Below are 72,089 nucleotides of genomic sequence, written 5' to 3' on the forward strand. Positions count from 1 at the left end.
TGTAATAAATCTATAGACATGATTTATGTGTGGGAACTAATAAGGCAACAAATAAAATACTGATTCCTATATTACTCTCCTTTGTGGTACCACATTTTCAGAACCACTACTTCAGATAACAGAACATGTGTCTCTTGTACTTGAATCAAAAATAGATCCATCTTATAATATACTATGAAATCGAATGACAAGACAATCATGGCGGTGAGTTGTTGTGCGCTGCAGCACATCTTAAAGTGCAAAATGGAAACCAAAATATTCACTAAAAGATTGTGTGTGGTTTTTTTGTTTGTTTTTTTCATGTATCCAGTAGAGAGCTGACACTTTTGACAAATGGTCCAGGCGCTTCAGGTAATCACTATCCTGCCTGACTGTGGAGATATCTGGTCCCATTTGGTCTGAAGGTGTCAGCTCTGTACAGTCCATGTCACAGTAGCTGCCAATACTGACCCACTTTCATATTCTGAGCCATTCATTGATCCTGTACATGGTGTCCTTATATGGGTATTCTGGCATTATGTTTTTTACAAGAGCTGTAAGCTGTTTACAAGCAGCTTGCTTGATGAATGATTATTAACCAAACTAGCTCATTAAGTTTTGGTTCAAATTAAAACATGCCAATTTTATAAAGGTTCAGGATCAAATTAATTTATTGGCGCCACTTTTGTCAAACCCTCCACAGCTTCGGTTATAGGAGGTATTCACATTTGTATAATCTTGACAAATGATCAACAGTTGTAACACTAAATAAATTAAAGACAGTAATTGACATTAAAGTGGCACTAAAATAGTGTTATTGCAATTTACACCATTTGGTCTATGCTTCTGCTGAGCGATAATCCATTAGGCCTTGTGAAATAGGTTTTGTATTGCCAAAGCAGTGCCAATTGGCAAAGCAGGACTCTTCATTTAAAAAGTGCTAAAATTTAAAGATCCTAATATTTGAAAGGACGTGGTATATTTTGATCTAGTTCATAGGATGTGTATTTCACGTACACTTATTGCTCTATAGCAGCATAACCTGACAAAAATAAGTACAGTACAAACGGTACGGTTCAATACAACAAAGTAGAAACAACTGCTTATTCCCCAAAGAAATGAAAAAACAAACACAAGTCATTCTGTGGTCAGTCAATACAAACTCTAATCATGAGCTATCATGTATCTCAACAAACAACAAATCTGAACATTTCTTATTTTTAGTTTTCCAATGCTGTTTACATTCCTTGAAAGAAGGTACATGTTTTACTAAAAATGAAAGATGCTACATAATTCCATCCTTCTCTCATGATATCTCTGTGTTTGGGGAAGTATTATTAAGCTCAATGACCAACTACTTTGTAATTTTTTTGAAACAAATAATGGTAGATCATTTTTGGATTTTTGGAAGTAAAGCTATAAGATAATGTATGTATGCATGTATGTATGTATGTAAATATGTACGTACATATGTACGTATGAATGTATGTATGTATGTATCTATGTATGTATCTATGTATGTATCTATGTATGTATAACGGTATTATTAGTGACATGCAAATATGTCTCCTGGATTCCAAAACATTAGTTTTTGTCTTTTTGAACTCCTGCAGCCAAAGTAAGCACTGCAAGATTCTTGTGTGAGTTCAAAACTCAAAAATCATATCACGCTGCATTGTTTTCTTTCAAAGATTTTACTTAGATATTACTATTAGAACAATGCTGAAATTGTAAACAGCACCGGATATTGCAACGTTGTGTGTGAAACTAAGCACATGCTACAAAATGCATACACATGCCAGGGTAGAACTGAGCATTCTACTTCAAAAAATCCAAAATATCTCAAATTTTAATTATGACAGTCCAATTGTTCAGGAGCACATTTCAGCTCAGGCCCTCATGCTCCTCATGCAGTTGTACGCTTGTGGTGATGCTAACCCTGTACAACACAGTTTGTCACAGTTGTCATTAAGTTATTAAAACAGTTGTGTTACACAGTCATAATGGTAAATACACTGAGAGGAACATTTACAGAGACAACATTTGAAACAGTTTAAATCCATGCACGTGTTCATGCATAGATGACTGTCTGGTGTGGAGAGGGGGGCAGAGTCTCATGGTCAGCGTTGGGCTCATAGAAAAGCACAGCTGTATTCTCCATTCACCCCCACCGCATCCAAGACCTCCCTCATCTTAGAGCCTTCCCTGCCTATTGTGGCTCATGGTGCTTTTTGAACAATGCTGCACCATACAACAACGCTTTTTGCTTCCACTGGGAATGTTTTTCTCTTTTTTTATAACAACAATATTTCACAGCTTTCTTTTCATTGCAGAATAACCATATGGCACACATACAAAACGGGACAGGCACATCACTTCTCTTCTATAGCTGCCACTGTATTGTACTGCAGCACTGCTCAAACACACCCATGGAATACAAAAGAATGTTTCCACCAAGTAGTTCACAATGGTATAGGCGATTTGCTCATATTTTCTTGATATACTTACTGGCTAAACCTCTCCACAAAATGGTAGGTAGTAAATGACAGTGACAAGGTTAGGGTTCAGAAAACACATGTATCTTTTCTATTAAGTTATCTTAGTTTGTTTTGTGGCACAGACAAAATTCATCACAGTGTTAAGTTGTGACCACAGCATTGACTCTATGTGCCAGTGTCAAACCTGGAAAAAAGAATATTTCAGTAACATGCCACCACCAACCAGAGGCTAACAGTGTTATTTATTTTTTTACATAATGAAGACTTACAGGCAACAGACAGACAAGCACTACCAAGCATTAACACTGATGAAAGAAAGATTTATTGCAAGTATTTCAAACCGAACCAAATATTTTCCCTTTGTTAGTGACCAGTGGACCAGTAGCAAAATACCTAAATCTCAAGTCTTCTCCCTCCCCCCATAAAAAAACAAAACAAACAAACAAACAAACAAAAAAACTGTGTAAATGTATGAAATACATACATAGTTCATATTTTTTATTTCATCAACACGTATGTTTTTGGATCAGTTCAAAGTTGAAGTAGAGCCTATGTAGACCCAAGTAAAATTCTTTATAATACAGAAGATTCAATACATTTAAATATCTTTTGGATCAGTGGCTGCGGTTACATGCACATCAAAATCTGATTAATATCTGATTTTTAGACCTTTAAAATCACTTAAATGACATGCAAACTAAAATTTGATGTGAGAAATTTGATGATTTTATAGTTTACATTTCATTTTGTTATTTGTTTTTAATCTTTATTAATCGGAAAATAATCAAATTTTGCGTGTGCATGTAACCGCAGCCAATGTCGTGATACTTGTCATAGTATTGATATCAAATCAAAACATAAATCCCTAGTATCGACCCTCACTACTTGGTGGAAACAATGCCTGAAAATTCCATACAATAAACAATGATATGTATAATTAGATAATCACATCACATCACACTCTTTATGAGGTCTCGAAATCCTTGAAGCGTCTCCTTTCACTGATAAACTTATGCATGTGTAGCGTCCTTGCTTATTGAGTCCACAGTTCTGCGTCCGTGTGATTGTCTGTAGTGATCATTTGTTTTGCTTCAGTCGTTCGTCTGCTGGTCCTCGGAGCAGATGAAGCTCAGGCCAGGGGTGCAGTTCTGGCTCTTATTTCATGCCACTCCGCAGCACCTGATTGGCCGCTATAAGCATGACGCTGATGATAAAGGCGATGGCGAACGCACAAATGAGACTCTTACGCACACAGGTCTGCTTCACCTGCTGCGTCGGGCTTGAACCTGTCGAACAAAAGAAAATATGAGCCAATGTATAAAGAGAAACTTTGAATAGCAGCCTCAACAAACCACACATTTGTTTTAAGGCATGGTAAAAATTTATCTATTCAAAATTGTGATTGTTTGTCAGTTGGTCCCAATAAAATTAAGTAGGTTTATGCTTCTAAACAAATATATATTTTAAGGATTATGTAACAGGCAATTCCAACGTCAAGTAGAGTTAGTTTAAAAACAAAAGCTTTGTTTTATTGGATTCTAAAAAAGAAACAGTTAATAACTACACCATAATTAGCCCTTAATAAAGCTTGATTACAGTCTTAATTCATACTGACCAAATATCTCATTAGAATTATTTAGGTATAGTAACAACTTCATGAATGCTTTCTCTAACTTTTTTGGTGGTGGCTCTGCCCTCTTGTTCAACCATATTTTGTTATAATGTCACATCATGTAATATAAATCCAAAATGTAATAGGATTGTCACAGGCTGAGCACCAGCGTGTAATGTCATAAATCATATTTAACATTATGCAGCCTGCGATCAAACAGGTCAACTCCAAAAACTAAAATGCCACAAATTGCATCTCTCAGATCCAGTTTGATGTAATAACAGATATCTGATAGTTTTCCAATGAAGGAGGAGCTCTTCTCAACTCTCATTGGGATCAAGAACACAATTACAAAAGAGACACTGTTGTTGTGGCTTGTTTTCACTTCTGTTCAGAGCGGAGCTGCACAGAGATTGAAACGCTGATTGAAGTTTTGGGACGACAAACAAACACACTGGCACCTGAGTGGAATAGTTAGAAAGAAATCATCAGCGATAGACTGCCAGGGGCAAAGCTAATAGACATTTGACAGAATATTTAGTTTTGAATCCAAAATTAAGACAACAAATGCAATCTTTGCTAATGTGCAAAAACACTTCAAACTATTACACAGGGGTGAGTTAAAAAGCTTGTCTTGGGTTTTGGATCACATGAGGATGTAGTAAGTGAAGAGGAGATAGTCATGCTGCAGTGACCTAATCTCTTTGTTGTTTTTATTTTTATAACATAACTTTCGTCCAAGTAAGACAAGGTTGTCCTGATTAAATACAATCAAACACAACACACAAACATACTTAACAGGAGCAAAGATAAAACTGTTTGCCCTGAGTAGGATCGAGTTGTTTTCACCTTGTCAGATGATCAACAAGGTAACATTTATTTTCAAAAATCAATAAAGACTTTAGCTACTCTGCAAAGTAATGCATAAAAATCTCCAGTTTTGAATCAGTTCTTGGGAAGCTAAATTACTTTTTTTTAAGCTTATACTTTACCACAGTCATTCCCAAAGTCTGCAGAACCTTGTCCCCCAATAATAATGCATACTCAGTTCAAAACAATATGCAGTGTTTTCCTCTCAAATGTACATGTGCACATCATAATGTCTATGGACTTAATACTGATTTAAAGTGTTTTTATTTATGCTTGTTGTGTGGAAAGCCTTTGCCCCCCCCCCCCCCCCCCCCTCTCCCCCCCAGCATGCATTTGATATTATTTTTACAACAATGTGTGGAAATGTGCTATGAATTTCACAGTTCAGAACATCAAATAAAACATCAAATAAAACATTGTTGATACTTTTACCACTACAGATGCATTTTATTTGTGTGACAGATGTTGCACTCCTAAAACCAGCTGTGTGTGATGGGAGTTTCCAATACCAAACTGTGACACGACTATCATATCATTCCCCCTAGTGGAGATGTGTATCATTACAATTTATAATAGTGTGTTTCCTTACTGTCTATATCCACCTGGCAGTCCTCAGGGTTCTCTATGTGGTTCTCCTCAGTCATGATGATGTTCTCGATGTCCTTCATGGAGAGGTGGTCACAAAAGGTGTCGTACAAAAGCCTCTTGAGCTCCTCCACAGTCAGCTTCTGCATATCACACTGTACGCACACACACACATACTGTTAGGTCGCTCTGACACAAGGGCTTATGGGTAATAAGCCACCTGGCTATTTATAAACGATAAAGAATGAAACTCGGGACCACTGCATATTTACCAAGTAGAGCCCCTGCTGTGGAGTCTTCAAAAGTATAGATCTGGACACAGTAATGAGGACGAATGGAGCCTATTAAGATTCTGAGGAAATCCGCAGTAACATGTAACAGAGGAAATGGGCCATTCCTGACAGTTGGACAAAACCTTGTAAATACATATACTGAGATGCTGTTATGAAATACTGTAGAGTTGTGCAATTACAATTATTATTCCTGTCCTAATTGATTACAAAAAATGTGCATTGGAGAAATAAAGATTATCAGCATCAAACTGGCTATACCCAATATATCTGTGTAGTTCAGATATATCCGATACATGTACAAGAAGCTGTGTCCTATCTGCATCTAGTTATAAAGGGTTAGTTGTTTTTAGCATTATCATGATGGATATCTAGCCTCAGAAAGTTGTGAAACATGCTTATAAATTCATTGTGGTGAATGTTTAGGTTGCTATAGGAACGCATAAGGTAAGTGAGAAATGTTTGGAGTTCTGCACATGCTGTAGAAATAGTTGTGTTTTTAAACTTTAAACTATTCAAACTCTTGTACATGTTTCCTTAAGTGCAAAAGTAGCTTACATGTTGTATCTTTATATTTGTAGAGTAGAGTGTTTGTCTGAATCACCCAATTTCATTTTATCTGTGGTCATGTTAAGTGTGCTGTTGCTTCAGGTTCTCAAAATATAAATAACTGTTTGAATAACTGCAATTTCAAATATTACTTAAATAATTGTGATTATTATCCATAATCATGCAGCTGTATATAATAGTATTTTGGGTTTGTTTATGATATAGAAAAAAAATCTGCTTAAAATTCTAAAAGTGTTTTGAGTTCTGCCAAGGAAAACAGCCTAACTTGTTCTTCTCTTCATCGCTTCCTACTCATAAATTTTATGTAGATTTTTTTTGGTAGGATAACCAGCTCTGTAAACCCTTTCTTTACAATCTGATGTATTGATTTGCTTCCATGCACCTTTAGACGCAAAGCTTTGAACACATACATGATCATCTCAATGTTATTTATCGAACTACTGTATACTTTCAAAAACAAGCAGACCATGCATAGGACACATCATCAGCCAAGGCACATTTCAGAACATCTATTGTCTTTAGGCAATGACATCCATCATTAGGTTTTACTTTGGTGAAATGACTATCCACAGGTGCTGCGTGTGACCTGAATACATCTCAGGTGTATTTTTCTCAGCATAACAGTCACTGCCTTGAGCCATAGCTTCACAAACACTGCTATAGAGGTCCTCTCATCTTTTCCAGTGTTTGCACATTTAGATTCAAAACACAGTAAGTTCACAATATGATCATAAAGTCTTGATGATGGTATGTTATGTTGGACAATATATTATGTCATGTGCTTATACTTCGTTTTATATTTAAATGGCTTATATTATGCTATTTTTGATCTTTGTTTCTCATCAAAAACATTCCCAGAGTTTTGTTGTTTTGTTTGTTTAACACACAATCCCTTCATATTCTGTGTTCCAAAAACACTCCACCTTCCACCTTGTGATGTCATGTGGTAATGCGAGATGTGCTTCTTTACAGCCATGGATTTGTCACTCTCTATTGAACAAAAGAGAAGGGGTAGCTGTCAACTTGGAAACTATTACTATATGACATCACAAGGTGGAACAGAGCATTCTGAGCTGTGGAGATGTAGATAGACTAATGATAAAGGATAAACAGGTGTGAATGAAACAAAACACAACTCAAGTGATGTTTTTGACAACATTCTACATAAGAGCGAATTTTGCGTAATACAGGATCTTCAAAAAGATGTAATTACCATTGTTGTATCAAAATAAGTATTGTGTATTAAAGCCTGTTCTGCAGTATTGAAATGGGGTTTGAATTTTCCGTATTGTGACAAAACTATTGTTATTTTTTTTCTGTCTTTTGCCATACTATCAGCAGCAATCACTTTGAACATGATAAAACATGTTGTACAAGCATGTATAAACACACGTGGTACCTCACCTAGGACCTTTAAATAACTCAACTTGGCAATAGAGTATGCCTGCAGGACCTCTCTCTCTGTTAGTGGAGATGCTGTAGTGTCCGTAGGCTCATTCTGATCAATGCTCTGTGTACACTTTGTACCACTTTGCTGTTATATAACTTTGTGTAAGACTAGAGTTCCCGAGGGAGCCTGACTCTCACAGCAGGTGTCTTCAGTTGTCTTTCTTTTTCCAACCGCGTGTTACTATAAATCGCACTTCACTTCAAACTAATATCTAATGACGTCGTATCATTGTCACATGGGAAATGCAAAGGTGACTTTCACTAGAGTGAAACTTACATAATACCACATATAAAAAGTAGCTTTTAATTGGTCTTAATAAAACATGGCAAATACTTAATTCATAATGAAAAAATAGCACTCCACTTCCACCGTATGATGCCATGAGGTAACACAAGTTTTTAAACTACATACACCTTCACTAGAATCATTTGGATGCCAGTGTGTACTGAACTAAAGGTAAAAGGTAGGTGTTGACTTGAAAACTACAGAGCCATGACTGGTGGAACAGAGATTGGAGATGTAGACAGACTAATAATAAAGGATTACTCAAACGTGTGAATTAAACAAAACACAATTCCAACTATGTTTTTGAGAAGGTAACAATATTCTAACATGGCTTAAAACTCTCAAGAGTCAGTTTTGTGCAATGTAGGACCTTTAAGAATAATTAAGTCTTAGTAACTAAAAGGTTTGGGTTAGGATTTAGAGTTACAACATTAATAGAGTAGTTACTAACCCTGAATCATTCTTAATAAACAATTTGCTCATTATGATTTAAGTTTTTGCTTTATTAAAATATGAAGTGTCGTTATTATAAAGTGTTTCTGAGTTTTTCTTTGTCTGATACCCTTCAAAATTCCTCTGTTTGTTTGTAGAATTTCTCACAATAGTTAAACCAAACATAATGTAAGATTTTTTAACAACAACACCTAATCTAATGCTTCCTCAAATGTGTTAAAGGTACATTTTGTAGCTTTTCTGTTGGGACAGTCTGCCACCTGCTGCTCTACGGAGATGTTATGGCTTTGCCTGGAATGGTTCACGGTATGGCAGTAACTCTATCTTGATTTAATGGTGCAATTTAACAACATGCTATTCATTCATTAAAGATATAATTAGATTGGCCGACCAGCTCCTGCTGTATTCTCACATAACAGCACTAGAGGCTATCTACATGTCTGTTGTTTGATAGTGTGCCAGATTTGACCTGACAGAAAAAGACCAGAGAGCACAGGTGAGCATGGACAAAGGACAGGTGAGGGGAGAGGGAACAAGTTTCTCATCTGCATCTACTGGCTACAAAAAGATCAAATAAAGTTAAAGACGGTAGCTTTAAGCACACCCATACTTGTATTAGTTAAAAATAAATGAACTGTTATATGACTTCAAAATTGGCCTGTGAGAATTGAAGCGGGAGGGATAATAACTCATGAAGTGTTCTATACTTTGGGGAGGACTACTAGATTAACATCCATCCTGTAATAACTTGGTGGATACAGTAATTAAAAGAAGTTTGGCTTAACCGTTGCACAAACACTTCTGCGTCTGGTGGTTTGCTGTGGGGCCTTCAGTGTCTGTCATTGCTAATAGGCACGAAATGAGAGAAATAAGCACCTTCCAGAAGACGGAGTCAAAGTCGGTGCCGTTGAACTTATCTGGCACCCCAGCCGTCAGTTTGGGTCCCAGGAGGGTGACGAACTCTTCAAAGTCAACCTGGCCATCGCCTGGGGTCAAAAGAGAAGAAGGGGGGAGACTTGTGAGCTTTGTGGATCAGTGACAATATGTGTGCATGGAAATGACTGAAGTTTTACGCACAAGTAACACCTCTCTGAACATTTTACAGTGGATAGTATTCTGATGCACCCATTAAAGGTCCTACATTACCTTATTTTCTGATCTATCTATCTGTCTATCTATCATAATGTTGTTTCCTCATCAAAAACATACCTGGAATTTTGTTTTATTTCATTCACACATTTAACACACATACTATTTAGGATGTTCCACATTGTGGTGTCATATAGTAATAAAGGAAGTGCTCCACTGTGTTTTTGGAATTGCCAATCTCCACTGAACAAAATATAAAAGGTAGCCGTTAACTTGAAAATGATCACTTTATAAGATCACAAGGTGGAACAAAGCATTTTGAACTTTGGAGATGTAGACAGACTAATAATAATAAAGGGTTACTCAAACATAAATGCAACAAAACACAAATCTGGGCATGTTTTTGATGAGGTAACACCATTATAACATGAGTTAAAGCTCACAAGTGTCAATTTTGAGTAATACAAGAGAAGAAAAGAATAACAGTCCAAGTGAAGTACTACTAGTGAAGTACTTCTGGTTCAGGTAGTCACAGTAGGTAGTCATAAAGCACATATTTGGCTTTATCCTTGATTCAGGCTGTGCAATCAATAGAAATGTGATTAGATTTAGACATTTCAAATGGTCACTTAGCTTTTTTAATTAAAAAAATAATAATAAAAAATGAAATTAATTAAAAAATGGCAGTAGTGGTCTAGTATGAGGCATATTTTATAGACATTTTTACCAGAGTTGGTGTTGAGTGAAGAAATTCTGTGTAGACTACAGAGTACATTTCCTGCCCATTGATTAATCATTAGTCATCTAAAAAGGGGGTGTGACAAAAGCACTCAAAACGATTACGTATCTCTTTGTATCTGACCCAAACTGCACTCACAAAACTACACCTGCAATGGAGTTCATGCAAAAACTAATTTATAATACACTGTATAGACCAAATCTCTGCCTAACACACTCACTTCTTTCTGCTGTTGTCCAAATGGAATGATTACTCTACAAATATTAATTTTGGTCGACTAAGACTCCATCAATCGACAAAAGGACTAAAGGTCTACAGCCTTACATGGGTGCACACCTGGAAACTAAAGCTGCATTGCTTTGCTTTTCTAGTGGAGAGTCCACCACAAGCTTTATTTTAATGGAGATGTGTTTGCTTGCTAGAATATTCCATGGTAGAGATTAAACCTCCACCTCAAGAGGGGTCAGATCTGTTAAGAGGCAACCCTATTCACAGAGAGAATTATTACATTTTTGAGCAACAGAAACACCCGTAGTGAATGAATGCTAGATGTGTTTAATGCGATACCATGGAACATTCTGGGCAAAGGAATAATATCTCCATGGAGACAATTAGGTGACAGATCCTCCACCAGAAACGTTGCGCAATGCACATTCAATATTATGCTGAGTTCAGGTCATGTGTGTTCTTACCATCCATGTCTAGTCTCTGGATGATGACTTCTAGCTCCACCTCATTTGGCATGTAGCCCAGAGAACGCATGGCCATCCCCAGCTCCTGCTTTGAGATGAACCCATTCCCATCCCGATCGAAGACCTTGAACGCCTCACGAATCTCTGCCGGGAAACACAACAAAAGACATTAGCTCTCCTAGAATGTAACAGGGATAACGGGAATGCTCCTTACACCATAGACGCATTTGTTATGTCACATCACAGCTCGCACCAAATCAGTCTAAACAAGCACTCCAGAAATGTCAGCAAATATTGAGGCAGAGACCAGGACAAATTGGCAATCACAATGCATTCATGTCTCTCAAATGGTATGCCAAAATACAACAGGCTGGAATAGGCTGTTAATGAGGTGAGTTTAGAAGGATTTACTATTCATTTAGGTGTGCGCGCTGTGGAATTCATGATCATTCTTAATCAGGCAGAAAGACTGGCCGGATGGCAAATACTTCATCAACCAAACCATGATTGTGAGGACTGAATAACAAGTCAAAGAGGAGTACCCAAATTAAATTCTGAACTAGCTTGCACTGGTGTGGTCTATGTAAACTTTTGAGAAGTTCCCATTATGTAACATTTCCTACTTTGTTTTTACTATTCCTGTAAACACAATAAGTGTTTTTTAGTATATCTGAGCAATAAAACACCTGTTAATTAATAAATATGTTTGCGTATAATGCCATACTGTGAAATATTCGAGGTAAAGCCACTTCTCCACACTGACCTATGAGAGTCACCTGGATCCATCCACTGATGGTTTGTCCTGTGTCCTCATGTGTCCTCTGAATCTTTTATTTTTTTTTTACTGGTAAGGTGACCTTGAGAGTCATGAAAGGTGGCATTAAATAAAGTGCATTATTATGATTATTATTATGATTATTATTATGATTATTATTATTATTATTATTATTAGTTCACATGCAAACTCTTCAGGCTCCTACTGATCCTGGCTCCTACTGACTTACACTGAAATATTGACGTCCCTCTCGCTGTAACTGCTGCTGTGAGTCTTGTCATTTTGGTCTTAAAATCTCCGTATTAATGCCTTCTATATGATCTTGGTGTTTTGTTTTTTGTTTTGTTTTGTTTGTTTGTTTTTTGTTCGTCAAAAATATCCTATTCATAATATAGAACCAGGATCCAAATTCGCTCCTGTAACTGTGAGCACTGAGCTTCATTTGAGTGGTGCCGAACGCTATCGGTGACATCACACTCACTTAGTCCACTTTCCAATACATCAAATACAACAAAATGTCACATAATTAAATAAAGAAATTCTTTATTTCATAAAAAGGAAGCTGCCATACCTCACCTCTGTACTAATTGAGCGGCAAATATAATATAAATTGTCTCGCACTATGACAACCCATGGGAGAGAGGCACAGGACTTCATTCACTGACCTTGTAGTATTTTAAAACAGCTTCAAATGATTTGTCGAGCTTCTGTGCTCTTGGCTTGAACCTGTTCTTGGGAATGCTCCAGATTTAAATTTGATTCAAGACCAGAAAAGTACATTTGGTGAATATAAGTCGTTCACAAATTCACTTTGGCAAAGAAAGTGGGAAGTTATTTTCAAATTAAACATTAAAGGAGTATTATATAACTAAGGCTTAAGTATAATGCTTTTTTAATATACTTTAGACAGCTATTCACAGTTCATTGAAATAACATTTAGTGGATTTCAACTGTCAGTCACTTCAGCTTTAAAGAAGATTTATTAGGAAAAATCGACTTTTCAGAGCTTGTAATATAGTTGGTCCCCTTCTCATTTCCTCTCTTGAAGTTGTACTTGGAGTGATTAGTGCATGTTTGAGCAAAATAGACGCCCATTGCTTAGTACTTACGTCATTCTCAAATTTTACTTTCTTAATCAGTGACAGACGTAGGATTCGACAGTGTCGCGTAGTCATTTTGGTACAAATGGAAAAAAAACATCCACTTCTTGCTGCGTAATGTGCAGCTATCCATCAGTGTTGCCGACTCTGTGTTGTGATGACGTTTACGGTGACGTCTGCTCCCATTAGCTACAACAGTTTACTCACACAGATACCAGCAGACTTGCTTCTTTTATTAAATAATTTTAGTTGAATACTGCAATTTAAAATGTGCAAATTATAACTGTGGGTGTCGTAGATTATACCTATATAGCAGACACAAGCACAATGTGTCTTCTTTTATCAAATCATTGGATGGTTAAAATATTTCCACAGTAGCCACACCAAAGACATCTAACCCTGACTACACATCATCCATTCAAGTATGTACTAAAATGATCATTGATGACTACGTATAGCTGTTATTTTATTTCTAATTCACACCTCCAAATAGTCAAATAACAACAGAAATAAATTCACTTGTTCCAAATAGAATGTTGTGAAAATACAGAATGTGCCAAGCCCAAAATGTCCTTGCACATGCATTTCTTATTTATATGCAACACATGATCGCTCCAATGACAGTGACAATAGTTGGAACACAAAGACCAGAGCCAGATAGCAAGATTGAGCACTGAGCACAGCAGGCACTAAGCTGCAGAAATACGAGTCCCTCCTCTATAATCTTTAACAGGCCAGGTGAAAGTGGAATAGGCTTAGTGTTATGGTTCTGGGCAGTTTGAGAGACTTTGAATGGCAGCTCCTAATAATAATGGACATTCACAGCTTTTTCTTGCCACCCTCCTTAAGTATGCAGAGTTAGTCCAAGTGTTCATTTACAAAGTTGGCCCTTACCGAATCACAAAATCCTTCCAGAACAATCACATTTGCATATTTGTAAAATGTACAAATCTGATTTTGTGGCTCAGAACACACTGAATAGAGACAGTGACACTAAAATAATTCATGTAATTTCTACCATTCAACTAAGCAATATTGAGCCTTAATACAAGCTTAAAGCAACAGTATGTAACTTTTCAATGTGGCATGTCACCTGCATCATTCCATGGAAATTTAAAGTTAAAACCAACATTCCCAGTGGAGATGTTTTTTTTTTTTTTTTTTTTTTTTTTTTTTTTTTCTGTATAATAAAAACAGCCAAAATGAAATAAGTCTGTTTTGGGGCTCAAAGGTTACATGCTGTGACTTTAATAATAGGACCCACATATTGAGGGCAATGTTTGAAGGCGACAGGTATTGAGCTGTCAGTCAAAGTAGTAGTAATGTGTAATTTAACTTAGAAATAAGACAAGGCTTTTTTTCCCCCTCAAACTGATTGGTCAAGATTTTCTGTTGTTTATTTTCTTTTCAATATTGATTTCATGAACATGACCACTTCAATCAGTGCCATAACCAGTGCAATTGCCAAATTTCTTCTTTCAAAGTCAGAACAAAACCACATACTTTAAAGGTGTATTACTATATTGTTGTTACCTCAGAAACATACCTAGAGTTGTGTTTTGTTTCATTCACCCATGTTTGAGTAGTCCTGCATTATTTGGCTGTTTACATCTCCCAAGCTCAAAATGCTTTGTTCCACGTTGTGATGTCATGAAGTGGTGGATTTCAAGTTAACAACCACCTTTTACCTAGCCAGACTGACGCCACCTGGTGCCTCCGCTCTATTTCATTTCTCTCCAGCGACTAGGTCAGGAATTGGAATACACTAGATGCTTCACAAAAACCCCAGAAGTGTGAGTTCAGGCACCAGCCAATCAGCAAAGAGTCATACATTCTGTGTTGGCAATGATTCCCGAGATCGAGGGTTTAAAGCCGGAAAAAAGATCATGTTTGGTGAAGTTTATCAAGGGGAAAGACGTTATTGCCCTTCTTCCTACGTGATTTGGGAAAAGCTTAATACACCAGTTCGCCTCATTTGCGGTGCATTACATACGTCATGACCAAATAGCAATGATTGGTTAAATGAAAAAAGTACCCGCCTACCGTCGAATGCACAAATTCTAATGCTGCGAGGTCAGAGGAATCAGGCTACCTTTTACAGTTCAGTAGAAAATGGCAATTCTAGGGCTGAAATCATCCAAATGATGTGAGTGAATGGATTTTATAAACGGAGCAGAGCACTTCCTGCATTACCACATGACATCACAACGTGGGAACAGAGTGTTTTCTGGTTTTAGAGAAGCACTCAGCCTACATATGCAGGATTTGTGTATTATGTATGAATGAAACAAATCACAACTGTGGATATGTTTATGAGGAGGAAAGAACATTATAACATAGATCAGAAAACAGTGTAACATGGGTCCTTCAAGTATTTACACATTGGCTTTTCAATAATTATTTGAATTGCTTATTCCATTAAAATGTGTTAAATGTCCTATTTAGGAAAACCACTATAAGTTAAATCTGGAGCCCAATACAATAAAACCCAGTGTAAGCACATAACAAAATCAGTTGTAATTTGAAACACTAAGCAAACTACTGTAGTGCATGCGCTTCAAATTCAGGCTCTTACAAATGTGAAATTCCCACTCTAGTGATTTACCAAAATGTCACAACAGAATGGTGACGCCTGGGGACCAAATCCTCTGTGCCACATTGTGTGACAAACTCTTCAGCGCTACAGAAAAAATTACCCACAATGCTTGAAAATGTGCTATTTCCTGTATTGTCAGCTATTGGCACGAATGCGGGAATGACTTAATGCACCCAAATAGCGTCTGAATAGGTCCACGGGGCGATCGCAATCTCTTGTTATGCAATCACATAAGCCATCGGAGTGACATGCTATCGTTCAAAATGACTTGCTGGAGGTAACGTTTCCGAGTCATTGAAATCCTTTGCGATGTTATTGTTTGTAAATAGCACCAGGACTCTATCCACCTGCGGTCCAAGACTCCACGTGCTATCTTAGGAAATATCAGCTCTCCTGCAGGATTCTATTGAGAAGAAAACACGGTGCACAGGAGGCGAGCAGCACACCCTTAAATCAGGTGCCCAAACAGTTTTAGCCCATGTTCGATCTCCCATTGCAAGCTTTATTTATCGATCAAAGGGCACAGTGAAATGCCTACAGCAAAGTGTATTATGGTATCAGCGGAAATGTGAAGTGTATAATAGAACATGGCCTCAACTGGTTTCCAAGAATTTCATAAGAGCTCCATTGATTGAATAACTTAACATTGTATATATATATAAAAAAATAAAATAAAATCAGTATTTCATCTTTTCACTGTTTCTCCTTACAAGCTCTTGTATAAAGGTGAGAGGATCAATAAAGTTTGTCTAAGTCTAAAAAGAATACATAGCCTGAAGTGATCAGGAAGTAAATCAGGAAAAACTAGGAATCTCGGAAGTAAAGCGGGCTATGTATAATCCTTATCGAACAAATAGACGGAGTAATTGTCCTCTAAAAGAATTACTGTGTGCCTTTGAGCACACGCCAGCCGCACAGAGATAGCACTATCGCACATGTCCTTGGGAGGGACAAATATACACTTTCACTTGTTCACTTCACTCGCAAATACTCTGCCAAAGTCGCCCGAGGCTGGTCTTTGGTGTGAAAAATTCTGTTAGCAAGAGTGCTTTAATATTATTTTTACTTTCTGGTGACAATTAGAGGAAATGTGAGTCACAGGCCATTGAGTAATCTTGGCGTGGATGTGTGGTGCCGTTCTGTCAGTGTTTTAAGGGAATCTGAACTATTTTAAGATGCATTTATTAAAAGGCCTGTACCCAATTTTTTACACATATTTGCGCAAAATAAGCTTTATTTCCAAAACCATAAAACAAAAAATAATCTATGATAAAATAAAAATAAGGGCATGTATTATACTTAAGCAAATACTTTAGTTTTATTAATCAGTTTATCATAATTAATTGAATAGTTTGATGCAATTTTTTTTTATAATTCTGTCAACTGATCTGTTTATTATTATTATAATTATTATTATTATTATTATTATTATTATTATTATTATTATTAAAATTGACATTGATATACAAATACATTATCAGAGCAACAGTGCAAAAAAATTCCAATGTATACTGTCTGTGTCTAATTACAAAGTGTTTTACTGAGATTCAGGAAGTGCACGTTAGCATGTTAGTTGTCAGCATTACTGTGAAAACTCTTGTAAAACCCATCGCGGTGAATAATAAAGATGCTTTTATTTCACAAAGTAAGTGAGGAATAACTTTGGATCACTGCAAACTAAAATGAAGGGATTTTTTTCAAATGTTTAAGATGGTAAAAAATCTAGTTCATGATAGTTTGTTTATTTCTTCAGCTTGTGTAAAGGCTTATTTAGTGAATGCTTGTTTTGGCATATGTACATATGCTCTAATTAAATGGAGATGTTTTTATACTTTATCTGCTCCTTTATTATTATAATTTTTTTTTAGTTCAGTTCAAGTCTGGGTGAAGCAGAAATAATGATGACCTTTTACTCCGGGGTAGAATTATTAGAAGACGAGTTTCAAGGTATTTTAATACAGAATTCACTGGTGGGAGTTCTTGATATCTGATTAAAAAAAAAATAATTACTGGTATTTGCTGATCAATAGAGTCTTCTCTCCCTCTCACTTTCTCTCTGTCTCTCTGTCTCTCTCTCTCAGTGTTTTTGTCTTAGTGTGTGTCTGTCTCTCCCCGTTTCAGTCTCTCACTCACTCTCTCTTTCCTCTTTCTTCTCTTTCTCTGTCTCTGCCTCTCTCTCTCTCTCTCTCTCTCTCTCTCTCTCTCTCTCTCTCCCGCTGTCTTTCATTGTATTTGTTCATTGCTTGAAAGCTCATCTTAGCACATTGTATCTATTACTTTGAGTCCATGTAGCTGAAGTGGAAAATTGAACATTCAATATCAGCAATGATGTTTTCAAGCCTTTGTTTAATGGACAAATCCGTAACAACTAGAATGCTGACACTGTTTTCATTTAGGGACTGAAACTGTTATGGTAATATTCAAAGCTGGCAATGCAAAATACAAAGTCTAAATTGAAGTTGAAGGTGGCTGGTGTTTGTGCACAGGATGAGCCTGGCCCCAGGATGACTCTGGTGTAATTGAGAAGCTGCTCCTGCCAGAATCCCAAACTTCTGTAGAAAGAGAAGCAATGGCAGAAAATGACTCCAATCAAAGTGAGATGGCTTCATCAGCACTTCCAGTACTCCGACTCGAGTTATATGAGATTATATGAAGTTCAAAGAATTACACAGACGCAGTTTTTCGAAAGTGTCATAACCAAATTATTTGCAAGCTCATCATACAGACAGTTAAATCAAGGTTAGAGTCGATTTTCAGAGGATTCAAAACAACAAATATAGCTTCAAGATTCAAGGCTCTATAAGGTATAGTCATCAACAAAATCTAGTGAGATGCTATGACTTTGTTCCACAGTGTAGCATTTATCTCTCTCAGTTGAGGCAAAGAGGTGCCAAGTTCAAACCTCATCTGTGGAGAGGTCAGCTTGCTCATGGGATAAAAGCATGTTTTTCCAGATATTTTAAAGCAATAAAATACATGTAATTGAATAAATGCAAGATCAGTCATATAAATGTCATATAGTGCAATAACATCTCTGAGGTGCACCTTTTAATGATAAATGATCACAAGTGCATTTCCACCTTCAAGGTACTCAAAGCGTTTTTCAACAAGGAACCACGCCAACCTTCGTCCACCAACCTTTGTCCACTGATTCACCAACCTTCGGATCAGTGGACTAAAGTTCTACCAGCTCAGCTACTGCTGCCCTTTAAACAATGATAGTAATATAATAGTGTTGATTAAAAAGTGTAAAAGCCTGCTGGATTTGCTTATTCCCTGTTGTAAATCTGCTGTTTATTGGAAAAACGTGAGCACTGATGTGTACACTTGTATACATGATGCTATGAGTACCGAATTTTCTGGTTGACGTGGTGGGATGGTATTTCTTTGAAGTGGGGAGGTGGCCTTCAAAGACAACATCATGCAGCCCCCCACAGAGTCATGTGATGGAGGATGAAACACCCAACTGAAGATCACCAGATCTGGAGGTGTGCCCCCATGAGACTGTGGAGGAGGGGAGAGCTATACAAGTCTGTATCAACAACAAAGACTCACAGCAAGAGATAAAGAGCTTTGAAATAGATAGGCCTGTTACAGCATTAGCCACTGTAACTAACGTTCTAGTGGGATACATTTTGAGTGACTTTGGACTCACTTAATTTTGGTATTTCATGTTGGATAACTTCAGATTATGATTGAATAAATGAAAGTAAGGAGAACAAAAACTTTATTTACTTGTAAACTGAAAAAACTAAAATCACAGAGAAGCCTTTTCTGAATGATGTTTGGTTCAGACCTTGGCGTCAGGGCTGTCAAGTGTTGAGCACATCAAGGCAAGTCCAACATTTACATGGCACATTAAATCATTTCTTTTGTGGATCAATAAAGTCTGAGTCTAAGTTTGATGCTCCAAGCGTCTACCTACCTAGCCTGATTCATCAGCCGGTTTCACTTTGCAGAAACCGTCTGACCTCGCAGCATTAGAATTCGATAGCTGTACGGTAGGCGGCTACTTTTTTTTTCATTTAACCAAGTTGCTGCTATTTGGTCATGATGTATGTAATGCGCTGCTAACAGGGCTAACTGGTATATTAAGCTTTTCCCAAATCCCGTAGGAAGAAGAGCAATAACGTCTTTCCCCGTGATAACATTCTCTTTGTTCTGGCTTTAAATCCTAGATCTCGGGAATTGTTGCCAACACAGAATGTATGACTCTTTGCTGATTGGCTAGTGCCCGAACTTGCACTTCCGGGGTTTTTGCGAACCATCTAGTCCAGGGGTGTCAAACTCATTTTGGTCCGGGGGCCGTATCCAACCTATTTTGATCCCAAAAGGGCCGGATCAGAAAACTCTGGCATAATACCCCAAAAATATCAATAAGTTCAAATATTTTGTGCAGAGAGAAACGCAAATCTATTACAGAAATCTTTTTTAATTGATGAACTCTTTCTTTTACAAAATATTATAATATTATGAACAACCTGAAACTTTAAGAAAAATGCAATTTCAACACAATTTTTAACATTGAACTTGTGTGCAAATAGGAATAAGTCAATTTTTCTTGGAAAATCCTGCACTCGGCTCCACTTTTCTCATGTTTGACATTTTGTTGATGAGGGTGTCACGGTCAACAGTCAAAACGATCGTCCTTTAAGAGCGTTTGGAAAGAAGCAAGTCTTCATTTGTGCTGCTCTGGTGGGAGGGGCCACACACAGAGACACGTTGCTATGATAAAGCGGTGCAGAAAATTAACAATATTTTAATAGAAAATATAATTAAAATATTTTAGTAGAAAATCAGCCGAGGGCCAGATTAAAGGTCTTGGAGGGCCGGATCTGGCCCCCGGGCCGTATGTTTGACACCTGTGATCTAGTCTATTCAGATTCCTGACCTAGTCGCTAGAGAGAAATGAAATTGAGTGGAGGCACTAGGTGGCACCAGCCTGGCTACTACCTACCTGCCTTGGTCTGAACACAGGATTAACATTATCTATGATTTGAACTTATAAGAAGGAGGCTTTCTCAATATTAAAGATTACTCAAATATGTGTGAATGACAACTCCAGGTATTTTTATGAGGTAAATATAGAAACCTGTATATTACTTTTGTGACAGTGATTTACTGTTCTTGGGGATTGTGATAGCTGGTGGAGAATTTCTACTTGTACTTGCAGTGAAAAACTCTTCTTAGACAGTTGATATGTTTGGAAAGAAATTGTCAATGAGTTGTCAACCAAATCAACAGTGAAATCACAAAGGTAGAACGGTGGCAGAAAAGAATGACAAAATGTGTTTTGGAGAATGATATTGTTTTGCTGCCTCTCGTTTCACACTCATTTCTCTTTTTTTCGTTTGTGGCCTGGTCAGACAAGTATTCAGAACAACGACAAGTGAAGAAAACTGCCTCTTTACTTTATTGCACTCATCATCTTTTCTGAAGGGGGGTAGTCTCATACACAAAAACATACAGTAGCTCTAGTCCCAAAGCATATTGCAATTAGGATACAATCATCATATTTTCCTGTATATGTCTTGTCTCATTTAGAGAATACTGAGACTGTCCCTCTCCTGAGCTTAATATGGACATGGACTTCTAAACAGACTTGGGCTCTGTTTGATCCTCTTCTTCAGACCTGCCTGTGCCCTCCGCTGCAGCTTCAGATCAGTAATTGCCACACACCCACTCTTTATGTAAGACCTCACCTTATCAGTGTGAGAAAAACACAACTCCATGTGTGTGTGAACCGTGGTTGACTATTTTTAAAACACCCATAGCAACCTTAATCCATCTTTAGCTGGATGTGGGTTGACTTGGGCACCCGGAAGATTTAAATATTACCATAAGAGTCTCCTAACAAGGCCCCGGAGTATTGAAGCGGGTGGGATATGAACCAGGATAAGTCTGTCTCTGCTTTAAGAGGAAAAATTGCAGTTTAAGGATAAAGACTTTACCGTGCTTTATAAAAATGGAATCACTTGAACCTTTGATGACTAACTGGAAAAGAGATGGTGAGGGCAAGGAATGGTTTTATTTCATCTGCTGGCGTTGAGGAACATTTGTAGTTGTTTTCCCAGTCCACTTGTGATGATGTAATAAACCTGAGACACTACATTTAAGGCTTGATTGAACTAAAATAAGACAAGAGAACCTTTATTTGTTAAACTTTGAAGAAAAGCAAAGTAGCAAAGTGCAAGAACTAATTTCTGGCTTAATTTTGTTGACATACAGTGTAGGATAAATACAAAGGAGATTTTAGATATCATATTATATGTATTTAGTATTTGAGAAAACTAGATTTTACAGAAAATGGCTTAACAATTCAATTTTTCTTTCTTTTCCTTTTTCTTTTTTTTTTTTTTTTTAAACTCCATGCTTAAAATACGATATTAAATCCGTCTGTAAAATTTGTCAAACTCTTGTAAGTTAAAAATTGGAAAGTTTGGCGTATATAGGTGCCACTTTATGGGGTGATCATTATGTCCCGATCATAGACTAACATATTAGGAATAGGTAATAATATTCGGTCTTATGTCACAAGATGTTTGGAAACATACGATGATAACTTCCGATGGGCCCTGTGCGTGGTAATAAGTCTGACCAAATCTAGGAAAAATTAGAAAATGTCCCAGTTTTCTTCATCTACATGTCATTGTAGCATCCTGTTATGTTCGGCTAATCAACAATTACAACCATACCTCAGTTTTTATAATTTCCCCACTGATGCACAACACATGTGATTAGAAGAGATGAGGGCGCCAAATTCAAGATTATTCCAAACAGCAGTCTTCATTTTACTGCTGATCACCTTTACTTCAGTGAGTTTTATCACAGTCGGTCGGTGAGCCCAGTGTCGATTACTACAACGGAAGTTGTCATTGCATGTTTTTAAATGTCTTCCTGGTGCATGAATAGAGCCTATAGGAATTGATTTACGAGCACAAATTAAAATAAAAACACCAGGATCATGTAGAGCAGGTTAAAATGAACATTCTAAGACCAAAATGAAGAGCCTGACAGCAGCAGAGCACCCATGTTAACTTCCTATTTGTAATACAGCTGCTACCAGGTTAGCAATGTCCATTTATATGTACAATGTATGGTTCTTATGAGAGAAAAGTGCATTTTGAGAAAACGCTCAAGTTACAATGTCTAAAAAAGTTCTCTCTATATATATATAGGTTGATAGAATAAAATAGATACAGATTGGACAATGTTGTTTCTCCAGGTGAACACATATATTATTAGAGAGCATACGAAAAGAAGAAGAAGAAAAAAGAGTTTTCCCTGTAGTGTTTCATCTTAAAGCTTTGGAAATTGCCTTCCTCCTCTGGGCCTATCTTTCAAAATAAATTCTATGTTTTTAGCTAGTAGTGAATATAAAATAAACCCCCCCAAATTGATGCAATTTATTGAACTACACACTTTGAGACTTGCATTTTCAGCACAGCAGTAGATACAAATACACCCAAATAAAGGAAAAAGTGCAGGTTTTGAGATCTCTCCCAAGCGCATCATGGGAAAGATTTTCAGAATTAGCAAAAATCCTGTTAACAATGCTTGATTTAAAACAATTACAAATGAGTGCGCTTGGCCGAGACACAAAGAGCATTCCAGGACAAATTAACCCTACAAGGTCGAGGTACTTCAGGCTCTATAAAAATCTCCAACGCCATACACTTGACATCATGTGATTGAAAGGTCCAGAAAGTATCAATTATAGTTTCTGACATTTTCTCCTCTCACGTTCACTCTTTTCAGAGCTGTAGTTTGAAATGAAGGGGAAATAGCAACAGTATGAAAATCAAATTCAGTCATTCGAACATTTTTTGGAACACTGTGTCATGCCAACCTTATGAAGACTGTCAGGTCATAGTATTAAGACAAGATAAAATAGCTGGCATTGTCTTGCTTCTCGCAGTAATATGAGACCAAAACAGAACACATTCATGAGTTATAATGAATGAATTCAAAAGTAATTATCTGCTTGTGAAGTAACATTAATTTCTGACTACAGCCTGCCACACTGTGAAATATGATAGCCAAAGGAACAACAGGAGGAAGCCAGGCCAAATAAGAGACAGGGTTGTGGAGCCATTCACATGAAGAACACATGTTTCTTCTGTGTTTTTCAGTACAATAAAATATACATAATGCTTTTATTTCAATGTAATTTTTATTTCTTGGCTTTAAACAAGTCCAAACTTTTTGACCAATAAAATACATAAATATTCTTAAACACAAATCAAATCAAGGTAAATAATTTTTGCACTGTCGAGATTCATTGATCAGAGCACTCTAACACTGTTGTTTTAAAAGCTGAAGTTTTCCAACCAGCAGACAGCAGCGACCAAGCAAAGCCATGTCAATAATGCCCAGCACCTCAATCTAAGGTCAGAGCTTCCACCATGCAGCCGCTCTATGCAGCACCCTCATCTGTTCCGCCATATTACCACTACAGCACAAACACACTGCAGGCTCCTATCACTGAGGCATGGGCCTGGTGCTATTGTTCATCAAAGCGGGGAAATATTACCATGGGGCTAAAGCACTTCACCTTCCAGAACCCATCACAGTTCATTTCACAGGTAATAAAGTCGGATAGATACACTCCTCCACACCAAGCAGTCCATCAAAATGGAAATAAATGACTTAACGTGGGCCTACCAGACAGCCTAATCACAGAACTGGATCACATGGTATCTAGTCCTAATCTGCTCCATGTGTTGTTCATCACAAGGCAATTTGAAAAGATGAGATGGCATAGTCAGAAGAAAAGGAGAGGCCTGCATTGCCATATTTTATATTACTATAATGCTTTAGACTTCGCATTACTTTTGGTCACAGACTTTAACAAAGCCATGTAGCACCATAGAAGTCAAGATATAAGTTTTGGGTTTGGATCATTTGCCAATCAGATCTACAAAAATTCTTAGCTTAATAGCTGTCTTTTGCATGTAAATACTAATATGTTTTGATTGCACATGGTTGAGATCCAGCTACAGAGACTTGTGTAGCGTTGTGTTACATCTGGTCTGGTATGGTTCTTATTGTATTATGCAAAATGGATTTCTTTCGAGCTTTTTACCATGTTATAATGTTATTCCCTCATCAAAAACACGCCTGAAGGGATTTTAGATGTCATCCATGCATGTTTCTGTAATTTATCAATCATTCTCTGGCCCTTTTTGAACCTTCCTTACGGTTAGCTGTACGATTCTGTCAAATGTTCATCCCACAAGCCTACGTCATCCACGCTCCCACACAACAATTCTCCAGAAATACAGAGGAGTGGGGTACAAAATTGTACAACTTGATAAAACTGATGAAACAGGGCAGTAGTTTTATTAACGGGATGCACACTAATTTGTTGTGATAGCACTCTGAAGGGGGAGTGACTTAATGCAGGGAGCAAAGGGAAGGAAGCAAGGGAGTGTTCTTGTTGTACAATGAAATAAGCAGCAAGAAGCAATCAACCCAAACTTTTGATAAAGTGTATATAGAAGGTGTTCGGGAATAAAAAAGTATGAAATGAATTTTAACAACAAAGTCAGATAGTCCATCAGAATTCTTAGGGTCTATTCTCTAGCCATCCATCCATTTTCTTCCACTTACAAGTCTAAGCAGGGACTCCCAGACCTCTCTCACCCCAGACACTTCCTCTGGCTCTACTTTCGTTCTAAAATGCAAAACTCTCACCAAATTTTCCTTCTTTTTGTGAGACTGCTCGAGGGAAAGCCCAGTTAAGACATTAGAGTGATGGTTTGGAAAAAAAAAAGAATAAGAAGACAAAACTAAACGGTCACATTTTTCTATAGCGCTTTTCCACCTTCAAGGCACTTTACAACAAGGAACCACTCACCCATTCACACACACATTCATACACCAGTGTACGCAGACACTGTGGGCAAGGTGGGTTAAGTGTCTTGCCCAAGGACACAATGGTAGCATTCTTCTATGGGAGCTGGAATCACACCAGCCAACCTGTGGGTCAGTGGATCTGACCGCTCAACCTGTGATGTTTATGTCGAGAGCTGGATTTGAACCGCCAACCTTCAGATCAGTGGGCAAATGCTCTACCAACTGAGCTACTGCCGCCAAACTAAATTATTAAACTAAAATAATAAGAACACTTTTTTTTTTTAATTTTTTTATCTTGGTCCTTGGTGCAGACTTAGATGAGTAAACCTCCCATGATTCTTGCAATACTCTTTTGCAGATCATATTTGAAAGACAACAAAAAGTTCACAAACATTTTCTTTCATGCCCAAATTGCAATTCCAAAACTTGCTAATAACACATAAAATTGACCATGTACTGACCGTTCTGTGATAATGTGTCACTCAGTTTGAGGTTGACTTCACCTGGACGGCTCCACTCAAATTTTAATCATGGGTGCACACCCCGATCCTGAACTGATTGATGTATACAGTACAAAAATGGGTACAATAGTGCCCCCTAGACAATTTGTATGGAACGAAAATATTTAGTTTGTCATAGATATACAACCTTTGGTACCCACATTTGTGACATGGTCTCGATAAAAAAAACTCCACAATGCTCACACCTCATTTGCATTATGTTGCTGTGGTGACAAGACAAAATTCTGTCCTTGCCAATGGGACGTCCTTACACAAACTTTGGCGTAGCCAAACCAAATTTTGGAAGCCAGATGCATCATGTCAATAGGAACATTAATGTATATTGTGACCACGCCCATTTACAAACTGGAAGTCCGCCATCTTACATTATTACAACTAGGGTTAGGTTTAAGTTTAGGGTTATTAGAGTTAGTGCAGAGCAGGACATTTTGCAGGCTATGGCGTTTGCGAGGCGCAGTGTTTGAGGGGCCGTGGCATTTGCAGGGTACGGCGTAGGCGCACATGAGGGCCGATCATTGTCCCTTGTGGCTATATTTACTATTTGTTATTATAATATATTGTGATGTGTGAGCCCCTATGTCCAAATAATGTCCCTTGTGGATCAGTAAAGTTTGTTTAAGTCTAACTCTAAATTCATTTGTAAAGCAGAGCCTGTGATGTGCAGCAGGTGAGAGCAGTGCACTGTGTCATCAGGAACCCTCCAGGCTCAGTGTGACAGGAAGTGCTCCGGTTTGATTTATCATCCCACACCTGATTAGATATGAGGAGGGATAGCCCCGCTGTCTCTCGTTTATAATCTCACAACCACATCTTATGCAAATACATAAGGTTAAGTATTCGACTGTATCTTTTTGCTTAATCTGAAAGTGCACACATGTAAAAGAATATAAGTAAATACAGTGTTGTAATTATGCATGAAGAACGTGTCAAAAACATGCCTTGTGTTACTTGATAATTATCACAGACAATGTTGCGGATGCTGCTTGTCTCTTTTGTTGAAAATGTACAAAAGACAGTGTGCAGCATTTGTCATGAGCTGTCGTTCAGTCAAAATATTTGAAGTTGGACTGCTGTCGCCATGGCTGAAGTACTCTTTCAGATTTTTCAATAAGGATAAATGTTTAACTTTTAAAACTGCATGGATTTTTACTGTTGTAATGTACCATGTAATGTAACTGGCAGTTTTACATTAACATTTAAAATGTCAAGTGTTTCTTTTGTGTGTTTATTTATGATGACGGTTAGCTCTTCTAGCAGCCAATTTAAGAACAAGGTAAAAGAAATCTGATTGTTAATAGTTGAGAAACAAGCACCAAACAAAGGAGGAAAAGCATAGGTTTTTATAATTGAATCTGTTTCTGAGAGAACCTGCGTAATATCTGCAGGGAAAAAAAACAACAACTAACTTTTCTTTTTTTTTTTTTTTTTTTCATGCAATGCAACAGTGTGACTAAACATAGCCTGGTAAATGCCTAATGTAATTTTTTCAACTGCACACACATTTTTGTTTGTTTTGTTTTTGTAAATATGTTTTGCCACTCATTCAAGTAGCTTCTTCAGTTCAAACAGGGTTACATCTGTCTGAAGGGAGGAGCCAACCACACTGAAACTCTTATTAGTTAAATCCACTGAACTACCGTGTGGGTGTGAACTGTCCCCTGAATTATGTGATCTTTCTCTCTTCATGATGATACCTTACTGGTATATACTGACAGCATGTAAACAGTATGTAAGCATTTTGTCTTCTAAGTACCTCTGGGCCAATATTACGCTATTTTCAAATGTATGCTGTAATGTCATTTCCTCATCACAAACATACCCGCTGTTGTGTTTTGTTTCATTTGCACATGTTTAGCACACAATCCCTACATATTTAGGTTGAATTCTTCCCTCAAATAAAAAAACACTCTGTTCCACCTTGTGATGTCATGTGGTATTACAGGAAGTGCATCACTGTGTTTTAAAATCTATAATCATTTGGATCATTTCAGCCCTGGAATTGCCCATTTTTACTGAAAAAATGGTAAACTTTGGAGATGTGGACAGACTAAAAATAAAAGATTACTCAAACATGTGTGAATGAAACAAAACACAACTCCAGGTATGTATTTGATGAGGTAACAACATTATAACATGGCTTCAAGCTCACAAGAGTAAATTTTGCCTAATACCGAACCTTTAAAAGCAAGGCAAACTAGACAACAGTTGGACAAGTTTGACAGGATATATTGTGTGTGATGACTGGGTAAACATGCAGCTCACGTCTGTTTGCAGTGGACCTATGAGTGATTATACTGTAGAAGAAAACAGAAACAGACTCGATAGTAGATATGTCAGATGCAATAGACACCTCACAACATGCTAGTGGAGCATATGTCTGATAATCATGAGTCTTCTAAGCTGCAGATGTTTCCCAGTGTTCTAAGGTGACCTCTTTGGAACACCTCCTCCACTTCCCACTCAATCTGCTCCACTGATATGAGCATATTTCTTTCACTGCAGATGCTGGTGTCTTTAAATATCTTCATTTGTATTCATGTAAGTGTTTAAAGCAATAGAAGTCAAGCGAGTACCTCAGGGCGCTGCAGTGAGTCAATGTTTTTGCACTGCAGCTACAGTAGGAGTCAGGAGCACAGATCAAGATGGCCTCTGCGGCACTTTACGCCATTAGCAACACACAAGCAGCTGTCACTCATGTACACATTTACAAAAACTACAAAACAATGTCAACACAAATGACAGAATTACAAAGGAAAATAAGCAGATAAATGGCAGGACTTTTAATATTTGATTTTTTTTTTTTTTTTTTTCTTAGACTAAATGAAATTATTTTAAACTTCTCTTATCTTATTTTTTCTTGTCTCTTAAATATTGCATGTCAATTCAAAGTGTGCATTATAGAGCCTGAAAACTGCACTATAGAACTTTTTTTTTAGTGATGGAAATGAAGCAGATGGCACCACAATGTTGGTCTGTACAGAGGCAACCTCTAGGAAAGCATGTTTTCATTGTAAGGTATTTGTGAGAAATAAAAACACCTGAAATTAATACATGAAAAATGTTATGAGCATTCTAAGAATATCACTGACATTTAAGATAACTACAGATAGATGAATGTCTCTGATTGGAGAGTGTGCCAAGACATAGCTACATGGAATTACAGTATGTAGTCACTGGAATGGGCACAAGTAAATGTTGGTGCACTGTTTTTCAGTCCTGATGTAGACTACTGGTCCTGGTCTAGTCCAGATTTAGTTCCAGTTCCAGTTTGTCCTGATTTTAATGTTGTTTGTGCAGAAATGAATGGAAAGTATTCTTTTGAACCCTTTTTCAAATCAACATCAACTTGAAATAATTTCTCTACATGCATGTTCCCACGTGCTTCCCATTTGGTTTTGAATCAAAAGAGAACTCAATGTATAGCTCATGACAAAATGTCTTGTCAGTTCTTGAACACTTGTATTTCATGATGCCAGGTTTCTCCACCCAAATAAAATGATGTGATTAAAATTCTCTTGGTTATTAAATTGGCAAGCATGATTAGAGCTTCTGGCTCCCTGAAGTGAACTCGAGTGAGGTTTTATTCAGTGCTTGTGTTGTAGTAAACGCTTTGGTAACTTGTCCTCTTTGGTTTTGATCACTTCTTGTTTGTAATGATTCAGGCTGGTGTATCTCCTAAAGGGACTTCCAAACCATTCTCAGGTTTGATGTGAGGGATTTCCAGACTAGTGTGCGTTTGATGTGAGGGGGAGCCCTCTTCACAGTGGAGGAATGTGCTTTGTAGAGTGGTGATTTTGATCAGCACAGACAGGTTCTGGCTGCAGTCTCATATGTCTCTGCAGAGGGCTCCCCACTGGGACTCTGTCAGAGTTTTGAATCGGCAATATGTTTTTCCCACTTCTGCCTGATGGTGATTATGGAGAACACATGTCACCAATGTACTATGGCAGTAAAACACTGTCATTAAGATATGATATACTAGTATAATACCCCAGGGTTAACACAATGTAAACACTTTATTAACTAGTAGTGGTGCTGGTACCATAAAATACTTAAGTATTCACACTGTCATCTACTTCTGATTTCAATTTCTATAAATGTTATGTCAAACTAAACAAATGTATACAATATAAAGATATGAGATATAGTCAAATGTAAGAGTCATATAGATATTTTTTGAAATATAGGGTATTAAGAGTGCATTACATCAGTTTATATGAATAAACATGAAAGTGATCAAATAATGACGAAGTTTTAGGATCACAACACGATTAAAACATAAAGAGGGTTACTAAGTGCTGAAAATGGGATCACATATTTAAATTGTCATAATGTAACTGTAACTGAATTGTCTTGGGTGAGATGTGGCATATCTGTGAAAACTATTAGAAACATTTTCATCTGTAATCCTAGATTAATTTGTCAGAGGATTAATTAATTATGTTTTTTGGTGTTTTTTGTTGAACTGAATGTGCATAGCATGTACTACTTTATTTCAACTAAATTATAACTGGCTTTAACGAAGCATGAAGAAAGAACATCTGTATCTGTATCAGGTTAAAATAATTATGAAAGAATTACTAAATTTGAACTAAATGTGCATTATGAAATATGTCTTAGCTCATGCTTTATTAAAGATATAAAAGTGTAGTTGTTATGTTGTTATGAAATTATATTTCGAATTTCTATTTTCCCCAACAGCGAAACACTGTGTGCTGCACACTTTGCAACTACATTTGGTTGTTGTGTCAGAACTTATTGATGAGTTATGAATAAATTCTATTTTCACTGGTATAAGAAGAGAAATAAGGTTTTTGGGCCAACTCTCTCGAGAAACACAACTCATTTTAATTTTTAATTTGGGATAAATAGACTGCAGTTTGTATGAGGTAGAGCAGCAAAACTTGGAAAAGTCTATGAGGAACAGAAATGGTTGTGCCATAATCTAGTCAGTGTAAAATATAGTATTTGAATTAGGACCTGGTGCATAGTGTTTGTTTCAAATACAACAGGAGCATAATAGCTACACGTATAATGGTTTCCACATTTGCATAAAAATGGCCCACAAGGAAATGTACATAATGTACTTTTTCAAATAACAAAACAGCATCAACTACAATCTCATTTTGTTTTTATGCCCTAAACACAGCAACATAGACATTTCACAGAACAAAATGCACTCATTAAACTTATGTTTCATTGTAAGTGTGTGTGGTACTTTACTGCTTTCATTTGAAAAAGCAGAGCCCATTTGTGAGGAGTGTGATTAGTAAAATTCAGATTATTTCTAACTCATCATATTCCAGTCCATGTGTTCTTTTTGTATCAGTCCCAAACCTGGACAATCAGATAATCAGACTCTAACAGTTAATCCAATCTGTAAAATACAAAAATATACACACTCCTCCATCACACAGTGCACAAAAAGTCCACATGTGCTTGAGTAAGTTATGAAAATATAATCTGTGCCAATAAAACATATTCTGTGCTGTGAGTGTGCATTGCCCCTGTGGGACTTGTAAGAATGCCATTACCTCAGCCATGGGACTGCTCCAATGCAACTGCCTCTTTAATAAAACATGCTGCTGTATTGACACTTATAACAGTGTGTACAGAATTAAAGGTGCACTACTGTATGTCACTTTTTTGGTGGTATTACTGGTTTCCCTTAGAATGTTAAAATGCATTAAACTTGCAAAATCTTGTGTTTAATCAGTTACAAGTGTTACTTAAACATGCATTCAGGGTGGCCTTTCCACAGACCAGACCTGTCACTAGTGATGTCAATTGCTTGCCGCCATGGAGATGGATAATTAATGGATAAATAAAACCAGACAGTGGAACTTTCTAGGCAAAACAGTCAGTGGCTGGGATTAAAAACCTTAGCATATTGTGAGTATAACAGCACCACACTGTTTTTTTTGAAAATATTATGTAAATTATATTTTCAAGGTGGGCTGCAGTGGGCTAAGAATTTGTTCACAGATACAAGGCTCCCTAAGGGTTAAACATGGTCTGACAAATAAACACTGGATCCAATTGACACTATTTTGGCAAAAATTACCAAGAAAGTTGAATCATTCTTATTCATTATTCTTTTAATTTTTGTTTTAAATAAATAAAACCACGAAATCAGTTGAATAATGTAGGGTCATCTTATTGTTGTAGACTTCAACCCCTGTCTCTGTCTCCAACAGTGGACCCACCAAATCTGACAGTGTATGGAAGGCTACAATGGTATCATCGTTTCAGAAGGAGAGCAAGGGGCACATAACTCCATGGCAGATTCACTATTGTAGGAAGGAATATAACTCATGATCCACAACTGGTTTATGTTATTGTTTGTTTGGTACAAGCTCCTTGAACCTGTCATATTAATCTAACAATTTATGGCATATTTTGCGTTGAAAAATGGCACCACTTTCTAAAGCTATTGAGGAAAAATATATTAACCATATCAATGGTCAAAATATCTGCAATCCAACAGTTAAAAAGAAAATTCTGCCATAGATTTCTGACCTGTTTTCTGAGTCCTGCTCCATTTTAAACTACAGACTACTGTGATGTCATGGCAACACAACCTACAAGCACTCATACAACAAAACAACACTCACTTCTACCTCATATCTTACATGACAAATCTGTGATCTCTCTGTGTTTTGTATACAGATTTATATCAGTCTGGTACTCATCTCTGTCGTACCTCAAGCCAAAATAAAACATCCACTCAGATTTGTTTGTTTCATTGACGCATGTGAAACAAAGGAGTTTATTGGTCACATACCATCTACAAATAAAATTTCTCTCAAATTTCTCTCACCTCTGAGTTTAGTGTTTCACTCACTGATTCTGCAGAAATCAGCAATGTTTTTTCAGCTCCCTGTGATATGTTTTTTTTCTCCTTTATTTTTTCCAATATGGACAGATCTGTCAATCACGGCTATCTGAAAATAGAAAAATTCAACAGTGACCAGATTCGCATCTTTGTGAAGTATTGAAGAAGTGTATATTCTAGATCCTAGACAACTTCATATCTGAACACTCCAACCAAATCATTCTCTGTAAACAGAAATTATGCACCAGAGGGTTTAACTCCCACTGACCAAAATGACCAAGCTCCCCACGCAAATCAGGCTGAAAAAAGAACCATTAAAAACATGCGCACGTCCTAATGCACTTGTGTGTTTTGAAAGTGGAGGAGGTCAGAACTACATAAAGCTGCTGTAATACGACCAAGTGCTTCTCTGACCCTCATGTGTGGGAGGGGTAATGGAGAATATGAAGTAACATGTATTGTTCACAATATACTAAAACCTATGCAGCTATGCCATCCTTCAACACAGAAGCGTGCTTTTGGCCCATCAGAAAACACCATTCTGTTCTTAAGTTCACCAGACATCACAGCACCCCACAATCCCTATTGTTAAAAAACTGAGAAGGAGGGCAGGTCAGAATGATATGGTGGATTAGATTGCAGACTTGTTGACGTGGTTTACAGTCAAAGAGGGGGTATTATGCAAAATGGATGTATTTATTTTTTCTACCATGTTATAACGTTCGCTCATCAAAAACATGCCTAAAGAGGTTTTATATGCAATCCATGCATGTCTCAATAATTTTGCAATCTCTCCCAGGCCCTATTTGAAGCCAGTGCTCAACCTACAAGCCCATGTCATTCATGCTCCCACATGACAAGATACAAAAAACATGATCCAAAACTTTACACAGCAATATGTCAAGCCTGATGCAATATTCAGTAGTTTCATTATCAGGGTGCGTCCCAATAGTAATGTGATAGCACTCTGAAGGGGGAGTGACTTAGTTTGGAGAATAAAGGGCATTCAGAGCGCATTTGTTGTTTTACATATATATATATAAATTAAATGTGTTTCTCACCTTCCACGGTGGTAGGTCTCTCTCACCCTCATTCAGCTCGGGTCCTCTACCAGAGGCCTGGGAGCCACTCTTCCAGTTTGGGGGTTACAGCCCCGAGTGCTCCGATCACCACAGGCACCACTGATGCCTGATATATATATATATATATATATATATATATATATATTATATATATATATATATATATATATATATATATATATATATATATATATATATATATATATATATATATATATATATATATATATATATATATATTCATCACATATATATTCATCAGCCTGATTCATCAGACGGTTTCACTTCATGGAAACTGTCTGAGCATTAAGATTCATTTGCTTGACGGTAGGTGGGTACTTTTTTTTATTTAACCAGTCACTGCCATGTGGTTGTGACATATGTATTGCACCAAATCCTGTAGGAAGACGGGAAATAACGTCTTTCCCCTCTATAAAATTCACAAAACATTCCCTTTGTTCCAGCTTTAAATCCTCGATCTCGGAAATCGTTGCCAACACAGAATGTATGGCTTCATCTACATCCATCTCGATCACTTTGTTTACTGTTGTACTGTACCACAAAAGCGACCCAGACAGGTGCTTGAGTTTGACGTCATGGCTTCACAGTTCTTCACTTATTGGCTGGTGCGTGGTCTACAACTTCCAGGGTTCTTGCAAACCATCTAGTGTATTCTCATTCCTGACCTTGTCACTGAAGAGAAATTACATTGAGCAGAGGCACTAGGTGGTGTCAGCCTGGCTAGCAGTTTATAGCCTAAAGAAGTAAAATACCCTCCCTTTAATATCTGTGTAATTACTGACCCTATCCTCATGAAACAAAAAAAGGTACAAAGTGTTACATCTTTTTATCAGTATAAATAAACAAAAGTGGAATCATTTTTTCACAATATCTTCGTAAAGTTATCCAACCCCAATGGTATAATTGTTATCAGTCGACAAGAGATTCATATGGCAAGTTTGTGGATCATATCCCTAAATAATGATTAGGTCCAACGTGGGCTTGTCATGATAAGTACTACATCATACAGAAAAGTACTACATCGTACACATAAGTACTACATCAACTTTGCATTTCTTTCAAAAAACAAATCTGTCATATAGGCCCTTGCCCACCAACTGAGACTATGACTAGACTAGAACGTGAATGCAACCTATTATTGCTCAGACAGACAAAGTATGCTGCTAACAGTGTGCATTCCCTAGACACTTAAGCCAGTAATTGAAAATCAAATCCTGGGCCTTGCGTGTCAGTAGGTCATAAGCCTGCTGTCCCTCTACATGCACTTACACACATATATTCACTAATGTGCAATTTCATGTGGTGACAAAGGCCTGTCTCCCCTGTGGCCAGGCTGATGTATTGAATGCCGGAGATGTGGAGCCAATTTTGGTCTTTCCCTCGCGAGATTAGAGGCGAGACATGCAGACTGACAGCCAGTGCAGTGCGCCTCTCATCACTAAGTCCACTTTAAAATGTCGCTGATGTCAAAATCTGATGGACAAGTGTGGGAAGACTATCAATTATCAATTAGAGTTTGGATGCGCATGTGACAGAACAGGGGCGGGCGGGTGCATAAAATCGGTGCTCGGAAAAGTAACAACAAAAAGTAAAACTGTTGAGTGTCAGATTTGAAAAAAATACCATCAGAGTTTTTGGGGTTTTTTTTAATGACAGCTATCAAATGACACAAAGTATTAAAACAACTGCTACTCGCTGGTCAAAATTGCAATACATTCAATGGTAATTTACTTAAAAGTGCACTGGTTAAGGTTTCCTTAGGCTATCTGTCACCTTCATGTTTCTATGAATATGTCATTGCTCTGCTTTGAATGTCCCACAGTATGACATTAAACAGATCTACCTAACATTTATTCAGTGACAGGTGGTTTTACTGCTCCAAAGTACCAAGAAAAACAGGCATTCTGACTGTGAACGGGGTGGCCTCTCCATAGATCTGACTCATAACTTGGCCTGGTCTCCTTGAAGAGAGAAAGCTTTAATGCAATACTGTGAAACATTCCAGACAAAGCAACAACATCTCCATGAAGAAAAGCATTTGACGTACCCTCCACCAGAAAAGTTACACAACGCACCTTTAACAATACAAGAAAACTGAATATATAAATCTCTGTTAAGATTTTTCTTATAAATACTTTTATCACAAGTATTTTAGATTTTGTAAGTTTTCTGGTGTAACTTTTTTGCTTGTCTCCATGGAGATGTTATTGATTTACTTGTATGGCATTAAACAGATCTATTTTACATTTTTTCAATTACAGGTGTTGCTTAAATCCACTGAAAACATACACTTTCATAGTGAACAGGGTTGCCACTCTCCACAGATCTGGCTTATAACTTGGCTTGGTAGCTTGTCTTGTTGCCTCCAAGGAGATAAATCACAAGTTAATGCCATCCTGTGAAACATTCCAGGCAAGGTAATAACATCTCCATGGAGACAAGGCTCACAAACCATCTATCTAAAAAGAACTCTATTTCTGATTGTTCATTACATACCCCCTACTGTCTGTATTTCGGCAAGAACCAGAAAAGTGCAATCCAAAAGTGACTATGTTCCAGTTGGTAACATCTTGTATAGCTATAATTACTGCTACCATAAAAGCTATGCTAACACTGAGTCATTCAGCTTTATTGAAATGATATTCATGACCACTTTACTCCTATAGAGAAATCATTTGAAATGCAACATTTATCATTTTCTTCCTTCTATACAGTGCGGCCACATACAGATCTCATAGAAAAGTAATGATCATAAAGAAGTCGTGAATCATTGTAAAACAAAACATATCTGGAGATGAAAAAGCTCTGTGACAACCCTGGCTGCAATGCTCTATCTTTGACAAAATATAAACAGATCACAAATATACTACACACAAAATCATGTCATGAATCCTGCCACATGTACCACTGTGTTTTACATACAATCATGATCATAAAAATATATAAAGCTCAAAACAACTTGTGTCTCATGTCACTGTAAGACACGTGGAATAAGTAATGCTTCACAACAGCTCGGAGTGATTCTGTCACTCCAGTTAAATGCTCTACCTTGGCTCTTGTCTTTTTCTCCTTAAAGCCACTATAGACTAGAAGCCCAACAAGTGGAGCTACAAGACTGAGCATGACTTAGATGAAGAAGATATATACAATATATAGCTGAACCATTTGGTAGAGTTTTAAAAATATAGCATGAGTTTAAGCAATTAAGCAAACTACAACGAGTGAGAGGTGTCTCTTTATCATTGTGTCTGTGAGAGGTTGAGTTGAGGAAGGCAACACCCCCAGCAGTATAGTAATAGCCACTACTAAGGTGGAGAATGGTCAATGTCACTATGACTCCTAAAGGTACACTGCCACAAAAAAGGATCTACTACCTGCTTGTCTCCATGGAGATGCAATTACTCTGTACTGTGTTTCACACTAGGGAACCAGACTTACCTAACTTGCATTTTTTTTTTTTTTTTTTTTTTTTTTTTTTCAATTACAAACTAGGTGGAGTCACTTGCTTGTCTTGTGTAATGGGGATGGATATGTTTAATGCCATTTTGTGGAACCTTCCAGATCAATGGAGACAGGCACATGGTAGACTGGCTGACCCTCCACAGGAAAGTTATAAAATAATGTTATTTTGTACACAGTTCTGACTGTTCTACATTAACAGAATCAACATCCATGAACAATTTTCACTGGAAACAGTCAAATATGACTTATATTGATGACAAGTGTTTGATAGTTAATAATATTAGATGAACAACGGATTTTAGTTGAAAAGTGGAAATTGTCTGCAAGAAAATTTTCCTTCAGCAGAGTCTGAAGGAAAAGTCATTAGGTTTAATGATAACAATCGTTGTAAAATGTGTATGTTCGAAGGGGCACTTATCATGTTATCTAAACTACTCTATTTATCTATATAGGCTACCTAAAGTATTAATCTGTAAGCAAGTATATAAATAAACACATTTCTGAAATGTTGAATGACAGGTCTAAAGTTTGTGCTTGCTATATTGAGCTGTGAGTTTCATTGGGTGCTGTCCATGGTGCTGAACAGGCTGAACAGCCTCTGCATGTGACACTTTCTGTGAAATGCAACAAATGCAGCCACAACAAAGTCATTACAGACTTCATGAGAATATGCTCCAGACTTTATTTTTTCTTACTATTATCAGTAAAATATTTAAAAAGCAACCAAAAGAGGGATAGGGGGTTGCGTGGTTGGTTACACAATGCTGTGCTAGTGCAGAGCTGTGCTAGTTCCACCCTAGTGTGCTATGTCTCTGGTGCTGGATTAAAAAAATGAATAAATAAAACAATCTGGGTATTTTTTTTTTTTTTACTTCACTTATAATTTAAATCTACTAATATGCAATTTCAAAGCTGTTACAGTTTTTCATACTCCTGTCAACTGAATTTTTCCATAATTTGTGAAGCACTTTGCAGATAAATGTATGCTTGTGTTCAGCCCCAATTAAATCTCAATTAACAACTTATTTTAATCAACATAACATTTGAATAGAATAAAAATAAAATCACAAAGACAGATCATTCCTAACATTGCCTAATATTCACACAGGCTTTTTATAGACACAACCACACCACATCTCCACCCATCTCCCACTCCAGCATCCTCTGCATATGCCCTGTTTGTCTCACAACATGTACAGAATTAGGTGAATGCGGATGAGAATTACATGAAGCAGAGGAGCTGGGTGATAGACAACAGTAGCAGGCCAAATTCGTAACAACTGACAGCCAAAAAGACACTAGGGAATCAAGTGTATAGTCTTGGGATCTGACTGTATGGTAATGTACACATGTGGAAAGAGCTGCGGGCACCACATATCCCCATGGTACTGAGGGCTCAGACTAGTCATGTGCCAGGCATGTTATTGCAGAGGGAGTTGCAATGCTTTGGGAAATGTACAAATTTGCTATTTGTGTTATAGTATTCGTTGTTAATGAGTTGTGACCACGGCAATGCACAAAATGAAGGCTGTTCAGTCATTTTGCATAGAAATGTGTCTATAATAAACAGTCAAGCATGAATACACTAATAGTATAATTATATGAAGGAGTTTAAGGCAGTTAGCAATGTGGCTTTTTAAACTGGTAGTTGTAAATGGATCGGTGACAGTTTAGATGCATATCTGGCTGTGTTGTAAATCCATATTCACTGTGGTCAATATTTAGACCACTGAAATGCATGGAAACCAGCTAATATTCTATTTATTGATAAACTGAATAAAGGTCTACACAATATATCAACAGTTAATCCTGCGCTACACCATAGTTGGGGTTCAACAATAAAAAACATTGCCAAACTTGTGGATTCAATTAAAGACATATCAACATTTAGCTCTTGGCATAATTAAGTATAGAAGCACACTGCTATCATGGTCTTAATGGTCTTCAAACTCGATCTGAAACTCGTATTTGAGGACTTCATCTGTGATTCTCAGTGTGAGCTGTCCAAGGTTCTGAGCAGCTCTGCATTATCATAACTGCATCGTGATATGTTCTATAAATGTCATGCAGCTTTACTCCGCTTCTATGCAAACAGGTAATTACGCGCTCACCTTCCACCTCGTCCTCGGGGAGATTGACCGGTGCGCTGTACGAGAGGATGTCGGGGATGGTGCACATCCCCCGGTACATCAGCGTGGATGTCACTGGATGCATCGGCATTTTGGCTGCGACCTTTGAGCGCCACCGGCGACCTCGTCATACAGAAGTGTCAGGAGAGAGGACTTCCCTCCACGCTCACGGCACTGGGGCTCCGGGAGAGCGGTTCATAAAGGGAGAGTAGGAAAGGTACGGGGGACGGGGTGGTTCCGCAGCCCCCGAAATGCCCCGTTTGATCAGCTGAGAGTTGAGGAAAATACGGGCAGTAAAAGTCTGGTGTTCTACCTCATCGTGGTTTTATACAAAGAGAGAAGTCATTGCAAACTAACCAGACGCGCGCACGAAGACAGAGGAGCCAAACATCAAAGACACTGCAAATGGCACAGAATATTTCACGGATCCTCAGTTTTATTTCCCCTCGGTGCCTTCTGCTCTCTATGAGGGCATTCCCCGTATCCACTTGTTGGATGTGCGCTTAGATGGCGCACCCGCTCCTCTCCAGTCAACGGCTTCGTGTAATCCTCAAAGACGTGAGTGCGCGCGGGAAGAGCCGTGGCTCCTGTTGAAAGCGTGAAACAGGTCTGTCCTCACAAGTGCTCTGCGCGAGTCTGTCTCCCACCCTCAGCGGAGAGAGGGGCGTTTTGTGAACGGCGCTACACGTATGGAGTCAGGCCACCGTCTCACTGTCACGCTTTCTCGTACATATCATTACAGGCGCGCGGATTAAATTCACTATCCATCCAGTTGAAACGTAAAATTTAGTGAAAAGAATTATAACAAGATTAAGGCAATGAAATTAATAAAAAAAGAAGAAGAAGAAAAAAAAAGCACTTGGCCACTAACTATGGCCATGGTATTTTCTGGTGATAATTTATTTGAGGGTGGTTAGTGTTCTTTTGAATGTTGTTAGTGCATTTATCCTCAATCAGTTTGGAACAGTAACTCTCCATGTGAACTGTTTGATGGTTCGATCCCTCACACCACAAGATGGATGAAGTGTCTTATCAATACCCTTCCAACAACCTTCCAATAATGCAAGGCAAGTTTATTTGTATAGCATTAGTACACAAAGTAATTCAAAGTGATAAGAAATACATTAAAATCACAAATCAAAACAGAAATAATCATCATAAAATTAAAGAGAGAGAGAGAGAGAGAGAGAGAAAGAGAGAGAGAGAGAGAGAGAGAGAGAGAGAGAGAGAGAGAGAGAGAGAGAGAGAGAGCAGAATGAAAACCTTTCAGTCATATGCACAGAACCGTTTTGTCAAAGTAGAGGCCTGTCTACCATCTTCAAGAAGACTGTTCAGGTTTTAGTTGCATAAAACTGAAACACTGACTCCTCGTGGTTAGTCCTGACTTTGGGCACCTGCAGGAGGCTGGTCCCTGAGGTCCTCAAAGAGCGAGATGGTTCAAATGACAGTAACATGTCAGATGTAATTTGGTGCTAGGCCATAGAGAGACATGTACACAAGCAGAGCCACTTTTAAGTCTATTCTGTGAGCCACAGGAGCCAGTGTGGAGACCTGAGCACAGGACTTATGTGTTGATACTTCCTGGCTCAAGTCAGGACCCGAGCTGCAGAGTTCTGGATGTACTGCTGCTGTCTCACAGGTCGTTTGGAGAGGTCAGTGAGCAGACTGTTACAGTAGGCTAACCTACTGGAGATAAATGCATGGATAAGATTGTTCAAGTCTGCTTTAGACAGTGTACCTTTGATTTTTGCTATGTTTTTCAGATGGTAAAAGGCTGCAGATGTTATTGATTTGATGTGGCTGTTAAACATCAAGTGTGAGTCCATTATTACCTTTTATGCCCTAAGATAAGAGCTACTGATTACACTTCTCACAATGGGGCACTTTTCTACAGGCCTTTTGAGAAGACCATGCAAGTTTCACTGCAAGTGTTTCAAACCTTTTACCAGAAGAGAACATCTGTACCTTAGAAGATGATGGTTGATACTTGAAACAACAACATTTTTAAGTAGAAATCCTCTAAAATCCTTAAAACCCTTTGATAGAACCTATAATGGACATAAGCCTGACCACTGCCACCCACTCCACTCACAAGTGGCTCCACGGAAGACCACACTTCCTCCAAGTTTGGCTCTGATGCACCGATTTTACAGTTTCAACAAAAGCTAATTTCACAGCCAGCCAGTGCTGTTATTAAGTACAGGGGATATTAAATATGAAACAATGGGAAGTGTCTTATAGAGTGTGGGTGTGAGAGTTACAGAGAGAGAAGGAAGCCGATAACTGTTTTGTATCTGTCCTCTCTTCGTCTGCAGTCTAAGCTTGCTGAGGCTCTGTCACTTGAAATCCAGAGAGAAGTCATGGTTGGCTGGAGTGGGCAGAGAAATGGCACTCACTCCTATGGTTTGCTTTCTGTTGATAATTGTTTCCAAGATCTGTGTTCTATTTAAACTAGTAAAGAATAGGCTGTTCAGTTTGTCTTGCTCATTTCAGTGGGTAGTCCATGAAGCACGCCAGTACCAGCTCAATAAGGCTTATTTTGTTCTATGAAAGGCTATCAACTCCCAGAAAAAAAAAAAAAAAAAAAGGAAATTCAGCAGGCTGTGTGGAATGATTGAATTAAAGAGTTAAAGGGTCCATATTACACTATTTCCTGATCTGTGTCTTAATATTGTTGTCTGTTCATCACAAACATACCTGGAGTTGTGTTTTTGTTTCATTCACACATGTTCAACCCACCAAACCTGCATATTTAGGCTGAGTTCAAAAGAAGGCACTCTGTTTCGCCTTGTGATGGCATGTGGTAATACAGGAAGTGCTCCATTGTGTTTTTAAACTCCATATCCCTTCATTAGAATCATTTAGATGAATTCAGCCCTGGAATTGCCCATCTCTACTAAACTAAAGTTAAAAGGTAGTTGTTAACTTGAAAACGAATGCTTCATGAAGGTGTAACAGAGGATTTTGAGCTTTGGAAATGTAGACAGACTAAGAATAAAGGATTACTCAGACGTGTGAATGAAACAAAACACCACTCTAGGTATGTTTTTGATGAGGTAATACCATTGTAACATGGCTTAAAGCTCACAGGAGCCAATTTTGCATGATGCAGAACCTTTAAATTGCTGAGACAGATATTGAGGTAGATTCATTTATTTTACCTCCATGAATGTAAGATATAACACTCCCACTCAATTTATTTACAAAGACTATTCTATTTATATCATTTCAAAAGCACACATCATGTTTCAGGGGCATTTATGGGGTCATGGCTTTGTGATGAGGTGTAAGTGCCTTAATTTGCAGTTGTTTATTCATTGTTCACTTTGTCCTCAGTCGTTCTGCCGAATTCTTGATTACAGTTTTCATTTGCTCTTATTAAAAGCTTCCGTGTCAATAGGGGCAGTGGTACAATAATATGTAATACTTTAGTAGCAGAACCACGAGCCCTCTCAGCCTGTTCCTCCTCTTCACTAGCCTTGCAAGTCCAGAATCTCTGTAGTTTTAATACAGAGGGATATCAGCCCACAGCTCCAGGGAAGACAACTACAAGGAACATTTTCATCTGCATCCATTGTGGTCTATGGACTAAAGTTTGTTTGATTTTGTTTTCAGACAGGGCAGTACAAGGCATTAATAAGCGCAAAATGCACAAGAGTGGAAGAAACTAATTGTCTGAGCTGGGAATTCTTACAACACAGAAAAAGAAACAGAACACTGTTGTATGTAGAAAATGCATTTAATTTGATCACTGAGGTGATTACTTTTTGTTATGTAACTTCTTACAAGGCCAGCAGTTCCACATAAAAAGATGTGTGAATGGGACAAAAGGCAGTGCACATTTTCCCTGCCAAAAGACCAGATGAGATAAGAATCAGCTGGATGCATCCCTACAGGCTATAATCCATCTCAAACTCCAAAACCTTTTATCATTTTCCAGATTTACCCCATTTCACAGTGGAGACTAATCAAACCGTGGACTTTGCGGACTGGTCTCTAAAGCTCAGCAGACCAGTGCAGTCTTCTCTGGGTGTAGCCGTGTTACAAACTGCTGGAGCCTCACTCAAGCACCCAAGGGACCCACTGACCACATCCTTGCGTGACGCGACACACCTTTTATGTCCACAAAACACTTCAGATAAATAAGTGGACACAGGAGGAGTGTGAAGGTCAAAGCACTTTAAAAATCCAAGCGCTGCCATGGGCCCAGTCAGAGCGACACACGAGTCCTTTGTCAGCTCAAATGTGTAATGATTACTCCCCGTGGCCTCAGGTTGTACAGACTGAAACGAGCCCAGCGTGTTGACATGGACTATGGACTCAGAGAAGTGAGTTAAGTCTCAAGGAGTTCTGAACAGTTTGTGTCAAACATTTGGTTGGGTGATGGGGTTAATCTTTATTCATAACAATAGTCAGTAGTGTGTTGTTGTTTGCTTTTTAATACAATTTATAATTAAATGTATGCACTGTCTGTTCTGCAAAATAAAGTATTACATTACATTTTCAAAGAGCATTGTGTAACTTTTCTGATGGACTGTTCATCACCTGCTTGTCTCAAGGGAGATGTTCAATTGCATTCAAACTTCTCCATATTTTGTTTATTTTACCACAGAGATGAATAATCTCTTTTTCAGGGGAGTCCTGGCCCCAAAGAGGAACATTTTTGTATAAGTTTTAATGATAGAGGAAACAGGAGCACCTGGAGGAAACCTACGCAAGCACAGAGAAAACATGCAAACTCCACACAGAAAACCCTTGTGTCAGTCCAGAATGCGACCCAGTCTTCTTTGTGTGAGGTACTGTGTCTCTGTCAGATCAGCAAGATCAGAAAAGCTTTTATTAAATGTGCTCAATAGGTTCTACTGTGGAACAATTTGTTTCTGCACATCACAGCAGCTCCCTCTCTAGAATCTTTTAAATATGCTCTTAAGACCCATTTCTTTGCTTTGGTGATTTTTTTTTTCTTTTCTTTTTTTTTTACCATTTGTTGTGCATGTGAAGTACACTGGGCAACTACTGTTGTTGTAAATGAGACATAAAAAAGAAAATAAATCAACATTGACATTGACACAAACCACTGTCCCACAGTGTCGGCCTGTATAGACTAGAAGCTGACTCCACCAGGCCAAGTTACACGTCAGAGCTGAAGAATCTGAAGCTGAAGAAATGCAAGTCACATATGTTTAATGGCACATTGAAAAACATTTTAGGTAAAGTAATTGCATCTTCATAGTGGCAAAGCCCCCACTGCACAAGTTACATAATGCTCCTTTAATTTCTCTCATCCAAACAAGTGTCATTTTATCTATGCAGCTTTTGATTATTTCACTCAAGTGCATAACCTCATCTGACCTAATATTTATGGGGTTTCTTTTGTTTGTTTGTTTGTTTGTTTTTATGACGTCTCTACACTAATTAAAGCCGTAAGGGTTCTGATTGAATTTCAATTCTTCATGTCAGTTATGAACACAGTGACGTCAATTTGTGCCCCTGCCTGTACATCTGAAAGCTGTATGTGATTGTTACTAAGTATACTTGTGTAGAAAAGGTAATAGGTGTGTTAGACTGAGTGACAGTTTGAATCACTTTACATCATAAAAACATAATTTATATTTTTTTATCACCATCCGGTTACCTAATTTGATACTTTGTTGGCTCCTTCTCCTTTTCTTTCTGTAAAAAGCACATAAAATATTAACAATAACAAAATACTTACCTCTGTATCTTCTTCCTTCTGTAAATGCTATGTTTGGGAGCACATTATCTTAGCGGGAACCCATATAAATAGTTGAGGAGTCATAGTTTTGAAGCCAAATGGATGCAGTGATACGAGAGTCCAATATTTCTCTCATTAAAACTCACAGATACCCTCATTCTGCATGCACGGCCCTGCAGCGCTCTGGCAGATCACACTCCCTTCATCTGCTCTTCACTTCTGCTTCCAACATGCTAAATTACTAATACTCACCCAACAGACACCATGTAGTCCAGTTTGTACCTACAACTTCATCAGGCCACACAACAAAGACAATTCAACCCCACAAACACATACACAGACAGATTCATTAAAGTCCCGCTGTGTAAGATTTCTACAAAAAATAAAGGCATTTTCTAAATTTCTGGTGTTTGACTAAAATCCATGAAAAATATCACTTATTCCTAGAATCCCGTACTGTGAAGGAGCTTGCCTCAAATGAAGGTCCTGCCATCTGCTTTTCTTACTTTGATTGTAACTTTTCCACAGAATGACATAATTTCAATCTTCTTGTTAAATTAGTTTAAAAAATTAAGTTGGTTTGATTAATGATGCCCCAGGGAGTAATTGCCTTTGCATTGACAACTACTGACTAGTTTCAGCATGATTTATACAGTAATGGCCAGGTTCACTCTTCCTCAACTCCCATATCGAAATAACTAAACTCAGAATTAAACTTGGACTAGCGAAAGATTCAAGTAGGACTAGAACAGGACCAAATCATGTCATAACTGGTCCCCGTTTCAATACAGCAGTGGCCTCCCCCTGTGTTACCATGGTTTAAGTTTAATGTTCTGCTGCATATGGCTGACAGGAACGTGTGACTCATAATCATTTCTAGTTCACTGTAGTCCGTTACAAAGAAAGCTGAGGTCACATGCTTCAACACATGCTCAGAGTGGAGAATTGTGCTGTAATGTGATTAAAACTAATTGTGTTTTGAGAATTGTAATGGTTGTCTGGACCATACAGATTCTGACACATGCAAACTCTGACCCTTTTTTCCCTGGTGCTCAGGCTTCAAAGTGAAGTGGACCCAAATGATCATAAATTGCATTTTTACTGCTAGTTATTTTTGAAAATCTAATAAATTCAATATGAAAAACTTATAGTCCTGGCATGAATCTAAGCATGAATACAGGTGTGCGACTCAGTTTGTCCTTAATGCATCTATTTGAGTTGTTCTCAGTCTATGGCCCTCGATCTGCCCACAGCTTGATATTCGTTGTTGATGAAAGAAAAGAAGTTTGGACACCTCTGCTCCAAAACATGTGCAAAAAGTTACTCTACACGTAGAAGCCTTCTGCCACTATTTTTCATCCTATTTTGGTTTGATATTCGTTTAAAAATCTCACAATAGAATAATCATTTAATTCACAGCAAAATAATCGCTGACTACTTGACTACTAAAATAACTGTTAGTTTCAGCCCTAGCAGAGAACTATGAGTAAAACATTAATAATTTATATGACCAGGACTTGAGAACTGAGGATCAAAGAAAATTACAGTCGTGAAATTTGTGTTTGGCTGCAAAGTCTGGAAGGCGCGAGGATGGAGGAGACGGGGCTCTATCTAGGAGCTGAAATTTTATACTGTGAATCTACTGAGCCTTAGTGGTTCCTGGAGCTATTATGAATATTAGAATAATGTATTTCCTCCATCTCTGTTATCAAGCCATGACAGTTTGGACTTTTCAAAGTTGCTTAAAGGCACACTATGTTTTCTAGTGCTGGGGTCTGCCATGGGGATGTTGTTGCTCTTGCCTGGGAAGTTTTATGCATTTCTAACATGCATTTATTCCATTACGGGTGTTTTTATTGCTTATTAATAACTTGGAAACCATGTTTTTTGATGAGGTAACATTATATAACAGTGTAACATTATAACATGGCTTAAAACTCACAAGAGTTTCCGTAATATTGGACCTTTATCTTATCTACCTCGATGGAGAGGTAGATTATTTTTTCAGACCAAGTGTTTGTTTTCATACATGACAGTTTCAACTCCTCGCAAGCGGTCTTCCTCAGAGTGGTCACGTGACATGACATGTCCGGTCAGCTGATTCATCCAGCTGGGGACGAGGGGGCTTTTTTACTCTCACACACTTGGGATACTGTCCTGAGGAAGTTGGACTGCAGATGGCTCTGTCATCTTGCCTCCACCGGTAGGAAGACAGCGCCAAAACCTGTATAAATCAGATGACCAGACAAGTCACAGAAACATCACGTGACCACTCTGACGAAGACACTATTGAGCAGTTGAAAGTGTCAGGTATGAAAAACAAACTCTTGGTCTGAAAAAAGAACCTAATAACATAAAATATCGGAAGACCAAATGAACACAGATCTGACCTATAACTTGGCCTGGTGGCATTAACCTACTTCTCTCCATCGAGGTAGATAAGGTAAAGGTCCTATAGTATGGAAAATTGCCTCTTGTGAGATTAAATCATGTTATAATGTTATACTGTTATATAATATTACCTCATCAAAAACATACCTGGAGTTGTGTTTAATTTCTTTTACAGATGTTTGAGTAGCACTGCATTGTTAGACTGTCTGCAACTCCGAAGCTCAGAATGCTCTGTTCCACCTGACCTCGGAAACCTGTAGTTTTCAAGTTAACAGCGGCCTTTTACTTTTTTGTTTATTCCAACGTTGAAATTACCCAAATGATTCTAGTGAAGGTGCATGCCGTTTTAAAAACACTGTGGAGCACTTCATGTATTACCACATTACCTCAGAAGATGGAAGAGAGCGTTGAGCTGTTTGAGAGAAGAACTAAATATGCAGGGTGTGTGTGTTAAATGTGTGAATGAAACAAAATGCAACTTCAAGTATGTTTTGGATGAGGAGACAAAAAACAGCATAATATAGGCCCTTTAAATACCATACAGTACTGTGGGATATTCCAGGCAAAGCAATGACATCCATGGACACCAGCAGGTAGCAGACCCTCCATGACAAAAGTTACATAGTGCACCTTTAACTTTCACTATCCAGTATACTACTCCACTAGATACTGTTGTCACTGGTATCAATCTTGTCACATTCAAGCAAAGTCAAACAGCTTGAAAAGACAAGGAGAAAGTGCTGAGTAATGTTCATCGCATCCACCGCATCTGATTGAATTGTCTCGGATTAAAGGGAATGTGAGATTGTCTAATTTAAAATCTGACACCTGTGTTTGGAAAATATACTGTAGTTTCAAGAAGATTTACCAACACACACAAGGAAGCCCTGATAAACTATAAGCTAGACAATTATGAGAAACATCTGGCGTATCATTTCAGAGCCAGCTCTTTGTTCCGATCTATCTGCACCTCGGGGAATAAAGACAGCGTTTGGGTTGTCCTTGGCCATCGAACACAGCACTGAAACGTATTGAAGTGAATAATGGCTCCAGCTGAGAGCCCATTCAGCCACTGCCAGAGAGTGAGTGGCGAGCCAGGGAGCTGCAGACAGAGTGGGGGGGCAGATATTGTGTGTTTGGGGAGAAACAAAGATAGATGGTCATTTCAGAGCACTGCTCAACCCAGTAATGCAATCTCCAAAATCTCACGGATGTTTTATTTTTCTGACTAATCCGAGACAAATCTATCATACTCATCCATCCAAGAACTGGAGCTGTTTTACAATTATACTGACTTAGGGATGGTACTGTTTTCCCTCCTCGGGTTATTTGACATGACTGGACAGCTCTTCTGGTTCACTCAGTATGGATTTGGACTTTAAAGGATCTGTATATCAATTTTTATTATTAATATTCTTATAATCTGCTGATCTTGCCATCTGTGGAGAGTATGCAGACAGCAAAAGTGATTTATTCATTTTGTTCTTATTTATTTGAGCTTATCCACACTGTCCTAACCTCAGGATTTAAAGTGTTCATTAAGTCTGTTGACCAAATCAGTGGTGTCATCTGAAGTATATAGTATACACACTGATGCACTGTAATTACATAACTGGGTACTACATATTCTGTACACCTCCTCACATTTCTCATGGTTTAGCTTTGGGCTGTTCAGTTCAGCAAACTATAGATATTGCATAACTTTTCATTTTGAAAATATAAAAAAGACCTTAGCTTCAGAAAGTACTTGAAAGTTTGCTCATTCATTTTTTTTTTTCATCCAGAATTATTTACAGAAGTCTGACATACTGAGTGGATACATTTTCAGAAAATATATAAGCCTTAACTTTTGAAAAAGCAAATTTATTTCCAGAGGGAAGGCTTTGTTTACTGCACATGTTTCAGCTACACCCCGAAGCCTTTGTCAGAAGCATCACGTGATAGTGACATGTTTTACAGGCTACTTAAATGGAGGCGGGGAAGCTTATGCTTCCTATTATCTGAAGCCTTCTCCAGGTTTGTGTCCCAGGTCTGGGATAAGGTGTAGGCTGTTGTCCTGGTTCATCGTGCTCATTTTCATAACACGATGGTCTGTCTGATGTAGAGCTGGTGCATTTTACTTTCAGCAGAGATGAACCCTGCAGCATAATTTTTTCTCATAATTTGTTCTAAACAGTTTAAGCTACTAATGCCTCAAAGCTGGCCCATTTCAGATGCCACTGTTTGGAGCTCTCCTCTGCTCTTTACACAGGAGCTGCATGCATGACTTGAGAGTCACAGGAGCAGAGCCGAGTCCAAAGAAAAGTCTGCCTCTGAGAGTGTCTGAGGATCAGTGTAAGCTGCACTGTGGGCTTAAACACACAGTGGGACTTGTTTGGCTTGTGTTTATCTCCTGATATGCCCTTCACTCTCCATTCCTCTTCCCCTGCTCCACTGGGCAGCCTCAAGCTGGACCCCATTGACGGCTTACAGAGGATGTCGGAGGCCGTTTGAAGTGCAGCAGAGCTATTTGGGGAGTTTCCGCAGGGAGGACGCGCAGGAGGGAACAAGATTTGAAGCAAAAGCAAAAGAAAAAAGTTAGTTATTTATTTATCATTTGAAGGTTAAACAACAACAGCAAGCCCTGGTGGAAGAGCAAAGCAGGCAGCTGGACCTTGTGCTTGTGATCTCCCAAAACAAATCAAACCCGTCTTCTCTTCTCTGTTCTCTCTGAGAGCTTGTGGGAAGTGTTGTAATATGAACGCAGGCAAGACAAGTACTGAGCTCATGAAATTAAGGGTTATTGTAGGGCTATGAAATTCCTGACTGCTACTGTCAAGCTACTGAACATTTTTGGCTAATCACACAACATATTTTGGTTTTCTATTGACGCTTTGCAGTGAAATCACGCTGGGGGTGTTCTACATGTATCTCTTTTGGCAGAATGTTCAATAGTTACCATGGTGACACATTGCACACATCAGCAAAAACTGCCAAAAATGTTTTAATATCTGAAAACTCAAGAAAAAGCACACCACATTGCCTGTGATCAATACGAGCGTTCATGGTCTTGTTTGAGTTTTATTTTCAACAAAAAGGAGAGAGTGACTAACTGAGAAACTGCTAGGTAGTTAGGTAGTAATTTTACATATGAGAAACTTGTATTAGCACACAAATCATCAAGTCAGCTCTTTCTGTTCAGATTATGTTAAAATAAAGCTCAGATTAAAGTCTAACTTCACTACTTTTAACAGAGTAGTGCTTACAGTTAGTTTAACACCCCCTGCGAATGTTGATCAGTTTTATCTTAATAGAAAACACTGCAAAAAGCAATATCTATTTAAAATGAACAAGAACATTTTGCTTTATTTGAGTAGATTCAACTTGACAAGTAAAATTATCTACCAGTGAAATTGGTAAAGTTTGTTTTTCTTAATTCAAAAAACCTTGTACGACTGATATTTTACTTGTCAAGTGAAATTTACTCAAATCATGATAATTTAAAAAAAAAATCTTAACTAGGCTAGATTTTAGTGTGGAGTTGAAGAACACCTGGTATCAAAACATCAGTCCAGCCGCAGCTCATACATATTGAGAGAATTGCAGATTCAAATAAATTGCCAAATGAGTCTGCCGTTCCAAGCTCAGAGGGGGAAAGCCAAAAGGATACGAGGTTTCTTTGGAGAGGTGATGGCGATAATTTGCTCCAAAAGTGTTAAGAGTAAATGAGAGTTAGCACAGCGCCATTGGAGTCTCAGCCTGAGCCCCTCATTAAAACTCCCTTCGCTCAGGGTAATCCCCTAGTCCTTCTATGAAACGTTAGAGTTTCACTTAGAGCACATCAATCACATTTAAATGATTCTGATACACATTAACCACGACCACTCCCGTTGCACTGCCGCTGAGAGGACACAGGAGACCCAATATTTTTACAGCCCAATTTAATGTAGCGCTATAGCTTCACATAAACTGTCTATTATGCCTGCATTCATATTCTGGCAAGTTCTTCCATTTTTGAGTCATTTTCCAGCATGCACGTAGCAGTAACTGCCTCCTTATTGTTTGTTTATTGCTTTTTTGTTCATTAAAATTTCAATTAGCGTCTGCTCCATGCATGAGCTACTCTACCTGAGGAGGTCATTTAACTCCACAAATATTCCAACTCTGATTTGCAAATATTTGTAATTTACTGATTAAATAGTTTTTGTTTGTTTTTTTCTTTGTTTTTAGAATTTGCTTAAAAAATAGTTCACAAATGAAAGTTCTGTGTAGTGTTGAGGATTAGGGTTATTAAGCATTTATCTATAGCACTTTATAATTACTACACTTTAATAAAGCATGAAGAAATATGAATATGTCTGCTACTTCTACTTAATTAATACCCTAACCCTGACTCCTAAGGAGTTACTAAGCTTGAATCATTTTAATAAGCTATTTGTTAATTATTAATTCAATATTTTTCATTAGCGATGGCATTTTCGGCTTCTTTATGGGATCCGAATCTTTTCAAATCCATTCGAGTCAAAGAGTCATTCAAAAGACTGGCTCTTTTAATATTTCATTATATGACCCAGACCAATGTGAAACCTCATTTAGCTACAAACTAATCACAGAAAGAAATGACCATGTTTCATATTTGATTAAAATGGTTCAAACTGAAGTCAAAGTGTGTTTACCACTCGAAATTATTAAATTCTAAATCAAATGTTGCACTACAGTAATAATAGTTTTAGAATTAACTGTTATTAAGGTGCCAAATATGTTTTTTTGCGCACAAAGATCTCACTGGTACTGCATATTCTGCTTCTGTGCTGATTCTTGTGTTGTTTCAGCGTTAGTCAGAGTAAAAATGAATAAAAATTGGAAGGAAAAAGATTTGGTTGTTAAATCTGATTGTTCAAGTTAAAAAATCGCTCAAAAGAGTTGACTTGTTCACTAACATCACATTTTTTTTTTTTTTTTTGTTACTGTAACTAGTCATTATAAAGTAAATTTTTTTCTTAGCATGTTGTTACGTAGTAGGCATTCTTCTAATTAGCAGCATAGACAGTATAAAGAAGTGGACTAAGGGGGCATTGCATGGCATTTGGCTCCAGTCAAATGAAGCTGACAAGGCTAGCAGTTACAAGGGAAAATTTGGAGCCAGTTCCATATTAGGAATAGCCAATTTATTACAGACAGAGTACCGTAAATCCTGGACTATAAGTCGCTACTTTTTTCTCACACTTTGAATCCTGCGGTTATTGAATATATGGATGAATTCTTTGTTTGGCATATTGTCCATTCATATATATGGTCTATGGTTTGGCAACACAGCAGATACCTGAGTGCAGAAAGTGTCTCTCTCTATGCAGTTAACACACTAGCAATATTGTCAGCGCACTCAAATAGTTTATCGCCCTGTGATAAAATAAGTTATGATGCTAAATTAACATTAGTAAGGGGGACACGTCTTAACACCCGTATGTGTTAAATGAGGAGAAGAAATGTCTCAAACTTTAGTAGCTGGACATCCGCTCATACCTGATTGACAGAACTAGCCCCGTCCCCGAGAACCTGAAATCTGCTGAAATCCTACATGACACTGACATGAAGACAAGACAGGACAGACGCTCTTGCAGGAGTCATGCGCCATAGAGCCCGGGGAGACACGGGGGTGATGCGCCAAGGAAGATCCTCATTTGATTGTGTTTTGAACAGTTATTTTGCACTTCATACACACACCCTCCTTATGGAAAATAGACGAAATGCAGATGATGCAGCTTTTAAGTTAACGGCAATTGATGTGGCTGTGAATGAAGGAAATAGAGCTCCTGCACATGAGCTTGGCATCAATGAGTCGATGGTGAGATTTCCGCGACGGCAGCGTGACGAACTGTCTCAAAGCACAAAGAGGCGATAAAAGCAGACGGCCCGAACTTAAAAACTTTCTTGAAGATGTGGACACTTGCGGCTTATATTCAGGTGTGGCCTATATGTGTATAATTTTTAAATTTTGTTAACATTTAGTTGATGTGGCTTATATTCAGGTGCACTCAATAGTCCGGAAAATAAGATAGTGAAATAAAACCATCAGGATCAGCGTGGGTTAATAAAAAATGTATAGACCACAACGGTGAGGCTCACTGCAGCAGTTACAGAGGGAGTGGTGACATTTTTTTCAATGTAAAGTCAAGAGGAATCAATGGAGCTGGAAGTGCCCCCATGCTCACTTCTTATTTGGAACACAGTGGCTTGCGGGTAAGCTATGTACACTTATTCGGACCTAAATGTACCCTGTAAGTACTGGACAGCACAACAGTACATCTGAGCTCCACTTTCTATACAACTGCGCTTCCAAATTCCCCTCTATTATTATTTCGCCTGTATCTCGTGGTTTGGGGTGTATCAGATGAACACATAAGCACCAGCGCGCTCTGCCGGCTGTGTGCCAATTCCATCTCACATCAAAGCGGGTGAGGAAACAGCTATAACAGGCAACATGTTTACCACCAAATGTTTACGCACCTTTTCTACTCAGCGCCATCGCCTTAGTCTGTTTTTCCTCATATGACCCAGAAAGCACTGACGGCCTAAGGGATTTTTTTTTTTTTTATATGGAGAAGTTAAACAAACTTTCAGTTCAGTGAAGAGATAAAATGTGATTGGATAACATTTGCAAAGAGCAGTTCTATGTACATTTCCTTGCAATTGCTGAAGATGCAAGAAAAATCCCAGAGGAGGTCCCATATGATATGAAAATTTGTCAAGGTTTGGTACATGTAATGCATATGAAATTAGATTAGTAATTACATGGGGTAGAAATATTCACAAAAGGTTTCAACTAGAACTATTTTAGAAAATCCTTCGGGACACTTCTTAAGGCCTGCACATGGTACTTTCCCCCAAACTTTTTTCCAAGTGATGCAAGGATCAGTCGACTATTGAATCACCTCCTCTATATGGAAATGCAGGGAAAATGTGAATGTCTCACTGGTTCAAATCAATTATTTACAGTCATCTCCAGGGATGCTGTGACCGAGGCAGTTTTTACACGATGACGAGAAGCGTGAGAGTGAAGAGGAAGAAGGTTCAGACTAACACTCTTTCACAGAGGGAAGAGGGAGATGTGGGGAGGGGAGAGGAGGAGGAGACCCTGAGAGAAAATGGGTCTCCCCGAAAAGGCCTGTCACTGCTGATAGGGAAAGGTTACATGGTCTCAGAGGAGCTTTACTCTGGACTGCCTGCTGAGAACAAGAACTGAATGTTTCATAAAGAACAGGTTTCCTTTCATTCACACTGGTCAGAACTAATACAAGATGAAAGACATTAAGAACTAAAACTGTTACACTTCCACATGGTTTCAGCCATTAGAAATGCAGATTTATTCACTACAACTGTTGGCGGCACAGTTGGTTTGCCCACCAACCTGTAGCGAAGTGTCAGTGTACTTGTGTGATCTGGAGCTGAAGAACAGCAGGTTGTATTCACAAATAGACTGCTACTCCTGCATCAGTCTGTGATAAGGACACTGTGATTATACAAAATCAGTCAACAAGTGTGACTGATGAGTAAATTAATAATCCACCAAATTCTAAAGCAATTTACGTGCAAACAGTTTTGTGTAAAAACACTAACACTAATCTTCCCGTGAAGATGGAGATAATCTGAATAGGGTACCTTTTTCTATTGTACACAAACCCTTTACACTTGTGTATCATAAATTCAAAGGCACATCCTTCACAAGTGCATCTATCTTTGTGCACAAAGAGACGGTAGATAGTAACATGAAGAAGTGCATTGAGCAAATAATCTAAAATAATTACATTAATTTCTTGGGAATTACAGCAAACCTTAAAGGTAGTGGTGGAGGTATAGCACATTTATTTGGACCTCTGAGATATAGTTGCATGTTTTTGCCATGTCTTGAACAGTTCCCTCTGCCTGCTCCAGTCTCCCCATCCACTTCAAACATGCACAGTAGGCTTCACTAGACCACTGTGGTTGACCATTCAAGTAAAAAAGGCCTCTCTGTCCCAGTTCCATTGTATTAGTGAAAAAAAAAGGCTCCAGAGACTTACAAAACACAAGAAAAGATAAAACACTCTCAAAAACTATAGAGATAAAACCTTAAAATGTTATCTCCCTAATGATGTCTTCCTCTGCATTTGCCTTGTCTTCTAAGCTGTGCATCATGGATTCGTTTTCACTGATAACTGCACCAGTGAGAATGGGCTGGTGGTTAATTTTAGTCAGTCTACATCAATATCTGTGAAAACACACAAAGGCTGGCAGTGGATGGTACATTAGAAGAGTCCCTATGGTGGTGATTATGGGGATGCTATTATTTTAACACATCTATTAGGGAGTCCAAACACCTTTTAACACCAAAAAAATAAAAAAAAATATCCCAATTAGTGTGTGAGTGCCTCCCAGTGTCTGAATGTTTCCGTCACCTAATTAAAATATGAAGACTAAGGCTTTATAAGACTTTGGCTATACAAAATCTGATCTGATTTCCGGAGTTGTCAGATTACTGAAATGTCATGTAAACAGTTACATCTGATGTGAACAACAATCTGATGTGAATAATCTGGTTTCTCTCTCACTTTTCACACCTGTGCAGGTGTTGACAACACAAAAAGGGCAAACTAATGTTGAATTGAAAGAGCCATTTATTTGATCTTCCAAACACAACAGTTACTCTAAAAACTGTAAACAGCAATAATCCAATAGCTGATTATCTAGTGATCTGTTAGGTAGTGTTTTTCTGGACATGTACATATACCCAGTGTCTTAACAGGTTAGCTAAAAGGCACTGAAGGATGCACTAATTTGGATACACAGTTCAAATTCCCAAGCTGATTAAAAAAAAAAAAAAGTCATAGAATCCAGTAGACCTGCATTTTATGGAATTTGTTCATTGCAAAGTGGTAATTACTTTGTATGCTGTTGCTACTGCTCCTACTTGGCCAATAGTTGACCTTAGCATGATGGAAGTGTACAGCTCAGTTAGCTTTAATACCTTCACCCCGATCTCAAATCCTTATGCAAGATCCATGGTTCATTATGAGTCTACATACACAAGAGCATCCTAAAGAAGGCTTAAGTCTTGACAGCTCTGACAGCTGCTGGGGGTTTTTCAAGCAGAGTTGAAAACAGTGAACAATATGCACAATTTTTACTGCAAATAATACAATTTTCTTTAATTGTATGTCACATTTGCACATGTTAAAACTATTCAGCAAAGGTCAATATGTGTATTAGTCATTATTAGTATCTGTTCAAATTAATATCTAGTTTTGATAATATTGATTAGTATTAATATTAATATTTCTGACATTGGTATTTCTATACCACCTGAAATCTGAAATTGCACTACTGTGCCGTTCCAGCTCAACACTGTCAACTCAGCCCTTGTTTTCCTCAGTCCTTGTTATCTTGGCCTACGTCATCAGAGATATAATACTCAGCGGAAGCCAGTCATGAATGGGTAATACCACAATGTGTTGAGCCTGCAGGTCTCCGCTCCCTCTGATGACGTAGGCCAAAATAACAAGGACGGAGAAAAACAAGGGCTGAGCTGGCACGGCAGCAGTGCAGTTTTTCCAAACCAAATGCCTGTGCTTAATGCAGCTATTGAACTCCCAAAGAAAGTTTGTCTCACTTTAGTTCAGTGCTTCACAGCCACAGGCTGAGAGCGCTTGATCCGATAACAGATTTTCTGACTTTTTTTTACCATAAGTCAGCAGTAAATCATTGCAGTCAATAGAATCTGACAGGCCTACACTTTCACTGCAGTAAAAGGGTTCAATGCATTTCTCACTTTCATCTCTTTGAGTTTTCTCCAACCTGAATACCAACTAAGCACCTCTGCAGTGGTAGCTTTACACCACACAACAACAGAAATCAGACGTAACATTATAACTATTGACAGATGAATAGAATTAACATAACATGGAGTGGAATCAGCATCTTTTAGTTGACCTATGGTTTGCTCTTTCTTGGATGAATGGGAAATTGGACAGGATTGCTCTGTAGACTCATCAAAGAAAACTGCGAGAGTACCTCCCCAACATATGTACATAAATATTGTATTATAGGTTTATTAATGTTACAACAGTTCGAAATGAATCAGAAGGTACAAAAAGGGCTCTGCTGCACAGGTTACTGCTGGTTTTGACAGAAATAAGTGGATACTAAAGTACTTTTCTTGAATCACTTTTCAAAGAGATCGTACTTCCTCTGAGTAGTTTTCTACAGCTTCTTTGCTACTTGAGCAAGTTTTTGACTAATGCGTCAATTTGTGGGAAGTGGGTGTGGGGGCTGCATGTTAATCAGGTGGTCACAATGTTTTGCAGATATTCAGTTATATCTCTTTATGGGAAAACAGTGCCAGCAGTAATCTGACATCAATTCTCCTCTACCAGCTTTTCACTTTATTATAATGCTATTCATTCAGTCCAGTGAACCAGAGCGTGACAGTGTTAGGGATCGTTGCATACGCTAGACTGATACATTATTATAATTCAGCTCTGCGCACCGCTCCTCTCCATGTTTTCGGATATTAATTGCATTTTTTGATAAATGTCATTTTCCCGTCATTTGCATTGTAATGATTCCCGTAATAGGAATGATAGATGTGCCTGACTTTAAACACAAGAGTAATTTGAGCATCACTTCTGGCAACGTTTATGGATTCATTATTTATTGAAATGTAACTGTTAGGTGAACATTTCCCATAATTTTCCCCTTTATTATTCCCATTTGTTTAAAGGTGCACTATGTTATGTTTCGGTTGGGGGTCTGTCACCTTATTGTCTCTATGGATATTTCATTGCTCTGTTTTGAATGTTCCACAATATGACTTTAAACATATTTATTCAATTCCAGATAGTTTTATAGTTCAAAAACCTAGAAACCTACCTAGAAAAACAGACACTGTGACATCACCTCTCCACAAATCTGAACAGTAACTTGGCCTGGTTTGGTCTCCATGATGATAAAATACATACTGTGAAACAGTATGTACAAAGCAATAACATCTCCATTGAGAAAAGCAGGTCACAGACCCTCCACTAGAAAAGTTACACAATGCACCTTTAAAGCTGTCAAGCACATACAGAAAATATTGCCATTTTGCAGTAGTCTACAATATATACTTAGAATAGCCACCAATTATAATACCTTCTGCATACATTACAAAAGCTTTGATATGCAAATAAAAAATGGCACTTATTTTATGTCTTTGAAATTTCCAAAGTACTAAGTAATATCCAGCTGTGCAATTTTTTTGTATTGTTCAATTTGGGATTTATTAACCGCTCTGTTGTTAGATACACAATGCATTTGAGAGATCCATTATTATTGCTTATAATGTGACTGCTGTTGTTACATTGAGCTGTAAGTGAATACATACAAAACTGAATTGAGCAGTGGTTCTTACTTAGTAATGTTGCCATTAGGTTCAATAGTAGACAACTTAAAAGTTCTATGTTACACGTAATTGACTTTTGTGAGCTTTTTGCCATGTTACAATGCTGTTATCACCTCAAAAACATACCTGGAGTCATGTTTTGTTTAATTCACACATGTTTGTTAATCCTGTATTATTAGTATGTCTATATCTCCAAAGATCAAAATACTCTGTTCCAACTTGTGATGTCATGAAGCGGTAGTTTTCAAGTTAATATCTACCTTTTATCTGTTGCTCAGTAGAGATGGTGTATGGAGTTTAGAAACACAGAAGATAACTTCCTGTATTATGATGATATTATGATATCATAAAGTGGAGCATAGTTTTTTCAGTTTGAGGCTGTTTATATAATGACGGTCTGAACAGAAGATGCAAAAGTGGCGTAGCATCTTCGCTTTTTATTTTGCATTTAGACATGCGTTTATTGCATTTTCGTGAGGAAATCTGAAAAGGGCATCTTTGGACATACAGAAGATTTTACGCCACGCTTTTTCATCAGCTACTCTTTCCACAATGTTTTCCCACCATCGACTGGTTCTCCCAGGTCTTGTCCATAGCCGTCTGGCTCGCCTCCTATGGGCTGGTGGTAATTGTATCTATGCATATTCTTTACATTTGTTGGGATGCCTCCTTTAAGTTTATTAGAGCTGCCAAGCAGCTTGAAGGTCCGTCCCTCTAAGCGAAAGGCACTTTGGATAAAATATTTTGTCCTTTTTACTCGCAAGTCTTCTCGTGTAAACAGGCCCTAAAAGAAGAACTGAGTCTAAATATGCATGATTTGTACATTAAACATGTGCAGATGAAACAAAAACTCCAAGTATGTTGCTGATGAGAAAACAACATTATAACATAGGTCAGAAAATAGCTTAACATGGGCCCTTCAGCACTGTAGAAGCCATCCTTAAGGGGCACAGTGGCGCAGGTGCAGAAGAGTGGTGAGTCTTAGTTTTGTCAATTAGTTGCTAAAAGATAGGGGCAGCAAGAGGCAGGCTGCTTGATAAATGAAACTTTATTTTCATCTTTGTCTGTGTCTGTGCCTTAACTCCACAATGATTCATAATTTGCCAAAGATACCCAAATGGAAAAAAACTGGAAAAAAGAATATAAGAATTTACCACTGTCTTTGTAGTAAATCTTTCTATAAGGCTTATATGTATCATGTGTGGTTTAGTCCTGAAAGTGGCCCCTTCTGCATTTTTCTCATACAACTATATTAGGAAAAACTAGTAAAGATAAAGTGAAGATTTTGCATGACATTTACAGGTAATGTGCATGATCAACTACATTTTCTTTGTATGTTGCATGTAATGTTTGTATTCTTTAATTATATGTTGCAGAAAAAAACAATCAGAGTCTAAAGGGGGATTTGAACCTAGGTCTACCATGTAAAAGTCCAGTGACTCACCAACTGAGCTAACCAGATACTGATTCCAGAGGGAACAATAGCAGATATTGAGGACAATTACAAGTACCTTGGCGTTTGTAACTGATATGACCTCTTGTCAGTTGAGGCATATGAAAAAAACATAAGCGTATAGCTGCTTTTTGGAATATTACAAGTCAATATAGACCTTTGTAATAATTAGGATTTTGCAGAGTAAAAATATTTTTACAGCCTGATGTATGTTCACTGTGATATCAGTGGAATATGTTTTTTTAAGGTTGTAATGCAATATTTGCATTACTGTGTTTACACCCATGCTGCCCAACACACACACACACACACACACACACACACACACATGCACACCCCCACACACAGACACACACACGCACACCCCCATGCGCAGACACACACACGCACCCCCACACACACAAACACACACTGTGAAAATTTTCTTTCTCACTCTCATACACACACAACACAGCAATCAAGTTTAAGGAAACAATCATCATTTCACTTGTTTTTCTATGAAATAAATGGCCGTGTTTTCACTGTCATATACAAATCTTTTAGGATTCATATGAAACATGTTAAAATGGTGTATGATTTGTCTATATCTTTTCCATATGGGTAGCCAAAATCCATCAACTCAAAGGTGAATGAACCAGTGCTCTGTAAGGTTATATACAATTTCCTGACCATTTGCTCTGACCAGACATGTGGGCTGAATATAGCTGCTTCTTCTTGAATGTATATTGTGTATTCATAGCAGGGCATAGATCACACAGTTGTTTTTCATTATAGGTACCTTATTGATTCAGATATAGCAGACAAATTACTCATTCCACTCACGCAGACCCTCTATCACTTACACACAAAGACTATAAAATATCCAAAGATACTGTGTTTTTTTCCCAAGGACACTCCAGTGTTAATCTAATAATCCCATGCATAGTGAAACATGATAAAATTTGTATTATCATCTAATTTATTCTTTGCTCTGACTGTCTGAACTGCACCAATCCCCAAATTTATTGCACAGGCAGACTTCCCATTCCCAAAAGAAAAAAAAAAAAAAGAAAAAAATGTACACAAGATCACAACCATAGCCAGCTATTACGTACTGTATCTCTGGTTAGAAAATGGCGGTGAGGTATCTTAGCTATACTGACAAAACAATAGTTGGTGCTCATGCAGGATTTGAACCAGTAGCCTCGTGATTTCTAGATAAATACTTAACCTCACTTCACACTTCACATAATATTGCTCACTGTCTCTATTTTATATGTACATATTTATTGGGCAGATGCTATTTGCACCCAGGGTGTAACTAGCTAACATTGTTATTCACACATAGGGGAAATAGCCACTGTTGCTATTTCCACCCAGGTGTAATCACTGTCAGTACAAACATAAAGGCGCCAGCCCAGTGAAAATCAGTAATATTTGATGTTTTGATGCAGAATCATAGATCAATCAATCGCAGTCTGCGCCTAATGGGTTAGTCCCGGTTAAATCCTGTTTTAGTCCTGGTTTAGTCCTGGTTTTAGTGCTAGTTTAGTCCTGGTTTAGTCCTGGTTTTAGTCCTGGTTTAGTTCTGGTTTAGCCCTGGTTTTAGTGCTAGTTTAGTCCTGGTTTAGCCCTGGTTTAGCCCTGGTTTTAGTCCTGGTTCAGTTTTAGTCCTGGTTTTAGTCCTGGTTTTAGTCCTGGTTTAGTCCTGGTTTAGTTCTGGTTTAGTCCTGGTTTTAGTCCTGGTTTAGTCCTGATTTAGTCCTGGTTTTAGTTCTGGTGTAGTCCTGGTTTTAGTCCTGTTTTTTGTTCTGGTTTAGTCCTGGTTTTAGTCCTGGTTTAGTCCTGATTTAGTCCTGGTTTTAGTCCTGGATTTAGTCCTGGTTTAGTCCTGACTTTAGTCCTGGTTTAGTTCTGGTTTAGTCCTGGTTTAGTCCTGGTTTTAGTTCTGGTTTAGAGGCGCACGGGAAGAGGCACGGTCCATGCGCTGCACGGGAGCAGCGGGAGACGCATACAGTCTATGGGTCCAAGCAGCATATGCGAGAAGGGGTAATGCCAAGGTAACAGGCCTCTATTGGTTCACGGGGCCCTATGCAATGTGCGTACTGTATGTGTGTATTGGGTGAACTGGTACTGACACTGTATCATGCATTATGACAGCGTGGAGCCATGTGAAAAAATCCACGATAACCAACGGGTTTGGAAAGGCTGGACTGCTGCGTGATGAAGAGAACAGCACGCACTTAAGGGAGAATTTGCCTGGAGACGAAAGAGAAACGGGAGCCGTCGTAAATAAAGTGACTGTGCATGAGTAAAATGACTGTTGAATAAAGAGATGCGCTGTATGATCTCTGTAAGGTCGAATGAACCATCTCCAGAACAGGCTCACCATCCGTCCGACAGAAGCTCCACATCAGGCACAGAGTGAACTGTTTTTGGTTTTTTTTCAGCTTGTATTTTATACAGATTAGCCTTGTGGCGTTAGGTTTGCTTTTTGAGCACAAATCTGCATTAAATACATTATAATCTCAAACAGGCTGATGTCGCTCTGTAGTAATTATGGTGCTTACGAGAGCCAAATGCTTACATTTGAACCACTTTTAATGTTACCATTATCTTTCTCGAGGTTGTACTTGAACTGCTGAATAGACAGATCAACTAGCATAACCTGCTAGCTGTACATCGCACAAGCTAAATAAACTGCCCATGATGCTGTGATGCTTTTAACTGAATTACCCAAATAGTAATGGTCAGACAGGCATTGCAAATATAAACCTTACCTGACCTTGAATTTTATGTTAAGTTTTGAATTTTATTTCTTTGGATTCTCAAATCTAGCTTCCTGCACTTTTCACAGGAAATGACGTAAGCAGACACGTCACCATTCCCTTTTATCTTGAGATGGGTGTAAATAGAAGAATCATGTCCATTGAACTATTAACATCCAAAATGCAAATAGACACTTCTTATTTATTGTATCTTATATTTTAGAATATCGTTAGGATTAATCACTGTGAGTACTTCTAATTGTATTGTACTTTTATCCCCAAGAATTAGCTTTGTTCAACCTAAAGCAGCAGTGTAAGAAGAAAAACAGTCTCATGTCTCAAAGCAACATCTGCCAGTCAACTTTTTCCACATTTCTTTAAGAGCACCCATGGGAGAATTGCCGGTGGGCAGATAGGCAGAGTCATAAGAAAATGTTAGGCTTCAAATCCCCCTTTGCAAAGCTACAGAAAGCACTTCCTGTCCATCAATCTGGTCTGAAACATGTTGGGTGTTATAGGCTAACAGCCAGAGACTGTATGTACCATGGTTACATAGTGCTGGCACATTGAATGTCCAATATCCACACAGAAGGCTGCTTTGTTGTAGAGGAAAACTGTTACATAACCGGAAAATAGTAGAAAATCACTGAATCAGGTGAGACCCCCAAATGGAATCCACACGGTTAAATGGGCAGAAAGTATTTGTGGCAAAGTATTTGTGATGAAGAAAACAAAAGATGTCGTGGCAGTATTTGGTTTATTTTTTGTAAATGCTATAAGTATAAGTCAATTTACTGTGCAGCTTTTTCCATTTAAATAGTTTTTGTTAAAGGTACACTGTGTAACATTTTGGCAACATTATGTCAGTGCTCTGCCTGAAATGTTCCACAATACGACATTAAACAGCTCTACGTTACATTTATTTAATTACAGGTGGTTTTATAGCTCAAAAATACACAGAAAAACAGGCATTCTGACTGTGAGAGGGATTGCTTCTCCACAAATCTGACCTGTTAGTCTGGTCTTGTTATAGATCAACATATAACATGACAAAACATATTTAAATAGGATCAACTTTTTTTTTATTTAAATTTTTGATGTATATCTTTATGTTTTTATTCATTTTCACAATTCTGTATTCTGTACACAATAACATACTCTATTTTGGTAAACAAATCATTAGTAACAGCCTTAATAAGAAACCATGAAAAGGGAAGAAAAAAGGGGTTAATATTGGGGCAAAATATAGCAGGACTGTGGTTATTGCATTTCTCCATAATTTGAAAATAACAGAGAAGCATATTATTTCTTCATATCCTTCAGGCCGCCAATGAGCATGTGTTGTTTGTTTTGAAGGCCAGAGAGGCAATAATTTGATACAACGAAATTGTATTGTATATTGTTGTTTAATAGCTCTAATTGACTACATCCAAACACAGACTTGCATTTGGAGCAAATTCCACATTGAAAAAAAAACAAGTCTGAAGTGTTTTCTGATGTCATCTATTATCACAGAACTCCAGCTTTTCATGTAAAAATAAATGAACATGACAGAATGACACAAAAGAAATGTTGTTGTTTCCTCTTGGCTCAGAAAGGAAAAGACCATGGGGATCTCTACTTATTAATGTGTCAAGGAGCCCATCCCAAACTTTGATACACTCAGCTTTATATTAGTCATGTGAGATTTTAGCCATGTTATTACCTCTTCAGAAACATGCCTGGAACTGTGGTTTGTTTCATTCATAAATGTTTGAGCAACCCTGCGTTACTAGACTGTCTACATATCCCAGTCTCTGTTCCACCTTGTATAGTTGTAGTGGTAGTTTTCAAGTTAACAGCTACGTTTCATCTTTTGTTCAGTAGAGATTGGCAATTCCAAAGCTGAAAATTACCCAACTGATTCTAGTGAAGGTGTCTGAAATTAAAAACAGTGGGGCACATCCTGTATTGCGACATAACATCATCAAGGAGGAACAGACTGTTTTCAGTGTGAGCCTAAATATGCAGGGTTTGTAAGTTAAACATGTGTGAATGAAACAAAACCTAACTCTAGGTATGTTTGTGATGAAACAACATTAAAATACATCAGAAAATAACGTAATATGGGCCCTTTAATAGACTATAGCGATCAGCAGAATAGCAACCTGTGTGCTTCTCCATACTGAGCCTAAATATGCAGGTCCCTGCTTTGACAATTTGTTTTTCTCTTAAATATTTTAACATTATGAGATACCTACTGCTTTGATACTTAATTGTAAAGCAGCACTAAGTGACAAAATTAAATATATTACCCATAATTGATTCTTGTGAGCTTTTAAGCCATGTTCTAATGCTGTTATCTAATCAAAACCATACCAGGAGTTGTGTTTTTCATTCCCACATGAATGTTTGAGCAAACCTTTATTAGTCTGTCTAGCTCAAAATGCTCTCTTCCACCTTGTGAAGTAATGAATTGGTACCTTTCACTTCTAGTTCAGTAGCAATTGGCAATTCCAGGATCGAAATTATCCAAATTACTGTAATGAAGGTACAAACCACAGCACATTTTCTGTATTACCACTTATAAAAAGGAACATAGTGTTTTCAGATTGTGTTCTAAATATGTGTGAATAAAACAAAGCCTGTTTTTGATGAGGAAACAACAGAGACCACAACATAGTATAATTTCTGCCATTTTATATTAATAAGTTAAATGAATTGACACTATACTCACAACACTATAGTCCGCATGATACTAAAGATACTGCAGGGAGCTCACAATCCTTACGACCTCATCTCTGCTGCAGATCACCCCATTTCACGACTATAAGCATTCAACTACATAGCCACGATACTGATTTATTTTTCCATTTACTGTTCCCTCTGTTTTCTGTATTTCTAATCTACCTTATGACATTTACAGTATAATTGCGTAGTAAAGGACGACAGTTGTTATTTAGTGTGGGAAGGCAGGAGCTTGTGAACTGTGAATGAGAGGAGGTCACGAACACTATCTCAGGAGTAACGTGTGTAGCCAGTGAAGCGGGAGCCTTGCCCATCCCGGTAAAGTTATGTGGACATACCGCTGCTAAAATGCTCCATAAATCATACTTTATCTGTGAAAATCAAATTAATTGTACCAGCAACAACAGGTCACTACTTTTGCCATGTTTGTGGGAGTGAGTGTAAGGTTGAATGACAATGACATATAAGCTTTGGACAGATAGACAGTAATGTATTTCAGTGGCTATCGCAGAGTGGTGCCTTCAGGGAGGATGAGGAGAGTGGGAAAAATGGCTTCTGCTACAGCATGCTCACTCCTGTGGGATTTTCTTTTCATAGCATAGGCTAGGATAGATAAGAGATGCTGGAGACACATGTATTCAAGACAAGGTTACAAAAGAGATGCTTTGGTGACATTTTGTAAAATATGAATCCAACACAAAATCAGTCTGTGTCGCTATCATAATCAATCAATATACACTACAACTTCATTTTGCACCTACACACAAACGTTGTTGAGTACACAAAATTGATTCTTGTGAGCCATGTTTGAGTAATCCTTCAATATTTGTCTGTCCACATCTCCGAAGCTTACGTAGGGGTAGTTTTCAAGTTAACAACTACCTTTTACCTTTTGTTCAGTAGAGCAATTCCAGAGCTGAAATTATCCAAAATGATTCTAGTGAAGGTGCATGGAGTTTCGAAACACTTTCTGTATTACCACATGACATCATAAGGTGGAACAGAGTGTTTTCTGTTTGAGAGATGAACCTAAATATGCAGGCTTTGTGTGTTAAACATGTGTGAATGAAACAAAGCACTATTCCATATATGTATTTGATGAAGAAACAACATACACACAACATATACACTATAAACATCAGAAAAGAGCATAGTATGGACCCTTTAAAAATGTCACTTTTTCTCAGATTTTTGGAAAAATCTAAAACATAAAGGTTAAAGGCATGATGGAGGAGAACCAACCTTGTAGGTAAAAGAACATGAAAATTAGTTATTTTTAATAGTTTTATTTTCAGATGGGCTGTGGTGCTAATGCTAAGAGTCCTAGTTAGAGTCTTAGTTTCTCCCCATCATGACAGATCAACGAGCCACCTTTAAAACTTTGCATAAAATATTTTATTTTATTTATTTTTTTCCCAAGGAAAAACTCACTGCTCCCTGAACATTTGCAAATTCAAATATTTGTGTATTCATGTTTACTAATTGTGTATTCTTACATGATTTGCAACAATGGGGCTTATGTAAATTCTGACTTTTTTATTATGCAAAATGAAAAATAATCATTTACAAGTAGCAATTTATTTTCTGCAAATGAACTCAAGTCCCCACAATTATGCAGTTATTGTCCTCCAGAGGAACAGATTAATAAACAGTAATAAAGGAACAGTCTGGAGGCATTGGCCCAAAGCAACAATACCCAAACTACAAATCAGGAAAACCACAAACTTTTAAAGAAGATTATAATTATTGTTGAACCAGTCAAAATAACAACTTCAATTTTAACATTATGCCTAAAGTGTTTCACTACTGAATAAAAGTATGCAATTATAAAAGGTGTCAAAATATATATAAAAAAATAAATAAATAAAAATACAACTACAATATCCTTTTAATATTTTGATTACGATAGCATTTTATATTTCAGAATAAGCAAAAAATTCAAATTTATCTGGGATTGGGAGAGTTTCTATATTATGATAAATGTAATCTTATGAGCTATAATCCATATTGTTACCTCCCAAAAAACATACCTGGAGTTGTGTTTTGTTTCATTCACACATGTTTGAGTAATAACAGTAATGATAATGCATCAGTTTTATTTAGCGCTATTTTGGACACTCAAAGGCGCTTTACAGCGCATTATTCATTCACTCCGCATCCAGTGGTGGTAAGATACTATTCTAGCCACAGCTGCCCTGGGGCAGACTACTGCCAATCTGTGCCATCAGCCCCTCCGACCACCATCACTCATGCACACACCACTTTCATACTAGGCATTGTGGGTGAAGTGCCTTGCCTATGGACACAACAACAGTTTTTGCAACTGGCCCCCCACTGTGGCACCTGATTTTCCCAGCGGTCTCCCATCCAAGTACTAACCACCATACAAGCTGGTATGGCCACAATTCTTTATTATTAATCTTTATTATAAGTCTGTGTACATCTCCAAAGCTCAAAATGCTCTGTGCCACCTTGTGTTGTCATTAAGTTGTAGTTTTCATGTTCACAGCTACTCTTTGCTGTTTAATGGTCAGATTGCAGATTTGTTCCTTAATTTCTCAGTAATTACCAGGTCTATCCAGAACAGAACAGAAACTTTAAGCCATAAGATAAATAAAGTTTGTGTAGCTAATCCCTATCACATAATGATAATGTTAAATATGTGTAGATCATAAGTTTGGATTTCTTTCTAAAACAATATCTCTCCCATAGAGTTAGGCTACACAGACCTAAGCCCCTCCCCTATATCTTAAATTATGACATCTTCAAATTCCTGAACTAGAAGACAGCCAATACAAGTATGAAGATAAGTATAAAGACCTCAGTATGGAGGCTCTTCATTACTCAGTGATTGTCACATGGCAGCTGTGTTTGTGCAGGGATGGCCCGCGCTCGTCATGCTTAAGAGATCCTGATTGATTTCAGTTATAGCCTGAAGTCAATGTCTCAGTTCCGCCGTGGGTCCCGTATGATAGAGTCTGCTGTCAGTCACTGGCTCAGACAGGGCCAGACTGGAGCTATGAGTCAATATCACATCACAGACTGCTCCAAACGGGGAAACCAAGTCCTCAAGAGGAAACCAAAGAGACAGCAGTAAAAATCACTATCCTGAAGGCAATTGGACAGAGTTCTTGACTTCTTCAACTTTAGCAAACGAGAGAAGCACCAGCCACTTGCAGTCAAAATACCCAAATAAACATAATTTCAAAACTTGTTAATAGAGACATTCATAAATGCAAAGTTGGCAGAGAAAGATACTTGGTGTATATGCTCTAGATTCATATCAACATGTCTTATTTTCTACATTTGCTGCCCTACTATTGTGGCAACTGACTCCAATCACTGTGGTAAACACAAAAATAAATAAGTAATAGATTAATGCATATATTTTAAATTGTTATCTTAATAAAATGTAAATTGAGCATACCTGGAGTTGTGTTTTGTTTCATTCAGTATATTTAGGGTGAGTTCTTCTCTCAAATGGAAAACTCTCTGTTCCACTGCGTTTATAAGCTTCATGAATTATTTCAGAGCTGGAATTGACAATCTTTTCTAAACAAAAGGGAAAAGGTGCATGATAACTTGAAAACTACCACTTCATGACATTGCAAGGTGAAACAGTGCATTTTGAGCTTTTATATGAAGAAGGGTTACTCAGGTGTGAATAAAATAAAACACAACTTCAGGAACAGTATGTTTAGGATGAGGTAGCAGTATACTTTCTACTTGTATTTTTGTTGTAATTTCTCATGGATTCCAGCTGGTTGAACTACAATCGACACACCCAAGCTGCTCAGTAAACCATAAGGACCATGTTGACAACACATTTGTATGGACTTTACTATTTTTCCTCCTTTACTGGCTGCTTTGGCCAACTGGCTTCTTTTCACTCTGAGTCAGGCAAACACCAAGACATCACTTCCAAACTCATTACGAGTGGACAGCTGTTCCAATGGGTCCTTTTCCAAAAAATCAACTTCACTTTTTCCACAGACAAGCTTTGCTACATACCATAATGACCTTGGTAACATTTTGGCTGCATTGTTTAAAGAGGACATATTATTATTTTGGGAGGTATAAGTTTTATGCATTTTGAAATGCAATATTGATCTTAAACAGCCTAATAATAGAAACTGGTCCATATATATATATATATATATATATATATATATATATATATATATATATATATATATATATATATATATATATATATATATATATATATATATATGTGTGTGTGTGTGTGTATGTATATGTATATATATATATATATATATATATATATATATATATATATATATTAGGGGTGTCAAATTATCGCGTTAATTGCGATTAATTAATTACAGTCATATTTAGTGCGTTATGTTTTTTAATCGCGTTAATCCATCCATCCATCCATTTTCGTCCGCTTATCCGGGGCCGGGTCGCGGGGGCAGCAGCCTAAGCAGGGACTCCCAGACTTCCTTCACCCCAGACACGTCCTCCAGCTCCTCCGGGGGGACCCCGAGGCGTTCCCAGGCCAGCCGAGAGACATATTCCCTCCAGCGTGTCCTGGGTCTTCCCCGTGGCCTCCTCCCGGTGGGACATGCCCGGAACACCTCCCGAGGGAGGCGCCCAGGAGGCATCCAGAACAGATGCCCGAGCCACCTCAACTGGCTCCTCTCGACGTGGAGGAGCAGCGGCTCTACTCCGAGCTCCTCCCGTGTGACTGAGCTCCTCACCCTATCTCTAAGGGAGTGCCCAGCCAGACCCTGCGGAGGAAGACTCATTTCGACAGCCGCTTGCTCATCCGCCGACTCTCCGTCTCGAGCCACTTCGTCCTTCCTCGGTAGAGCTGATCTTCTGCTTCACACTGGCCCCAGCACACTGCATCCTGGCTCATGAAACAGCAAACAGCATGAAAGGTCCGACCCCTGACTAGAAATTCTGAAACAATGAACAGAACCGGTGACAAAGGGCAGCCCTGGCGGAGTCCAACATGCACCGGGAACAGGTCTGACTTACTGCCGGCAATGCGAACACAGCTCCTGCTCCGGTCATACAGGGACCGGACAGCCCTTAGCAAAGGGCCCCGGACCCCATACTCCCAGAGCACCCCCCACAGGACACCACGAGGGACACGGTCGAATGCCTTCTCCAGATCCACAAAACACATGTGGACTGGTTGGGCAAACTCCCATGAACCCTCGAGCACCCTATGGAGAGTGTAGAGCTGGTCCAGTGTTCCACGGCCAGGACGAAAACTACACTGCTCCTCCTGAATCCGAGGTTCGACTATCGGCCGAATTCTCCTCTCCAGTACCCTGGCATAGACCTTACCGGGAAGGCTGAGGAGTGTGATCCCCCCTATAGTTGGAACACACCCTCCGGTCCCCCTTCTTATACAGAGGGACCACCACCCCGGTTTGCCAGTCCAGAGGTACTGTCCCCGACCGCCACGCGATGTTGAAGAGGCGTGTCAGCCAAGACAGCCCCACAACATCCAGAGACTTCAGGTACTCAGGGCGGATCTCATCCAACCCCGGAGCCTTGCCACCAAGGAGCTTGCCAACCACCTCAGTGACTTCGGCCAGGGTGATGGATGAGTCCGCCTCCGAGTCCCCAGCCTCGGCCTCCTCCTCGGAGGACGTGACGGTGGGATTGAGGAGATCCTCAAAGTATTCCTTCCACCGCCGGACAACGTCCCCAGTCGAGGTCAGCAGCCCTCCCCCCGCGCTGTAAACAGTGTTGGTGAAGAACTGCTTTCCCCTCCTGAGGCGCCGGACGGTTTGCCAGAATCTCTTTGAGGCCGTCCGATAGTCCTTCTCCATGGCCTCCCCGAACTCCTCCCAGCTCCGAGTTTTTGCCTCTGCGACCACACGGGCTGCAGCACGTTTGGCCCGCCGGTACCCGTCAGCTGCCTCAGGAGTCCCCCGAGCCAGCAAGGCCCGAAAAGGACTCCTTCTTCAGCTTGACAGCATCCCTTACTTCCGGTGTCCACCACCGGGTTCGGGGATTGCCGCCGCGACAGGCACCACAGACCTTACGCCCACAGCTCCGAGCAGCCGCATTGACAATAGAGGCCGAGAATGAAGCCCACTCGGACTCCATATCTCCGGCCTCCCCCGGAATCCGGGAGAAGTCCTCCCGGAGGTGCGAGTTGAAGGTCCCTCTGACAGAGGGCTCC

The 72,089-nt window shown here is 38.3% G+C and overlaps 1 protein-coding gene across 1 annotated transcript; it reads right to left on the reverse strand.

Moving 5' to 3' along the window:
- Positions 1–3,632: 3,632 nt before the first annotated feature.
- On the reverse strand, positions 3,633–39,582 carry LOC110155049 (calcium-binding protein 7). The gene is made up of 5 exons (XM_020919104.1): positions 39,474–39,582; positions 11,113–11,256; positions 9,469–9,578; positions 5,549–5,699; positions 3,633–3,763 (listed from the first exon to the last, which is right to left on the reverse strand). The coding sequence occupies exons 1-5, from the start codon at positions 39,580–39,582 to the stop codon at positions 3,633–3,635; spliced, it is 645 nt and encodes a 214-aa protein (XP_020774763.1).
- Between the last annotated feature and the right edge of the window lie 32,507 nt (positions 39,583–72,089).

This window comes from Boleophthalmus pectinirostris, unplaced genomic scaffold (assembly GCF_026225935.1).
Source record: "Boleophthalmus pectinirostris isolate CB_2022bp ecotype Guang Dong unplaced genomic scaffold, ASM2622593v1 HiC_scaffold_4, whole genome shotgun sequence".
In the NCBI taxonomy this organism is placed as follows: Eukaryota; Metazoa; Chordata; class Actinopteri; order Gobiiformes; family Gobiidae; genus Boleophthalmus; species Boleophthalmus pectinirostris.

What these genes read in the sequence shown, in the direction of transcription:
- LOC110155049 (XM_020919104.1), bottom strand. Translation starts at nt 39,582, where the DNA reads ATGCCGATGCATCCAGTGACATCCACGCTGATGTACCGGGGGATGTGC. An exon ending in TTGACTCCGTCTTCTGGAAG is followed by an intron (nt 5,700 to 9,468) that starts GTGCTTATTTCT and finishes GTGTGCGTACAG; the next exon opens with TGTGATATGCAGAAGCTGAC. An exon ending in CTGCCAGGTGGATATAGACA is followed by an intron (nt 3,764 to 5,548) that starts GTAAGGAAACAC and finishes TTTGTTCGACAG; the next exon opens with GTTCAAGCCCGACGCAGCAG.